The 72,089-nt window shown below is 38.6% G+C and overlaps 2 protein-coding genes and 1 long non-coding RNA gene across 5 annotated transcripts; 1 reads left to right on the forward strand and 2 right to left on the reverse strand.

The window, feature by feature from the left end:
- Positions 1 to 33,783: 33,783 nt before the first annotated feature.
- On the reverse strand, positions 33,784 to 36,266 carry LOC104105731 (premnaspirodiene oxygenase-like). Its single transcript, XM_009614122.4, has 2 exons — positions 35,257 to 36,266; positions 33,784 to 34,594 (listed from the first exon to the last, which is right to left on the reverse strand). The coding sequence occupies exons 1-2, from the start codon at positions 36,127 to 36,129 to the stop codon at positions 33,974 to 33,976; spliced, it is 1,494 nt and encodes a 497-aa protein (XP_009612417.1). The 5' UTR covers positions 36,130 to 36,266; the 3' UTR covers positions 33,784 to 33,973.
- On the forward strand, positions 35,885 to 57,637 carry LOC104105732 (premnaspirodiene oxygenase-like). Of its 3 annotated transcripts, none has more exons than XM_033658562.2 (3): positions 35,885 to 36,005; positions 55,133 to 55,946; positions 56,814 to 57,637. In XM_033658562.2, exons 1-3 carry the CDS (start codon positions 35,989 to 35,991, stop codon positions 57,432 to 57,434), a joined length of 1,452 nt encoding a protein of 483 aa, XP_033514453.1. In that variant the 5' UTR covers positions 35,885 to 35,988; the 3' UTR covers positions 57,435 to 57,637. The 3 variants fall into 3 exon arrangements, with proteins under 3 accessions (XP_033514453.1, XP_070048596.1, XP_009612418.1); XM_070192495.1 differs by having other exon boundaries at positions 35,927 to 36,005; positions 55,177 to 55,946; XM_009614123.4 differs by lacking the exon at positions 35,885 to 36,005 and having other exon boundaries at positions 55,022 to 55,946.
- A 12,094-nt stretch (positions 57,638 to 69,731) lies between these two features.
- LOC138903926 (uncharacterized) lies at positions 69,732 to 71,819 on the reverse strand. The gene is made up of 3 exons (XR_011413212.1): positions 70,722 to 71,819; positions 70,315 to 70,340; positions 69,732 to 69,951 (listed from the first exon to the last, which is right to left on the reverse strand). It is a non-coding gene; the product is annotated as an uncharacterized lncRNA (long non-coding RNA).
- Between the last annotated feature and the right edge of the window lie 270 nt (positions 71,820 to 72,089).

The following is a 72,089-nucleotide window of genomic DNA, read 5'->3' on the forward strand; positions in this document are numbered from 1 at the left end:
TCCTAGAGGCCAGTCTAGCAGACCTGGCCCGAGCCAGTTACAGCAGCCACGCCCTCCCAAAGCTTGCTTTGAGTGTGGCGGCACTCGCCATATAGTGAGGGATTTCCCAAGATTTAGGAGGGGTGCACCTCCACAGACTTCTTACGTACAGCGTGCTCCACCGGGTCCTCAGGCTATGATTACAGCACCAGCTGCCACCCCACCTGCTCAGCCAACCCGAGTTGGAGGTCGGGGAGGTAGAGGTCGCCCTAGAGGGGGAGGCTAGGCCATATATTATGCCCTTCCTGCTCGTACAGAGGCAGTCGCTTCTGATTTTGTCATTACAGGTATTGTTCCAGTCTGTCATAGAGATGCGTCGATATTATTTGACCCAGGCTCTACATATTCTTATGTGTCCTCTTATTTTGCCCCGTATTTGGGCGTATCTCGGTATTCTTTGAGTTCCCTTGTTTGTGTGTCTACTCCTGTGGGAGATTCTCTTGTTGTGGACTACGTGTATAGGTCATGTTTGATTGCTCTTAGATGGTTTTGAGACCAGAGCCTATTTATTATTGCTCAACATGGTGGACTTTGATATTATTTTGGGCATGGACTGGTTGTCGCCCCATTATGCTATTCTTGATTGTCACGCTAAGACCGTGACGCTGGCTATGCTAGGATTTCCGTGATTAGAGTGGAGAGGTACCTTAGAGTATACTCCCAGCAAAGTTATTTCATTTCTTAAAGCTCAACGAATGATTGAGAAAGGGTGTGACGCGTATCTAGCTTATGTGAGAGATGTCAGTATTGATACCCCTATAGTTGATCTAGTTCCAATAGTGAGGGACTTTCTAGATGTGTTTCCAGCTGATCTTTCGGGCATGCCACCCGATAGAGATATTGATTTTGGTATTGATTTGTTGCTGGGCACTCAACCCATCTCTATTCCTCCATATCGTATGGCTCCTCCTGAGTTAAAAGAGTTGAAGGAGCAGTTACATGAGTTGCTTGATAAGGGCTTCATTCGGCCCAATGTATCACCTTGGGGTACTCCTGTCTTATTTGATAAGAAGAAGGATGGTTCTATGCGGATGTGTATAGATTACCGCCAGTTGAACAAAGTCACAGTGAATAACAGGTATCCATTGCCTCGTATTAATGATTGTTTGATCAATTACAAGGTGCCAGAGTGTTTTCCAAGATTCACTTACGTTCATGCTATCATCAGTTGAAGATTCGGGAGCTAGATATCCCGGAGACTGCTTTCAGGACTCAGTATGGTCATTACGAATTCATTGTGATGTCATTTGGGCTGACCAACGCCCCAACAACATTTATGCATTTTATATATAGTGTATTTCGGCCCTATCTTGACTCATTCATCATTGAATTTATTGACGACATTCTGGTCTACTCCCAGACTCGGGAAGATCATGAGCAGCACCTGAGGACTGCACTTCAGACCTTCAAAGAAAAGAAGTTATATGCAAAATTTTCAAAGTGTGAGTTTTGGCTAGACTTAGTGGCATTCTTGGGTCATATAGTATTAAGTGATGGGATCCAGGTGGATCTAAAGAAGATTGAAGCAGTGTAGAGTTGGCCCAGACCATCTTCAGCTACAGAGATTCGGAGTTTTCTTGGTTTGGCGTGGTATTACCATCGGTTGATAGAGGATTTCTCTTCTATTACTGCACCTATGACCAGGCTAAGCCAGAAGGATGCTCCTTTCAGGTGGACAGAGGAATGTGAGGAGAGCTTTCAGAAGCTCAAGATAGCTTGGACTATCGCCCCAATATTGGTATTGCCTATAGGTTCGTGGTCTTTTACTGTATATTATGATGCATCGCGGATTGGTCTCGGCGCGGTGTTGATGCAGGATGATAGGGTGATTGCCTACGCGTCCAGACAACTAAAGGTGCATAAAAAGAACTATCATGTCCATGACCTGGAGTTAGCATCTATTTTTCATGCCTTGAATATTTGGCGGCAATATTTGTACGGTGTTCTTTGTGAGATTTACATCGATCACCAGAGTTTGCAGCATTTGTTCAAGCAGAAGGATCTTAATTTGCGTCAGAGGAGGTGGTTAGAGCTACTTAAGGATTATGATATCACTATTGTTTACCACTCTGGGAAGGTCAATGTGGTGGTCGATGCTTTGAGTCGTGGGGCAGAGAGTTTGGGGAGTTTATCATATCTACCAGCAACAGAGAGGTCCATGGCGTTGAATGTTCAGGCCTTAGCCAGCCAATTTATGAGATTAGATATTTCTGAGCCGAGTCGAGTATTGGCTGGTGTGGTCTCTCGGTCTTCTCTTAATGATCATATCAGGGAGGGTAAGTATGATGACCCCCATCTGCTTGTCCTTAAGGGCACGGTTCAGCACGGTGATGCTAAGGAGGTCACTATTGGGGATGATGGCATATTGAAGATGCAGGGTAGGGTATGTGTGCCTAATGTAGATGGTTTGCGTGAGTTGATTCTTCAAGAAGCTCACGCTACTCTTTTCATCCGGGCACTGCGAAGATGTATCAGGACTTGAGGCAGCATTACTGGTGGAGGAGGATGAAGAAAGACATAGTGGAGTATGTGGCTCGGTGCCTAAATTGCCAGCAGATGAAGTATGAGCATCAGCGGTCGGGTGGGTTGCTTTAGAAGTTAGAGATTCCGGAGTGGAAATGGGAGCGAATCACTATAGATTTCGTTATTGGACTCCCACGGACTCAGCGGAGGTTTGATGCAGTTTGGGTGATTGTGGACAGGCTGACCAAGTCGGTTCATTTCATTCCTGTGATGACTACCTATTCTTCCGAGAAACTAGCTCGAATCTACATCCGTGAGATCATCAGGCTTCATGGCGTAATAGCATCTATCATGTCTGACCAGGGTACACAGTTTACATCACAGTTCTGGAGAGTTGTACAGCATGAGTTGGGTACTCGGGTTGAGTTGAGCACAATATTTCACCCTCAGACGAATGGGCAGTCCGAGCGCACTATTCAGATATTTGAGGATATGCTCCGTGTGTGTGTGATAGATTTTGGGGGTACTTGGGACCAGTTCTTGCCACTTGCGGAATTTGCTTACAACAATAGTTATCAGTCCAGCATTCACATGGCACCGTATGAGGCTCTGTATGGTAGGCGGTGTCGGTCTCCAGTGGGATGGTTTGAGCCGGGCGAGGCTAGATTATTCGGTATAAACTTGGTTCAGGATGCCTTGGAGAAGGTTAAGGTGATTCAGGATCGATAACCCACAGCCCAATCCAGACAGAAGAGTTATGCTTATCGGAAGGTTCGCGATGTTGCATTCATGGTTGGAGAGTGGGTCTTGCTCTGGGTTTCTCCCATAAAGGGCGTTATGAGGTTCGGAAAGAAGGGCAAGTTGAGCCCAAGGTTCATTGGTCCTTTTAAGGTGTTGCAGCGTGTTGGGGAGGTTGCTTATGAGCTTGCCTTACCTCCTAGCTTAGCAGGAGTTCATCTGGTATTTCATATTTTGATGCTCCGGAAGTATCACGGCGATCCGTCTCATGTGTTGGATTTCAGCTTAGTCCAATTGGACAAGGATCTATATTATATTAAGGAGCCAGTGGGTATTTTAGATAGGCAGGTCAGAAAGCTAAGGTCAAATAACATTTCTTCCGTGAAGGTTCAGTGTGGGGAACAGCCGTTCGAGGAGACGACTTGGAAGACCGAGCAGGATATGCACAACCGTTATCCTCATCGTTTCACCACTCCATGTATGTCTCTATACTCTTTCGAGGACAAACTATTGTTGTAAGATGGGGAGGATGTAATGACCCGACCGGTCGTTTTGAGAGTAATATCCCCTATTTACTGCTTCTCCCGTATATATTCCTGCTATTGTGACTTTCCGGGAGGTTTCATTTTAGTTTTTGGAGTGTTTTAGGACACTTAGTCCCTAAATGGAGGTTTAAGCCTTAGGATTTGGACCGTAGTCGGAACTATGTGAAGACGACTCCGGAACGGAGTTTCGTCGGTTCCGATAGCTCAGTTGGGTGATTTTGGACTTAGGAGCATGTCCGGATTGTGTTTTGGAGGTATGTAGCTCATTTAGGCTTGAAATGAGAAAATACGAATTTTTAGAGATTTGGACCGGTAGTGGAAATTTTGATATCGGGGTCGGATTCCGATTTCGGAATTTGGAGTAGGTTTAAAATGTTGAATATGACTTGTGTGCAAACTTTGGGGTCAATCGGATGTGGTTTGGTTGGTTTCGGCATCGGTTGTCGAATTTGGAAGTTTCAAGTTCTTTAAATTTGAATCGGAGGATGATTTATGATTTTAGCATTGTTTGATGTAGTTTGAGGGCTCGACTAAGTTCGTATTGGGTTATAGGACTTGTTGGTATGTTCGGTTGAGGTCCCGAGGGCCTCAGTGTGATTTCAGGTGGATAGCGACTTGATTGGAGTTAGTAATTGCAGGTGAAGTGCTGCTGCTAGTGGTGTAACCGCACCTGCAGAGTGGGAACCACAGGTGCGAGCCCATATAAGCGAAGAAGGAGCCGCAGATGCATCCAAGTAGGAGCTAGGCAGGAACTACAGGTGCGAATATTTTCCCTCACCTGCGAGAGTCGCAGATGCGGGCAGTTGGGCGCAGGTGCTAGGGGGAACCGCAGGTGCGATGCATTTCCGCACCTGCGATAGTCGCAGATGCAGTCGCATAGCCGCAGGAGCGGAGCCTAGGATTCTAAGTGAAATCCTCACCTGCGATGTTATTTCCACAGGTGCGGCATCACAGATGCGACAGAGAGTCCGCAGGTGCGAGATTTTTGGACAGAACACCTAAATGCAAGGGTTCGCGATTTTTGCTCATTTTTAACATTTTGCGCTCAGGTTTGGCAATTTCTTTAGTGCGTATTTAAGGTGGAATTTGGGAGTTTGAGACTAGGGATTTGGAAAGTTTGATTTGTGGATTTGAAGGATCATTTGGTGTCAAATTTTAGTAAATTTGATATGGTTAGACTCGTGAGTGAATGAGTGTTCATATTTTGTGACTTTTACCCGATTCGATGTGTGGTCACAGGTCAACGTTTTAGGGTGAATTTTGGAATTTTTGTTAAAATACTGATTTCATTAATTAGATGAGTCTATTATGGTTGTATTCATGATATGCAATTGCTTTTGGCTAGATTTGGGCCATTCAGAGCCGGATATTTTTTTGTGACCGATTGATTGAGCTTGGTTCGAGATAAGTGGTTTGACAAACCTTGTGTTGGGGAACTCCCCGTAGGATTTGTACTATTTTGATATATGAGGTGTACATGAGGTGACGAGTACGTACACGGGTTAATTGTGTAAAAACTCAATTTTCTACTAAGTAATAACCTCATTTCCTTCTTATTTGAGTTCCATCAGCTTGTGTAGTATCTGACTAGACTAGAATAGCATGCCTACTTGCCTTAACTATTTACTTGAACTACGTGCAGCATGTTTAGTGAATTTACCTATCTTTCCTTAACTGGTACTTAGGTTGGACTGTAGAATTTCGTGCCGTAACTATTTAATTCTATTGTTTGGCTGCATATTTACTTTGGGACTACTAAACGGTATTCCGGGAGATCCCCCTGTACTGCATATTTACTTTGGAACTACAGAACGGTATTCCGGGAGATTCCCCTGTACTGCATATTTACGTTTGGGATTACGAGACGGTATCTCGGGAGATCCCCTGTTGTGTTTTTGTGTACTGAGCTGTTACCTTCTATGATTTCATTCTTGTTAAATTTCAGTCTTTATTTTACTGCGGTATTACACTCTATCTTGTTTTATTATATTTATACCAGTAGGCCCTGACCTGACCTCGTCACTACTCGACCGAGGTTAGGCTTCGCATTTACTAGGTACCGATTGTGGTGTACTCATGCTACTCTTCTGCACATGTTTTTCATGTGCAGATCCAGGTGCTCCTTATCCATCGGACTATCAGTGAGCCGGTACAGCTTTGGAAATTTCAAGGTAAATCTGTCGCGTCCGTTGACCTCGGAGTCCCCTTCTACTCTTCCCCGTGTCCATTATCTTTTGTATTTATTTTGTTAGACTGTGATGTATAGAGACACTAGATTTTCCTCTTGAAGTTTGTGATTCACGATGTTTTGGGTTTTGGGAATGTTGTGTAGTATATTGAGAGTTGGTTATTGTACATGCCAAGTGGCATGCTACTCAATTATAGTGTTATTGCTACAGTTAGTTGTTAAGTTTATGTTTTCATATCATTTATTCAGCAAATGTTAGGATTACCTAGTCATAGAGACTAGGTGCCATCACGACGTCATACAGAGGGGAAATTGGGTCATGACAAAGCTCCTAAGCAGTGGTATGAGAAATTTGAACAAGTCTTACTGAGAGACGATTTTTCTTCAGTTGAGGTAGATAAATGTGTTTATACTAAAGTGGTAGACAATGATTATGTGATAATATGTCTATATGTTGATGACATGCTTATATTTGGTACAAAATTAAATATTGTGCAAAGTACAAAATTACTTTTGTCTGCTAATTTTGATATGAAAGATCTGGGTGAAGTAAATATGATATTGGGAGTTAAATTTATGAAGAGTGAAGATGGCTTAATGTTGTCACAAGAACATTATGTTGAGTGACTTCTTAAGAAGTTTGAATATTTTGATGTCACAATAGTAAGCACTCATTTTGATGCTAACTCTCAATTGAAAAAGAATAATGGTGACCCAGTTGCTCAGTCTAAATATGCTCAGATTATTGGGAGTATGATGCATTTAATGAATTTTACAAGGCCCGATATAGCCTATGCTGTGTGTAGACTGAGTATATATAATTTTTATCCCAACAACGATCAGTGGTCTGCATTAGCTAGACTAATGAAATATTTGAGAGAAGCCGTGAATTATGGTGTCCTATTGTAACGACCCGACCTGTCGTTTTGAGTGTATTAGCCCCGATACCCTATTGAATGTTTTCCCCCTTATCGATTTCTGCTTAAGTGACTTGCCGAGATGTCTTGTTTTTGGTTTCGGAGTATTTTGGGACACTTAGTCCCTAAAACGGAAGTTTAAGTCTTAGGATTTTGACTGTAGTCGGAAGTGTGTGAAGACGACTCCAGAATGGAGTTCCGTCGGTTCTATTAGCTCTGTTGGGTGATTTTAGACTTAGGATCGTGTCCGGACTGTGAATTTGAGGTCTATAGCTAATTTAGGCTTGAAATGGTGAAAGTTGAATTTTTGGGAAGTTTGACCGGGGGTTGACTCTTTGATATCGAGGTCGGATTCTGATTCCGGAAGTTGGAGTAGGTCTGTAATGTTGAATATGACTTATGTGCAAAATGTGAGGTCAATCGGATGTGGTTTGGTAGGTTTCGGCGTCGTTTGGGGAATTTAAAAGTTTAGAAATTCTTTAGGTTTGAATCTGGGGGTAATTGGTGTTTTGATGTTGTTTTGAGTGATTCGAAGGTTCTACTAAGTTCACATGGGGTTATAATACTTGTTGGTATGTTTGGTTGAGGTCCCGGGGGCCTCGGGGGTGTTTCGGATGCTTAACGTATTGAGTTTTGGACTTATGAAATTTGCTGAAGACTTTTAATATCTGGTAGTTTCGCACCTACGGTGGGGAGGCCGCAGGTGGGTACTCGTACGTGCGGAGGAAGGAGCGCAAAAGCGAGAGTTGAGGTGAGGCCAGGGGTCGCAGGTGCGAGGGTGTTTCCGAATCTGCGAGCCCACGGATGCGCCTGAAGCTCCGCAAATGCGAAAAGTAAATTGGAGGGGAGGATCGCAGAAGCGAACTTTGGTCCACAGGTGCGCACACGCAGGTGCGACCACTTGCACGCATATGCAGACACATCACTTTTAGTCATTCCCGCACCTGCGATGGAACTTTTGTAGGTGCGGCATCGCAAATGCGACAGAAAGACCGCAAGTGCGGGAGAACTGGGCAGAAAAATGGGATTTCAAAGGTTCGATACCCATTTCGATTTTGGGACTTTGAGATCTTGGTGTGAGGAGATATTTCGAGGTTTCTTCAAGAAGATTGTTGGTATAAGTGATTCTAACTCATATTGGACTATATTTCATGAATCTATTACTATTTTCATCATCTAATTAGGGATTTGAGTTGTAAATTTGGGAAACAATGGTGGAAACTTCATAAGCTAAAATTTCGAGTTTTGGAAGGTGATTTGAGGTTGGATTCGAGTAATTCTTGTATGGTTGGACTCGTGAGTGGATGGGTGTTCATATTTTGTGACTTTTGTCAAATTTTGAGCCTATTTCAGATTCTTGGGCCCGGGGCCGATTTGAGCCTATTTCAGATTTTGACTTATAATTCCATGTTTTTGCTTTTGGGATCGATTATTTTTGCTTATATTAATTATATCGTATTGCTTGTGGCTAGATTCAAAGTGTTTGGAGATAAATTCGAGGGGCAAGGGCATTGCGGTGTAGGAGTTTGCATAGTTTGAGGTAAGTAACAGACTTAAATCTGGTTTTGAGGGTATGAAACCCCGAGAATTGGTATGATGTGAGTGTTTGGAGGTGACACACATGCTAGGTGACGGGCGTGTGAGCGTGCACCGTGAGGGAATGTGACTTGGTCTGTCTCGTGAGACTGTAAAGTCGAATAGCCATTGTTAATACTTGTTTTTCCCTGTCTTTGAGCAATTGACTGCCTTTCATGCTAGAAACTATGCTTAGGCCATATGATATCACTGTTGGGACCTACAGTGGTTGAATGCTTGTTGAATTGACTGCTAATTGTTGTCTTTTACTCAGTCACAGTCTTACTTGTGTGTTATATCTCCGTTCCTATCATTTCTTGTTGATACTTGTTGTATTCTCTGTTGGGCTGATTATTATGGTATTATGTGAGCCATAGGGGATGGAGAGGTTAGTGACTGAGATAGGGAATGAGTACCGAGTTGTGAACCATGTGAGGGTATATGGATCGGGTTGCACGCCACAACGAGCCTTATGGCTACTTAAATGGTTGGGTCGGGCTGCACGCCGCAGCGATATAGCGCTTGGACTGGAAAGAGCCCCTCTGGGGTCTGCACACCCCCAGTGAGTGCAGATATATATTGAGAGTGTGTATTGAGGGCTGAGAACCGAGAGTATGAGATGTTGAGATGAGCTGAGTGACTGCTGCCTTGAGAGGTTGTACTTGCTATAATTATTGTTGCACTTATGTTGTTATCTGTTGTTGTTGTGAAATTTCTGGAAGATTCATATTTGTTTTTTACTTAAACTCAAACTGATTTGACTTATACCACCGAATTTGAAAGCATGTTCACTCTTTACTGAAACTTTTGAAATGATATGTATTTTATAGCTCGTCACTGCTTCTCAGTTCCTTAATTAAATATGTTATTTGTTGGGTTAGTTGTACTCATGCTATACCCTGCACTTCATGTGTAGATCCAGGTGTGTACGGTTCTGACGGTCGCTGAGTTCATGCGCAAGTTGATTATCAGAGACTTACGAGGTAGCTGCCGGCGTCCGCAGTCCTTGTTTATCCTTTCCTATTATCGTTTTCTCTTGTATTGGCATTTGGCACATACTGTAGTAGATTTTGTTTTTAGATTGGTTGTTAGATGCTCATAACTTAGTGACACCCCGATGTCGGACTATCATTCTGCACTTGTATTTGTTTTGGGATTCTACCCCGTTATTATATAAACCTTAACTTAATTTAATTGCTTTAGCTCGCTTCTGTTATATATTGAAAGCATATTGAGAATGTCGGCTTGCCTAGTTCCATGATAGGCACCATCACGACGGGTTAGGTTTTTGGGTCGTGACAAGTTGGTATTAGAGCCTAAGTTACATAAGTCTCACGAGTCATGAGCAGGCTTAGTAGAGTCTTGCGGATCGATACGGAGACGTCTGTGCTTATCTTCGAGAGGTTGTCGAACCCTTAGGAAATGTTACATTCTTGAATTCTTGTCATGCGAATCTCTTGATTCTGGTGACTAAACATCTGTTATTTCATTCTCTCACAGATGGTGAGGACTCGTACTACTGGACAGGACGGACAGCCACCAGTACCACCAACCAGGGTTGCGAGAGGCTGAGGTGGCGGTAGAGGCCAAGGTAGGGGCAGAGGTGCAGCTGCATAACTGTTAGGGAAGTACCTACAGACCCAGTGCAGGAGAATGCTCTAGTTGTTGACGAGCCTATTGGACCAGCTCAGGCACCACCCGTTCCCATTGAGATTCCAGGTCTTCAGGAGGCCTTAGCTCAGATTCTGACCGCGTGTACCAGTCTTGCTCAGGCGGTCTCTATTCTGGCCGCAACAGCTACTTCTCAGGCCGGGGGAGGTGCTCAGACTCCCGCCGCCTGCACACCAGAGCAAGTGGTACAGGGAATCCAGACACCGGGGGCACAACCAACCTAGCTGGTTGTCGCTGCTCAAGATTATGTTGTTACTGCTATGCATGAGGATGAGCAGCGTAGATTTGAGAGGTTTGGGAGGCTCTAGCCTCCATCTTTCAGTGGTGTAGAGGAAGAGGATGCACAAGGTTTCTTGGACAGGTGTCAGAGGATACTCCGTACAACAGGTATTCTAGAGACCAGTGGGGTCTCGTTCACTACCTTTCAGCTCTCTGGGGCTGCATTCAGTTAGTGGGAGGCTTACGAGTGGTGTTGGTCGGTCGGTGCAGCACCCCTTACCTAGCAGTAATTCTCCATTCTCTTTCTAGAGAAGTTCGTGCCTCAATCCCGCAGAGAAGACCTGCACAAACAGTTTGAGCAGCTTCGATAGGGCGATATGTCTGTGACGCAGTATGAGATGAGATTTTCAGCGTTGGCCCGTCATGCTATCTAGTTGGTTCCCACAGACATGGAGAGGATCTGGAGGTTCATAGATGGCCTCACTTTTCAACTGTGATTGCTTATGACTAAAAAGAGTGTTTGGTGCTACTTTTGATAAGGTTGTCGATATCTCCCATCAGATTGAGATGGTTCGTAGCCATGAGCGGGTTGAGAGGGAGGCCAAGATGCCTCATTGATAGGGTGGATTTAGCGGTGTTCCTTCTGGAGGCAGTTCCACCATGGTAGGGGTCGTCCTTTCAGACATGCTCAGACGGCTCGCCTAGTCCACCGTGGTGTATCATCTGGCCATGGTTCACACAGTTATCATCAAGGCCAGTCATCTCTCAGTGCCCTCCCAGCATAGAGTTTGTCTCATGCTCTATCGAGTCAGGGTTCGTCTATGCCATGTCCTTCTACCAGTGATCCCGGTGCTCGGGGCTCCCTTTCGTCCCCAGCACCAGCACCGGGAGTTTCTATGAGTGTGGAGAGTTTGGCTACATCAGGAGATATTGTCCCCGCCTTACGGGATGTCTAGCCTAGTAGAGGAGCCAGTCTACGACATCAACACCTATTTTTTCACCACCCGCTCAGCCAGCTCGGGGTGGATCCTAGTCAGCTAGGGGCAGTTTGAGAGGGGGAGGCCGATCAGGGGGCAGCTAGGCCCATTTCTATGCTCTTCCTGCCATACCAGATGCCATTGCTTCGGATGTTGTGATTATAGGTATTGTCTCAATTTTCCATAGAGATGCCTTTGTAATATTTGACCCTGGTTTCACTTATTCATATGTGTCCTCGTATTTCGCTCAATATCTGGTTATGCCTCGTGAGTCTCTAGTTTTATCTATTTATGTATCCACTCCAGTAGGTGATACTATCATGATGGACCGTGTATATCGCTCGTGTGTGGTGACTATTGGGAGTCTGGATACCAGAGTACATCTCTTTTTGATTAGTATGGTTGATTTTGACGTGATCTTGGGTATGGATTGGTTGTCTCCATGTCATGTTGTTCTAGACTGTCATATTAAGACCGTGACATTTTTGATGTCGGGGTTGTCGGGGGTTGAGTGGAGTGGTTCTATAGACTATGTTCCTAGTAGGGTGATTTCATACTTGAAAGCTCAGCAGATGGTTGAGAAAGATTGTCTATCTTATCTGGCCTTTGTGAGGGATGTTGGTGTAGAGTCCCCTGCTGTTGATTCTATTCCGGTGGTGCGAAATTTCCCGAATGTGTTTCCTGCAGACCTGTCGGGCATGCAGCCCGACATGGATATTAATTTCGGTATTGATTTGGTACTGGGCACTCAACCTATTTCTATTCCACCGTACCATATGGCACCGGCTAAGTTGAAGGAGTTGAAGGAGAAGCTTCAGGAACTCCTTGTTAAGGGGTTTATTCGGCCTAGCGTGTCACCTTGGGGTGCACCAGTTCTAGTTGTGAAGAAGAAGGATGGTACTATGAGAATGTGCATTGATTATAGACAGTTGAACAAGGTCACAATCAAGAACAAGTATCCTTTTCCGCGTATTGATGATTTTCTTGACCAGCTTCAGGGATCGATGGTGTTCTTCAAGATTGATTTGAGGTCAGGGTATCACCAGCTGAAGATTCAGGACTCAGATATTCTTAAGATAGCTTTCAGGACCAGATATTGCCATTATGAGTTCGTTGTGATGTCTTTTGGGCTGACCAACACCCCAGTAGCGTTCATGCATATGATGAATAATGTGTTTCAGCCTTATCTTGACTCGTTCGTTATTATATTCATTGATGACATCCTTGTGTACTCTCGTAGCCAGGAGGAGCATGCCCAACATATGAGGATTGTGTTACAGCGGTTGAAGGAGGAGAACCTTTATGCAAAGTTCTCCAAGTGTGAGTTTTAGCTCAGTTCAGTGGCGTTCATGGGACGTGTGGTGTCCAGTGAGGGTATTTAGGTAGACTTGAAGAAGATAGAGGCAGTGCAGAGTTGGCCCAGACCGTCCTCAGCCACGGAGATTCGGAGCTTTCTTGGTTTGTCGGGCTAAAACCGTCATTTTTAAGGGTTTCTCATCTATTGAATCACCCTTGACTAAATTGACCCAAAAGGGTACTCCTTTCAGGTGGTCGGAGGAGTGTGAGGAGAGCTTTCAGAAGTTCAAGAATTCTTTGACCACGGCTCCAGTTCTAGTTCTGCCATCAGCTTCCGGTTCTTATACAATGTATTATGATGCCTCGCGGATCGATATTGGTTGTGTTCTGATGCAGGAGGGTAGAGTGATTGCTTATGCTTCGCGCCAGTTGAAGACCCATGAGAAGAACTATCATGTCCATGATCTTTAGTTAGAAGCTATTATTCACGCCTTGAAGATTTGTACGTGGTCCATTGTGAGATTTTCACTGATCATCGGAGTTTGCAGCATCTGTTCAAACAAAAGGATCTTAACTTGCGTCAGCGGAGGTTGTTGGAGCTTCTTAATGGCTATGATATCACCATTTTGTACCATCCCGGGAAGGCCAATGTGATGGCCGATGCCTTGAGTCACCGGGCGGAGAGTTTGGGGAGCTTAGCATATCTTCCAGTAGCAAAGAGGCCATTTGCATTGGATGTGCAGGCCTTAGCCATCCAATTTGTTATATTGGATATTTCTGAGCCGAGTCGAATATTGGCTTGTGTGGTCTCTCGGTCTTCTCTTTATGATCGTATCAGGGAGTGTCATTATGATGACCCTCATCCTCTTATCCTTAAGGACACGGTCCAGCACGGTGGTGCTAGGGAGGTCACTATTGGGGATGATGGTGCATTGAGGATGCAGGGCAGGCTATGTGTGCCCAATGTTGATGGTTTGCATTAGTAGATTCTCCAAGAGGCTCACAGTTTGCGATATTCTATTCATCTGGGTGCCGCGAAGATGTATCAAGACTTGAGATAGCATTACTGGTGGAGGAGAATGAAGAAGGACATAGTGGTATATGTACCTCGATGCCTAAATTGCCAGCAGGTGAAGTATGAGTATCATCGACCAGGTGGGTTGCTTCAAAAGTTAGAGATTCCGGAGTGGAAATGGGAGAGAATCACTATGGATTTTGTTGTTGGGCTCCCACGGATTTAGCGAATGATTGATGCAGTTTGGGTGATTATGGATCGGCTGACCAAGTCAGCTCATTTCATTCCTGTGATGACTACCTATTCTTCCGAGCAGCTGGCTCAAGTGTATATCCGCGAGATCGTCAGGCTTCATGGCGTCTTGGTATCTATCATTTTGGACCGGGGTACGCAATTTACATCACGGTTCTGGAGGGCCGTACAACATGATTTGGGTACTCGAGTGGAGTTGAACACTGCATTTCACTCTCAGACGGAGGGGCAGTCCGAGCGCACTATTAAGATATTAGAGGATATGCTATGTGAGTGTGTGATGGAGTTTGGGGGTTTGTGGGATCAGTTCATGCCACTAGCGGAGTTTGCTTACAACAACAGTTACCAGGCGATCTTCCAAATGGCACTGTATGAGGTTCTGTATAGTAGGCGATATAGGTCTCCAGTGGGTTGGTTCGAGCTGGGCGATGCTAGATTATTGGGTACAGACTTGGTTCAGGATGCTCTGGAGAAAGTTAGGGTGATTCGGGATAGACTAAGCACAAACCAATCCAGATAAAAGAGTTATGCGGATCGGAAGGTTCGCGATGTTGCATTCAGGGTTGGAGAGCAGGTCTTGCTCCGGGTGTCACCCATGAAGGGTGTTATGTGATTCGAAAAGAAGGGCAATTTGAGCCCGAGGTTTATCGGTCCATTAGAGGTATTGCGACATGTTGGGGGGTTGCTTATGAGCTTGCCTTGCCTCCCAATCTAGCAGGAGTTCATCCAGTATTCCATGTTTCTATGCTCCAGAAGTATCAAGGCTATCCGTCTCACGTGTTGGATTTCAGCTTAGTCCAGTTGGACAAGGATTTATCTTATGTTGAAGAGTCGGTGGCGATCTTAGATAGGCAGGTTCGAAAGTTGAGGTTGAAGAATATTGCTTCTGTGAAGGTTCAGTGGAGGGGTCAGCCGGTCGAGGAGACGACTTGGGAGACTGAGCAGGATATGCATAGCCGTTATCCTCATCTTTTCACCGCTTCAGTTATGTCTCTATGCTCGTTCGAAAGTTTGACCGGGGGTGAACTTTTTGATATCGGGGTCGGATTCCAATTCTGGAAGTTGGAGTAGGTTTGTAATGTTGAGTATGACTTGTGTACAAAATTTGAGGTCAAACGGACGTGATTTGGTAGGTTTCAGCATCGTTTGAGGAATTTAAAAGTTTAGAAATCCTTTAGGCTTGAATCCGGGGGTAAATAGTGTTTCGATGTTATTTTTGAGTGATTTGAAGGTTCGACTAAGCTCGCATGGTTTTATATGACTTGTTGGTATATTTGGTTAAGGTCCTGGGGGCCTCGGGGGTGTTTCGGATTCTTAACGGTTTGAGTTTTGGACTTATGAAATTTGCTAAAGACTTCTGATATCTGGTAGTTTCGCACCTGCGGTGGGGAGGCCGCAAGTGCGTACTCGCACGTGGGGAGGAAGGAGCGTAGAAGAGGAAGTTGAGGAGATGGCCAGGGGTCGCAGGTGCGAGGCTGTTTCCACATCTGCGAGACATGCCTGAAGCTCCGCAGATGCGAAAAGTAAATTAGAGGGGAGGATCGCAGAAGCGGACTTTGGTCCGTAGGTGCGCACACGCAGGTTCAACCACTTTCACGCAGATGCGGACCCATCCCTTTTAGTCATTCCCGCACCTACGATGGAATTTCTGCATGTGCGGCGTTGCCGATGCGACAGAAGGACCGCAGGTGCGGAAGAACTGGGCAGAAAAATGGGATTTCGAGGGTTTGATTCCCATTTCGATTTTGGAATTTTGAGAGCTCGGTGTGAGGCAATATTTGAGGTTTCTTCAAGACGATTGTTGGGGTAAGTGATTCTAACTCGGATTGGACTATATTTCATGAATTTATTTCTATTTTCATCATCTAATTAGGGATTTGAGTTGTAAATTTGGGGGAAAATGGTATAAACTTCATAAGCTAAAATTTCGAGTTTTGAAAGTTGATTTGAGGCTGGATTCGAGTAATTGTTGTATGGTTGGACTCGCGAGTGGATGGGTGTTCATATTTTGTGACTTTTGTCGGATTTTGAGACGTGGGCCCGGGGGCCAGTTTGATCCTATTTTGGATTTTGGCTTATAATTCCGTGTTTTTCTTGTGGGATCTATTCTTTTAGCTTATATTAATTATATCGTACTGCTTGTGGCTAGAATCGGAGCGTTTGAAGATTAATTCGAGGGGCAAGTAAATTGCGGAATAGGAGTTTGCGCGGTTTTTGGTAAGTAACAATCTTAAATTTGGTTTTGAAGGTATGAAACCCCGAGTATTGGTATGATGTGAGTGTTTGGAGGTGACGCACATGCTAGGTGACGGGCGTGAGAGTGTGCACCATGAGAGATTATGACTTGGTCCATCTCGTGAGACTTTAAAGTCGAATAGCCATTGTTATTACTTGTTATTCTTTGTCTTTGAGCAATTAACTGCCTTTCATGCTAAAAATCATTCTTAGGCCATATAATATCACTGTTGGGACCCGCAGCGGTCGAATACTTGTTGAATTGACTACTAATTGATGTCTTGTACTCAGTTACAGTCTTACTTGTGTGTTATATCTATGTTTCCTCTAATTACTTGTTGATACTTTTTGTATTCTCTATTGGGCTAATTATTATGGTATTCTTTAAGCTCGAGGGGTGGGAGAGGATAGTGATTGCGATAGGGCCTGAGTGCCGATTTGTGAACCATGTGAGGGTATATGGATCGGGTTACATGTCGCAACGAGCCTTATGGCTATTTATGGACTGTGGATCGGATTGCACGCCGCAACGAGCCTTATGGCTACTTATATGATTGGGTCGGGCTGCACGCCACAACGATATAACTCTTGGGCTGGAAGGAGCCCATCTGGAGTCTGCACACCCCCAGTGAGCGCAGGTATATATTGAGAGTGTGTATTGAGGGTTGAGAGCCGAGAGTATGAGCTATTGAGATGAGCTGAGTGACTGCTGCCTTGAGAAGTTGTACTTGCAATAATTATTGTTGCACTTATGTTGTTATCTGTAATTATTGTGAAATTTTTGGAAGATTCATATCTGTTTTACTTTAGCTCAAACTGATTTGACTTATACCACCGAACTTGAAAGGATGTTCACTCTTTACTGAAACTTTTGAAATGATCTGTATTTTATAGCTCGTCACTGCTTCTCAGTTCCTTATTTAATTCTGTTACTTGCTGAGTTGGTTGTACTCATGCTACACCCTGCACTTCATGTGCAGATCCAGGTGTGTACGATTGTGACGGTCGCTGAGTTCGTGTGCGAGCTGATTATTGAAGACTTACGAGGTAGTTGTCGGCATTGGCAATCCTTGTTTCTCCTTTCCTATTATCTTTTTATCTTGTATTGGAATTTGGTACAGACGGTAGTAGACTCTATTTCTAGATTGGTTGTTAGATGTGCATGACTTAGTGACACCTCAATGTCGGGCTATCATTCTGCACTTGTATTATTTTTGGATTTTTACCCCGTTATTATGTAAATCTTCAGTTAATTTAATTGCTTTAGCTCTTTTCTATTATATATTGAAAGCATATTGAGAATGTCGGCTTGCCACCTAGTCTATCAGGTGTTTATCCAGTGTTCTATGTATCCATGCTTCGAAAGTATGTCGGGGATCCGTCGCATATTCTGGATTTCAGTACAGTACAACTGGACGGTAATTTGACTTATGATGTGCAGTCGGTGGCTATTTTAGACCGGCAGGTTCGAAAGTTGAGATCAAAGAACATAGCTTCAGTGAAAGTGAAGTGGAGAGGCCAACCGGTCGGAGAAGCTACTTAGGAGACTGAGCAAGAAATACAGAGAAAATATCCACACATATTTGTGACTCCATGTATTATTCTAAACCCGTTCGAGGACAAACATTTGTTTAAGAGGGGGAGAATGTAACGACCCGGCCGGTCGTTTTGAGTATTACAACCCCGTTTCCCCATTTACTGCTCAATTTATGCTTTTATTTGTAATGTGACTTGCCGGGGGAAATTGGTTCGGGTGCGATGAGATTTTTGAATGATTTGGAATACCTAGTTCCAAGATTTCGAAATTTAAATTGAAAGGGTTAACCAGATGTTAACTTATGTGTAGTGACCCAAGAGAAATGTTTTTTCTAAGGAAATTAAAGTTTTGTGGTGCTCGGACTTTTTGGGTTGAACAATGCACCGATGTGTAAAGGAAAATTCTTGCCGGGAAAAGGGTCATTTATGCGACCTCTATACGATCGCAGAATCACTCTGCGGACCGCATAATGATCGCAAAGTGGATCAGGAGAGGGGAAAGTGTGGACAAAAATGTACGGCGCATTATGCGGCCGCAGATCAGTTATGCGGTGCATTATGCGACCACGGAACAGGACTGCGAACCGCATAATGACCGCATACTGAGGCAGCCTTGCCCAGTTCCGGAGGCCACATTTCGCGGCCATTTTGCGGGCCGCAGAAGCGTTATGCGGTCGCATATGCGGCCACATAGTGTGTTTCGGGGCTTAATATTTCTGGTTTATTAAACCCGACCACATTCTTATAAAACACTCTTAGGGGTCATTTTGAAGGGTTTCATCTGATATTTTAGAGAAAAATGAGAGCATTTTTTAGAGAGAAAGTGAAGACTTAGTCATTTATCCATCAATTCTTGTTCAAGGTTTGAAGATTTCACAAGGATCATGCTAGTGCTTCAAAGAGGTAATAATTTCTTTCCACAATTCTTCAATTTCAGGTTTGGAGTAAAGATGGGTGATTAATAGTATGATTCTTGGGTGTAAGGGTATTATGTATACATACCAATAAGGTTGTGAACGATTGTTAAGTTCAAATGGGTAAAGAATGGGTTGAAATTGTAGAAATCTTCAAAGATTTTAATTGAAGATTTGAGGGTCGAGTTGATGTCGGAATTTGGTGAAATTTGTATGGTTGGACTCGTGATTGGATGAGCATTCATATTTTATAACTTTTGTCGGGTTCTGAGACGTGGGCCGCACTAGTAATTTTTGAGTTAATTTCGTATTTTATTGGTAAAATTAGTATCTCCTTATGGAATTAATTATAATAATTGGTATTGACTGAATCAAATTAATTGTGGCTAGATACGACGCTTTCGGAGACCAATTCTCGTGGCAAGGGAATAGGGGAATAAAGAATTACACAGTTTGAGGTTAGTAACAGTTTTAAATCTGGTCCTGAGGGTATGAAACCCCGGGTTTTGTGTCATGTGTCTATTTTGGAGGTGACGCACATGCTAGGTGATGGGCGTGTGGGCGTGCACCGAGGGGATTGTGACTTGGTCTGTCCCGTGAAATTGTAAATTTAAATAACTTGTTGTTAGCTATATGCTCTCTATGTGTTGTGGAAATTTGACTGTAAGGCATATTAGAAACCATGTTTAGGCTATATGTTGGTATTGTTAGGACCCACAGAGGTCATGTATATGTTGAATTATCTGCTAAATTGTTGTTTGGTACTCAGTCATAGTTTATTTGTTTATTTTATCCCAGTCTCTATTGTTCATTATTGATGCATCATATCATTGTTGTTTGGGCTGATTTCATGATTATTGAGAGCCCGAGAGACTAGAGAGATTTATGACTAAGTGAGGTCGGGGGCCTGATTGTGAGATATTGATATTATAGCATGTGAGTTGTCCGTGCAGCACATGAGTTGGATGTGCCGATCCAGATATTGATACTATAGCATGTGAGTTGTCTGTGCAGCACGTGAGTTGGCTGTGCGGATCCAGATATTGATACTATGGCACGTGCGTTATCCGTGCAGCACGTGAGTTGGTCGTGATATTATAGCAATTTGACTTAAACTGCCGGATTTGAAAGCATGTCTATTCTTTGCTGGAACTACTGAAAATGAATTATAATTGTATAGCTCTTCACTACTTTCAGTTCTTATTTATTATTGTTACTTACTAAGTTGGTTGTACTCATACTATACCCTGCACTTCGTGTGCAGATCCAGGTGATCCCGGATACAGCGGGTGTTGATTCTTTCACACAGTCAATTTTCCAGATATTTAGGGGTAGCTGCCATATTTTGCAGACCTTGTCTCTCCTTCCCTATCTTTTTGTTTATTATATTTGGTCTCAGATTATTATAGACCAAATTCTCTAGACTTGTAATATATAGATACTCATGTACTCGGTGACACCGGGTTTTGGGAGCAAAATTATATTCAGCATTGGTGGGATTCCTCCCCTTAAATTAATTATTATGTTTCCAAAATTTAAAAGATATGGGAGATTATTGAGATTGTCGGCTTGCCTAGTATTGAGATAGGCGCCATTACGACATGTTAGGATTTTGGTTCGTGAAAATTACTAAAGCTTTGGTTGGAAAGAATACGGACCAAAACATGTAAAAAGGAAAGGAAAGAAAGGGGATGTTTATGATCTTTTCAAGTATAATGTGAGCCTATATATAGGTTTTAAAGAGGGCTAGCAATAAGACAAATGTATTGGACACTTATACACTTGTCCACACGTATGCCACTTGTTATTTAGCATGACAATTGCTTAAGTTTCATTGAAGATATTGCCACATTTTCCTTTCAGCTACTCCATTTGACTCGGGTGAATAAGGCGGAGTTACTTCATGAATTATTCCATTCTTTTCACAAAAATCATTTAAAGAGATGATGAACTCTATGTTAGTTAGTTCTAATGCTCCTGATAATTTATGGGGTGAAGCTATTTTAGTTGCATGTCACTTACAAAATAGAATACCACATAGAAAAACTGGCAAAACTCTGTATGAATTGAGGAGGGGTTATAAACCTAACTTGAAATATTTAAAAGTGTGGGGGTGTCTTGCTAAAATTCTTTTGCCTGAACCTAAAAAGAGAAAAATAGGTTCTAAAACTGTTGATTGCATGCTTATTGGATATGCTGAACATAGTGTTGCATATAGATTTCTTGTATTAAAAAGTGATGTGCTTGATTGCAATACTATAATTGAGACAAAGAATACTGAGTTCTTTGAATATATTTATCAAAGGCCTATGAAAGAATATTTTTCTTATAGAAATAATTTTCAAACTTTTCTTGTCGATAATGAACCATCAAATTATTTTGAAGCTATATCTTCTTCAGAAGCTAATTATTGGAAAGAAGCAATAAAAGTTGAAATCGATTCTATTTTGAAAAATAATTCATGGATTTTGACTGATTTACCTCTTGGTGCAAAACCTATTGGTTGTAAATAGATTTTCAAAAAGAAATTTAATCATGATGGATCTTTAGATAAATATAAAGTCTGGTTAGTAGCAAAATGATTTTCTCAAAAATAAATTATAGATTATTTTGATACATTTGCACCAGTGACTAGAATTTCTTCTATTCAAGTTTTAATTGCCTTAGCTTCAATCCGTAAGCTTTTTATCCACCTAATGGATGTCAAAACAGCTTTTTCTATGGTGATTTAGAATAAGAAATTTATATGGTTCAATCTAAAGGCTGTGTCATTCCTGGACAAGAAAATAAAGTTTGTAAATTAATTAAATCTCTTTATAGCCTTAAACAAGCTCCTGAGCAGTGGTATGAGAAATTTGAACAAGTCTTACTGAGAGACTATTTTTCTTCAGTTGAGGTGAATAAATGTATTTATACTAAAGTGGTAGACAATGATTATGTGATAATATGTCTGTATGTTGATGACATGATTATATTTGGTACAAGTTTACATATTGTACAAAGTACTACATTATTTTTGTCTGCTAATTTTGATATAAAAGATCTAAGTGAAGTAAATACAATATTGGGAGTTCACTTTATAAGGAGTGGAGATGGAATAATATTGTCACAAGAATATTATGTTGAGAGACTTCTTAAGAAATTTGAATATTTTAATGTCACGTCTGTGAACACTCCTTTTGATGCTAACTCTCAGTTGAAAAAGAATAATGGTGACCCAGTTGCTCAGTTTAAATATGCGTAGATTATTGGGAGTCTGATGCATTTAATAAATTTTACAAGGCCTGATATAGCCTATAATGTGTGTAGACTGAGTAGATATACTCATAATCCCAACAGAGGTCATTGGTCTGCATTAGATAGACTAATGAAATATTTGAGAGGAACCATGAATTATGGTATCCTATATAGTGGATTTTCTTCTATTTTAGAAGGGTACAGTGATGCAAATTGGATCTCTGATTCAGATGAGACAAAATCCACTAGTGGTTATGTATTCACCCTTGGTGGTGGTGCAATATCGTGAAAATCAGCTAAACAGACGATCATTGCTAGATCGACTATGGAATCAGAGTTTGTAGCTCTGGAGTTAGCTGGTTCTGAGGCTGAGTGGCTAAGAAACTTCTTAGCTAATATTCCTTTAATAAAGGACGTATTGCCTCATGTGTCTATACATTGTGATTGCCAAGCGGCAATAGCTATAGCAAAGAATAAATCTTATAATTGTTAAAGTAGACATATGAAATTGAGACATGATGTCATAAACCAGCTGCTGAGAAATGGAATAATTTTCATTTATTATGTGAAGTCAGAAGTTAATTTGGCCGATCCTCTAACTAAACCTATGGGAAGAAAATTGATTCTTCAAACCTCAAAGGATATGGGGTTAAGGCCGCCATGTTGTCAATAAAGATGGTAACCCAACCTATGTGATTGGAGATCCCATGAAGCAGGTTCATATGGGTAATAACAAGTCGATATTGGCACTGATGCACTAAAAGAGAGTGCTTGACTGCTACTAATTGAGAGGCTGAGTTATAACTCTTGATGAAATTCATAGTCCTTATGAATGGTATTTTTAAAAGTAGTATACACCTGATGAATTCACCTATATGAGAGTGGAGTGGGCCGCTCCTATGATATTTTGGCCTAGTCTCTAGAGCTCTCATGAATAACCAGACACGCGCATGGCCTATTGGGCGCAAAACCGTGTTGAACAGCAAAATTACCGGGGGTCGAAATGTTATTGATAAAATCTCTAACTTACAATAAGAATTATTGGTTCATATAAATATTATATTTCACCGGTAATTCTGTGAGATAAATTTTATTGATCTAAGTTTGGTTTATAGTCCACAAGACACCAAACTTATTACATTTGGACCATACTAATCCAGCAAATCTTACTCTCCTATTCATTACTCTTACACTCCTAAAATATCTTGATTGGTAAATTAATGTATTTCAAAAGATATTTTGGAATAGTATATGGCTTCTTGCATGAAGTCATACGTCCATGTGGCAATATCTTCAATGAAACTTAACCAATTGTCATGCTAAATATCAAGTGACATACGTGTGGACAAATGTATAAGTGTCCAATACACTTGTGTTATTGCTAGCCCTCTTTAAAGCCAATATATAGGCTCACATTATACTTGAAAAGATCAGAAATTGTCCCTTTCTTTCCTTTCCTTCTTACACGTTTTGGTCAGTATGCTTTCCAACCAAAACTTTAGTAACAACAAGTAACAACGAATTCAGCTTTCCTTTTTTGTAATTCCTTCTCACCGTAATTCCTCCACTAGCCTTATTTCCCCGTTCAAAGAGCAATATCCATGCCGCAATTCTACCTTCAAGCATCACTATCAAAGCACCACCATAGAAACAAATACACAAACACCTTGCCTACACAAAAACCATCGTTCCACCTTACAACCACACTGCCTATCAATCATTGTTATTTGTTGTTGTACAATCTCTTGTTGCACGGTGGTTCTTACATTAATAAAACATTAGAAAAGTTTCTTGCTCTACAGATTACAGAAGGTCCATTTCTGCTCTGATTATTCTTTCCAATCATGCTTTAGTTAATTCCAGTGATTATCTTATTGTTATGATTTGCTTATTTGGCTGAATCACCTGGTTGAATTTGATCCCTAACTTTGAGATGCTGATATATGAATAAGGATAGTCATTCATATGGCAATTTGGTTTGTTAAATAAAATGGCCTATAGATTGGTAAACAAGACTGAAAATTTGATTTGGGTATAAGGTGTGGAAGAAATGGGAAAATGGCCACTTTTTAGACCTTTAGTTAACATTTAATTAGTGTTTCAAAACTATTTAACTTTAGCCGCATTTTGATGTGAAAATAAAATTTGAACAAAAATACCCCTATTTAAAGTACTGAAAAACTTTAGAAAATCTTACTGAAGTTTGAACATTTATGTTCAAAGTCGAGAAATTTTTTCTTGGAGTTTGAAATATGTAAAAATGCGAGATTGAACTATGACTGTTCAAACTCCATGATTCCTGGAGTTTGTGTTGGGAAAATTAACTTCCACAGAAATAATATTCACGGTATACAACTATAATAAATGTGGATTACTAAAATACACTAACCAACGACAATAATAAGAGAAAAAAAAACACCAGAGTTTTACGTGGAAAATCCTTCTAAATAAGGGAAAAATCACGGCCCGAGAGGAGCAACTGATTTCACTATAGCAAGGATTTTACAATTTATAGTACCGAGTAAAATACTCCAAGACTACTAAACACTCAAAAGAAATAACCTTTTTTTAATTTTTCCACCTCACTACAATACTGCTCAAACTCTCTATATTTTTTCTCACAGAGTATTTTACTTCTTACTCTGTAAATCACTCACTTTCTATTTATTCGGTGTGTCTTACAATGAGAGCAAAACACTTATTTATAGTGTTTATGATTGCTTCATTAATATCATGAGCTTGGCAAGAGTCAAATATTCATTGTGAAACCAAGGAAATATTTTCCATAACATCTTCCTTACTATTCCTTTAGCTGGCTTGACATTTCAAAGTCAAAGGAAGATGTACTTCTTTCACATGGGATGGACCCATCAAATCTCCCCCTCCAGTCTCATGCACCTGAAAGACGTATCTCCAGTTTCTCATATAGAGCTCATTCCGACAAGTTCTTTGCATCGCTCAAACTTGTCTCTTGTTATCCTCTTGGTCAATATATCAACGAGATTTTCACTCGTGTGAATATTTTTGACATGTAAATATTTGTTCTTCACCTACTCACGAATCCAATGATATCTCACATCAATATTTGTTTTTATTGCATGGTACATGGAGTTCTTGCTCAAGTCTATTCTACTTTGACTATCACAATAGACGACATACTCCTTTTGATGCAATTCCAACTCTTGAAGAAACCGCTTGAGCCATACCATCTCCTTGCCAGCTTCTGTAATGGAAATGTACTCTAATTCAGTTGTTGAAAGTGCAACAAACTTCTTCAATTTAGACTTTCATGATATAGCTCCCCTTGAAAAAGTAAATAGATGTCCAATATTGAATTTTCTATTATCAGTATCACTGGGCATATCAGCATCGGTATAGCCCTTTAAGATTGGAGCTGATCTCCCAAAACACAAGCATTCATCTGAGGTTCTTTTTAAATACCTAAGTATCCACTTCACAACTTCCTAATGTTCTTTTCCGGAAGTATCAATAAACTTGCTAATAATACCGACAGCATCAGCAATATCAGGTCTGGGACATGCAATCAGGCTCCCGACGGCATAGGAATATGAAACTTTAACCATACTTTCTTTATCTTCCTTTATTATAGGACACATTGTCTTGTTCAACTTCATATGACCAGCAAGAGTCGTGCTAAGTGGTTTAGCACTCATCATGTTGAAGCGTTCAATTATACGTTCAATATACTTATGTTGTTACAACAACTTATTATTTGTCATATTTAAGACAATCTCCATTCCTAGAATTTGTCATGCTGGACCCAAATCTTTCATGTCAAATGACTTGGACAAATCTTCCTTCAACTTGGCAATCAATTTCTTGTCTTGTCTTACAATCAGCATGTCATCCACATATAACAACAAGATGAAAAAGTTATTGTTAGAGAATTTCTTATAGTATACACATGGATTTTAAAATGTCTTTGTGTACGTTTGACTTCTCATGAATATGTCAAACTTCTTGTACCACTGCCTACGCGCTTCTTTCAACCCATAAAGACTCTTTTTCAACTTGCATACCATGTGTTTCTTTGCCTTTATTTCAAAACTTTCAAGCTGCTCCATATAGATCTCTTCTTCCAAATCTCGATGCAGAAATACAGTTTTCACGTCCAACTGCTCCACTTTAAGATCTAGGCTAGTTGCCAAGCTCAATACTGCTCGAATAGAAGTCATTTTGACAACGGGTGAGAAAATTTCATCAAAATCAATACCTTTCTTCTATTCGAAACCTTTTACCACCTATTGAGCTTTGTGTCTGACCAGCTTGCCGTTTCTAACTTTCTTAAGCTTAAAGACCCACTTGAAATTGAGTTGTCTTTTGCCTTTTGGAAGTTCAACCAGTTCATACGTATCATTATTCTATAGAGAATTCATCTCTTCTTGCATGGATTCCATACACTGGATTTGTTCCGGATGAGATAGCACCTCCTTGAAATTCTTTGGCTCCCCCTCATCAGTGACAAGGATATACTCCGAAGAAGAATACCATGTAGACTCTACCTTGTCTCTTTCAGATCTTCTCAAAGGTTGTTGTCCTTCTTCTTATTGTTGTTGCTCTCCTTCTTTCTCTTGTGGACTAGGGTGCTCCCCCTGCTTAGCAACCTCTTTATCTACGCCTTTCGTGTGCCATTCTTCACCTGTGGAAGGATTGTGTACATGTTGTTGGTACCCAATTTTTTTCTCATATTTTTAAAATATATATATACTTTCAAAATAGTATATTTGCATTATCATTTAGTTTATAAACCTATACAAGCTTTTTTCATAATTTTTCATAATTTCTTAAAGGCCTTAAATCGATTTATTTTCGCATTTTTATACCCAGTAATTATCCTTCAAATTATTTTTATGATGATTTAATCATATAAATTTATCATTTACACCAACATGATGTTTTAAATATTTTCAGTGCATTTTTCAATTACATTTACATTTCTAGGGCTAATTGCATATTTTTACAATAATAACCCATATTCATGTATAATTATATTATTTATGCGAAAATGACTCTTTATATTTTTATAATTTTAATTAATTATTTTTAATCATTTTAGTGTACAAATAATATTTTGTTATTTATTAATTACTTTTAAAAATAATATTTTTATTAAATATTGGGTATTTAAAAACTAGCCTAAAATTCTACCTATTTTCGGACTAATTACTGGCCCAAACTCTAATACCCTAGCCCAAATAACCCCCAGCCCAATCAATTAACCCAGCCCCACAACCCAATTGCGGCCCATCTAAGCCAACCCGACCCAAGACCCCTTTTAATCGTGGCCGTTGATCTCTCAGATCAGCGGCCTACATTACTCCCTCCCTTTAATTTACCCTAAGCACCCCCTGACCCTAATCATTCTCACCAGCTACCGCCCCTAAATCCTCTCTTCTATCCTCTCCCGTCAAACCCTAGCAGTCGTCTCTCTTATTATAACCAAAATCCAACTTCAACATGGAATCACTATATGATTCCCTTTTCATTTATGCTCTGCTCATCGTTTCTTACCCCATTCTGGTATTACATAAGTACTTGCTCTATTTTGGCAAGTGTAAATCTCTGAATCAAGGGAGATTAGCTTCAACAGTTTGAATCTGGACAATATTTAGTCCATATACAGTACGATCATGGCTATATGGGTTTGATTAACTAGGATTCCCGTCCAATCTTTGATTTCTGTCAACTAGGATTTTTCAGATTTTCGTAAATCGGACCAAAATTGGTTCGATTCTATGTTATTATTTTTGTGTCTATATTCATCCTATGTTATTATTTTTGTGTATATTCTGGTAATATTTATTTTCCTAAAAACTAGGGTTTGCTTGACTTCTCCTAAATTGATTCTGAATCAGTTCCGCATGCTATTCTTTCCTTTTTCTTTAAGATTGATTGATTGTTTTTCCTTATTTGGGAGTTTAATTTTACTACTATAAAAACCCATCCCCATTCCCCTTTCTAGAAAGAACTTTAATCGATATTCTCTCACTAAAAACTCAAATTTTTTACTCTATACTTGTTTACTATTCTATTCTATTTGGCTCTTGGCCGGCTGAAAGCCAAGGCCACTGGACTTCTACTTTTCTGACCTCTCTTAGGTGTGAGCGCTGCCTGGGTTCTCGAAACCCTTGGAACTTGACACATTCAAGACTCTGGGTCCTTACTGCAATCCTTTTCTTGTTTATTAAACAATCACTGGTTAGTTTCTAAATCCTTGCAATGTTTACTCTATTATGTTAAGCATGTTCTCTGAAACTGCATGATTTAATGTATTTCTTTGACTCTTTTCTGCCTAATTCTGCTTATGATTGTTAGCCTAATAATGTCCCTAAACCTAGCTTAGTTAGTTTGGAAAGTATAAAGCATGCTTAGTTTAGTATTGTTGATAATTCAAATGTTCTGTTTTAACTATATGGTCTAATCCATGTTTCTCTGCCTAATTCTAAACTTCTAATGGCCAATTGATGTTATTAACCTGCCCCTATTTTGGTTAAGACCTTACTCCAAATGTTGTATGCTCCTATGACTATTATTGCCACTATATGTGTTCTTGCCATGACCAATATGTACCCCCTAATGACTTGTGATCTTTTAAAACTAATCTTCTTTGATTAATACCCTCTATGATACTTGATCCTATTTGTGTTATACTGTCTAAACCTGAGTTAGTATAATCTGATCCATTAAGTCATAAACTGATTGCATTACTTGGTTTTACTAGCCTAATGCCATTGCATGTTAACTTTGCAATCCTAAAATCTTTGTCTCTTAGCACATGTCACCCTGCCCAGCATGTTAATTTTCTTTTGGAGTTCATTATGTGGTTATCCTATAGTGTTTGTAAATGTTTTTCCAAACTTATTATCTTTATCACTTGTTTCTAATTCTGGGGATGGCTGAAAGCCAAAGCCCTTCCCCCTAAGTCTCCTCTATCAACCTCCCTAGTGTGAGCATTTCCCTGGGTTCTTGAAGCCCTTGGGAACTCTCACACACTAGGGTCCATGTTCTTTGCCACTTTTCCTAATTTCTCAACTTTGCCCCCTTTTTATCTACTGGATAAACCAATTGGTTTGTGTAAATGGTTGTTCACCTGGAACTTTTGATCAAGTTTTGGCTACTGGATATAGGCTATTTTGTGTAAACGAAAGTTGTTTTTTGGGCTATTGTGAAACTGTATGGATATGGTATTGAAGGCCTAGCCAGGCTGGGTATGCATTAGGCCTGCCTTAGGCCCACTATAGCTATTTTGTAATTCTGTAATTTATTTCACTCATTGGGCTTGTAATAATTTTGTAATAAGAATTGGAGTGTTAGTAAAATTGGAAAAATGGGTTTATTCTCACTTTGCATGAACGGGTAGAAATCCTGCCTATAGGGGTTAATTTTCTCAAACATGTTTTGCTCCTATGTGATGTTAGATAACCTGCCTATAGGACCTAAGTGTTTCATTCGCTTAATATATTCTGCTTCTATATGTTTTGCTAGATACCATGCCTATAGGGAATAAGGTGATCAATGTTTCAGTCTATGACCATAGGGTCATATTAGCTTTATGCTCTACAAATCTGCACTTTTAGAAATTATGCATATAGGGTTTTAATTGATTAATGTGTTGCTGTTATAATTGCTCGCTTAGGAAACATGTCTATAGGAGCTAAAACTAGTTTACATCGTTAATCGTAGAAATCATGCATATAGGGTAATCCCACTCGCTTTTAAGTTTGAAACTGAACTTTCAACATTATTCTGTTGTCACTACTAGATAACATGTCTATAGATTTAATCGCTTGTAACTTGTAATGAGTGTGCAACTGTGTAGTCACTTAGAAATTATATCTAAAATGGTACCTCTCATCTGAAACTGCCTACGCGTTTGAATTCCCAGGTCACATAGAAATTATGTCTATAGGGCTTAATGACTTTAACTCGTCTCAATGTTGAAACTGTCAAACGCCTAATTTTTTGTGTGCATTTGTTGTCTAAAGTGTGGAGGCTAACTTTAGCCCTTATTTGCTTTTACATGAAGTCCAACTTGTTTTGTATGTCGCCTAGTTTTTCTCATTTTGAGCAACCTAAGTTAGGTCTAGAACCACCCAAAATAGAGGTCCAAACGCCTCCTGGACCATAGGCATGGAACGGGTAGTGCACGCATAAGGCACGGCTTAGAATCAATTAGTGCGCCTCAGGTAACAACTTAAAGATAGTAATCGGGTAGCAGGAGATGATAGTATATACCCGCTAAATAATACGAGTAACACCCCACCTTAAGGAAGTTACGAAGTATTATTTATGTTGCACGAGGTGATCCTTTAGGCTAAAAAACTTAGGACCCCCCCCCCCCCCCCCATATTGTCTTTAAACCAATTATCTGTGTTTACTCAAGGACTTTCTAATAATGATTTTTTTAAAACTTCTTGTTTTTCTCTATAACTATTTGACTAATTCATATAATTCAAGTTTGGTCGGGATCCACAGTTGTGGACCTCGAAGAGTTCCTAACACCTTCTCTTCGAGGTAATTTGAGACATTACCTGATCTTTGGTGATGCAAACTGGTTAAACCAGAGTTACTTGCAAATAGGTACCCTAACGCACCTCAAACCCGTTAGGTGGCGACTCTCTCTTTTAAAACCCTTTTTCGACAATGGTGCGATTCATCCTTTCATCTACATAATTGTGTTGTGGGGTTCCAGGAATTGTCTTCTCATATCTGATTCCATTGCTTCAGAAGTACTCTTCAAACTCCTTTGAAGTATACTCTCCTCCATTGTCTGTCCTGAGACGGTTTAATTTTTGACATGTCTCCCTTTCCAACAAAACATGAAATTTCTTAAATACTTGAAATACCTGGTCTTTGGTTCTCAAGAAATAAACCCACAATTTTCGTGAAGCATCATCAATAAATGTGAGAAAATAATTGTTACCTCCCATTGATTCTACATCCATTGGACCACCAACATTAGAATATACTAAATCAAGTATATTTGATTTTCTTCCATGAGTTACTTGAAACGATACCATGTATTGTTTTTCACATAAACAATAATCACAAGAATCCACAGTTGTAACTTTTGCAAATGATATGAGTTACTTTTTGGATAAGATCTGCAGTCCCTTCTCACTCATATGGCCCAATCTCCGGTGTCATAAATCTGTAGGCGTATCATCTACAACCGCATGTAATCCATCTTCACATATCTCAGCGGTTGTCTTGTACAATGTGTAGGGAGCAAATCCTTTAGCAATCACCAATGATCTCTTGGTGAGCCTCCACTTCCTATTGGCGAAGGACTCTCGTACCCGTCTCGATGTAGAACGATCCCTGAAATCAAATTCATTCGCAGATCTGGTATGCGTCGTACATCTTTTAAAACTAATGTGCATCCGACTTTTGTCTTGATACAAATATCGCTAATCCTAACAGTTTTTGAGTGGCTGATATTTCCCATCTTGACCATTCCAAAATATCCTGTTTTGTACCTACAAAATAATTCTCTTATCGGTGTGGCATGGTAGGATGTTGTTGTGCCAACCACCCATTCTGACTCTTGGCTTGGTAAGTGCATGCATTCCTCCTCCTCGTGAACGAAAAGAACCACCGAATCATCGTTGTGAACTGTAGCAGTTGTGTTGTCATCATTCTTCTGGCCACTGCTCTCGCCTCGACCTTTCTTTAGGCAATCTCTTTGGAAGTTACCAGGTTGAACGCAACTGTAGCAATTTCTACCCTTTGACTGTTTCCTGGACTTTTCACGAGCTTTGGATTTATCACTGCTACTCGATGCTCTATAAAAACTTCTTCCTTTGTTTTCTATGATAAGAGCCTGCCCCTGACTTTTGGGATTCTTCCTCAGCTTATCATTGAGTAGGATGGCTGATGTCATCTCCTTTAAATCGATGGTATCTCTACCATGCAGGATGGTTGTTTCCAAATTATCATAGGAGGATGGTAACAAGTTTAGAAACATGATAGTCTTATTTACTTCAGTTATTGTTTCTCCAAGATTTGCCAGTTGCATGATTAATCCATTGAACATATTTAAATAGGAAAAGAAATTTGTACCTTCACTCATATGGATGACATAAAACTGCTTTCTCAAAAACACCTTGTTTATTAAGGATATGGACATGTATAGACTTTCTAGACTTTTCTAAATACCACATGCACTATTTTCATCCCCAACATTATTCAGTACTTCATTGGACAAATGCAGTCTGATAGCACTAGCCGCCTTCTTATCCATGTCTGCCCATTCCTCGGTTTTCATGATTTCCGGCTTTGCCTTTTTTCCATCTAGTGTAATGTCTAACCCTTGTTGGATGAGCATGTCCTTCATCCTTCTTTTCCATGTGGAAAAACCGTCATTACCGTTGAATCTTGTTACTTCATACTTTAATCCTATTTTTTTTTGTCACAGAGTAAAATTGACTGGAAATAATATTTCTGTGAATGGACAGAAACTGTGCTCTGATACCAGTTGTTGGGAATAAACCCCCACAGAAATAATATTCACAGTAATTCACTTATACACTGTCTGTGATGCCTCACTCTTTCTTTCTCTTTATTTGGTGTGTCTTACAATGAGAGCAAGACACTTATTTATAGTATTTATGATTGCTTCATTGATGTCATCAATGATGTCATGAACTTGGCAAGAGCCAAATATTCATTGTGAAACCAAGGAAATATTTGTCGTAAAATCTTCCTTACTATTCCTTTAGTTGGCTTGACATTTCATAGCCAAAGGAAGATGTCTTCCTTTCGCATTGGATGGACCCATCAGTTTGAACTGTGGTAGTTCAAATTCCACGAGAAAATGAAATCCAAGTCCACAAAGATGAGAGCAATTATCTGTTACTTGTGAGGGTTGACTAGCAATGCGGGCAAGGTTGGTGCCAAGGTCTAGACGATTGGTGCCAAGCAGGGGCGGAACTAAGCACGTCGGTTACGGTTTCAGCCGAACTCAATAGCTTTGGTCCAAACCATATGTTTGTCATTAAAAATTCATTGAATTATGTTTAAATCATTAATTTAGAACCCACCAGCTTGAAATGATTAAAATCCTGAACCCATAAATTTCAAATCCCGGCTCTGCCTCAGGTGACAATGCATGAGCCATGCACATGACATGAATGCCAAGGTCAGAGGCGGATGCACTCTTCTGGTACCGGGTTGATCTGAACCACCCAGTACTTTCTACACAAAGTATAAATCTGCGTAAAATTTCACTAGAAATGCAAGAAATAATAGATGTGAATCCATAAATTTAAAAATATAATGAGTTCAATGCCGAAAACGTTAAGATTGAACACATAAAACTTATATCCTGGATCCGCCTCTGGCCAAGGCATGCGCGCTCCGCATGACTGTTGGCGCTAAAACTGATTGTTTTGTTCCAAAACCACTCTAATAATTCTTCTCAAATATATTAACACCTGAGGAAATCCTTGTTTATGGTTGGGTCCTGAGAATAGCTGTTGTGTTAACAGAAAGTAGTGAAGTTCCTAAATATTTGTTCACAGTCCAAGCAGAAATTGGTTTCTCTCCAAACCTTGTCGATGGTGATAACTACATTATTCAACCATATGAAAAGAAGATTGTGATGGAAATATTATTAACAGAGTCAGAGTAGGAAAAGATCTCTTATGAAGTCCTACGTGCTCAAAGTCATGTGGAGTGGATTTTTCCTAAATTAACTTCCAAGTCGTGCCATAAGAGTTCCCTTAGCTCTGATATTGGTTGTACTCTACCTAAAGGCTAAAACACTGTTTTGTGCATCGATTGATATAACTCTCAAACCATCCTTTAAGGTATATACATGTTTATATTACTGTTTAGAACTTGTTTGAAGTATGGGGTATAACAAATTTCTTAAGAAGTTCAGGTATGGTACCCAATATACAGGGGATGTCCCCACGGTCCTCACTTCAATATAATCCAAAATGTAAAAACAACAGATTGCTCATTCATAGCTGCTTGTGTCGAAAACTATCAAGGTACATCCCTATATGATAAAAGACACAAATATTATGAATAGGTAAGCCCTAAACACGTGAAGAAAAAAGTATAATGGTGGTGTTCACAAAGTAATACAAAAGCAAGTTTCTTATTTTAAAATGGTTTAATGCCATGATATCACTCTTGACAAGGTTGATAAGGAGTAGCGATCAAGTGCAGGTTGCTCTCTCTAGCACAAGTTGCTCCAGCCGATTCAGTCAAGTCTAGTTCATTTGGATTGATTCCATTTGGGAGTTTCCAATCAAAGTGATACAACAATTGAGCCAGTGGATAATAAACATTAGCTAAACCAAATGATATCCCGGGGCAATTCCTTCTTCCACTACCAAAAGGAAGATATTCAAAATTATTCCCAACAAAGTCCATAGAGTTGTGCTCAAATCTCTCAGGTTTAAAGCTTTCTGCGTCATCCCAATATTTTGGATCTCTACCAATAGCCCAAACATTAACCATGACTTTTGCTTTCAAAGGAATAGTGTACCCGTTTATGTCTGTTTCTTCCCTACATTCTCTTGGGAGCAAAAGAGGAAATGGAGGATGTAGTCTGAAAGCTTCTTTAATGACCAACTTTAGGTAATTCAACTCCTCGACATCATTTTCATCAAAAGTTTCTTTCCCTCTAAAGGCTTTTCTTACTTCTGCTTGAGCTTTGGCCAATACACTTGGATTCTTCATCATTTCCACCATAGCCCAATCAATTGTTACCGATGAAGTTTCTGTTCCCGCAGCAAACATATCCTTCATTTATGAGCAAGTAACAGTATTAAATTATCTCTTTCATGTTGTTTATTTTGTACAAACTCTTTGACCAACTTCTATTAAAATGTCCAAATAACTTATACTAGATTTTTTCTACTACCTTTTCTTCTTTTTACCTTGGAAGGAACTTTTAAGTTTTGAAGAACAAATTTTTTTTGTATCATGATATTATTTCATTATCGTAGAACTGCTACCTTGTGGTGGTTGATATACTCTTTTCATTGTACTTTTCAAATCTGTAGATTTCATCGTGAATGTAAGATTAGTATTCCTATTTGAAACTAGCTTAATCGACTATCTTAGTACAAAAAAATAATCGTAGGAATTAATTATGCAATTTCAGAACACAAGTGTATATTAAATAGTAACACACCCTCCATTCACTTAATATGAGAGTTGTTGACGGGGATGGAATGTCATAAAGAAAGCGAAAATTATGAGAACTCAGTGATTTTAAACATGCTATGACTTAAAAATATGTCATAAACCGTAAATTGAGAAGTTTAAATTAAATTATTTCTAGAACTAATGTCTTTTTTTCTTAAATGAACCAAATTGGAAAGGACGTCATATGAAATGGAACACACTGGTTGATAGTAACAATAAAATAATAAGGATAAAATTGTGTATATAGTACTTACAAAAATAATGGCTTTAATATTGTCATTGGTGATTGGAAATTGAAGGCCTCCCTCTTTCATAAGTCTTAGTAGTACGTCAATTAAACCTTTGCCTCCTACTTCACCAGTTGCAATTTTCTTGCGCTCATTGATAATATTTTCAAGAATGGCATCTATCTTATGGTGGACATCCATAACTCTAGCCTTCTTTCCACTTAGCACATGAAGAAATTTCTTTGATGGAAATATATCAGCCACATCAAACCCTTCCATTAAGGCTGTATTTCTCTTGACTAATAATATAAATTCGTCTTGCTCCTTAAATACTTTCCCAAATGCTGATCTACATGTCATAGAGCTTGTGAATTGATAAATCCTCTTTGTTACATTAACTTGTTGATCAATAGATGATCGAAAAAATTCAATCATACGATGAACTTCATCTCGTCTAATCGAGCTAAATGACCGGACATTTTTGGCAGTAAGCAATTCAATCATACAAATCTTACGCATTTGTCTCCAGTAATCGCCATATGGGCAAAAGGCGATATCAGAACAGTTGTAAAAGACAATCTCGGAGGCCAAAAATTTAGGCCTAGATGCAAAAGCGAGGTCATGAGTTTTTAGTACTTCTTTTGCCATCTCAGGAGAAGTAACTACAACTACAGACATTTCCCCTAGTTGAAGGTGCACAAGAGGTCCATATTTTTTGGCTAAATTTGTTAGGACATGATGTGGATGTCCACCTAGCATATGAAACATGCTTCCAAGTAAAGGTAATTTCCATGGACCTGGAGGCAATATTTTGATTTTGCTGTTGGAGTTCTTCCATTTCCTTAACAAAAAGAGGAAAGACACAAAAAGGAATAGGGAAAAGAAGTTGAAGAACTGCATTTTGGCTTGATAGGTTCTGAAAAGTAAGTTGCATATATCATCTCTTTTATAGGCCTTTTGCTTTGGCAAGAAAATGGGATTTTTCTAGTCAAATTAATTTGACAGATGAACTTTTCCAGCTGACGAGAAATGTTAATTTTTTAATCGACTAATTATTGGGGATGAAGTTTTTAGTAAGCAATGGGAGCATGACAAAGAACATTGTCAACTATGGCTGCTAGAATTTTTTATTTTAGAAAAGAAATCTTCTAGAAAAATTCGTAAAATTAGAGAAACTTCTTCTTGGACAAAATGATCAAAAGGAATACCAGAAAACGCATTTAAAAGAATTTGGCGATAGGAATCTATTTTAAAAGAAGTAAACATACTATATAATTGTATAGCTGCCCCACTGAATTGACAGTAGATGGTCCAACCTACAAGGGGTTATGTACCAATAGTTGACTTTTTAAAATATATTTAAAAAAACCTAATTATAGTCCATTACAAATGAATTTTTAGTTTTACATTCTTTTCCACAAGAGATTTTATATGACTATTATGGAGAAGTAATTTTACAAAGAGCATGTTGTTACAAAGATGGATGTTGTTATTATAGGTAAAAAAACTTATAAAGAGGTAAAATACAACCTAAAAGATCGGTTACGAAAAAAATTTAAATTTTATATTAAAGTGAGAGGTCTGACTATATATAAAATATTTTCTCTATCTAGTCCCCGAACATGTACCAGGATTTGTTTTTAAAATTGGATTGTTACAGTAAAATATGCCTCGAGGACACTATCATGTTGCGAAAACGGAGTATCTTGTGGAGAAGCAATTGTGTGTTTACTTTTTAAAGAGTGGCTTAATTTCAATTAATTTTTGAGACGGTGAGTGATTTTTATCTGTAAAAGTCGCTATTTGACAAGATCATCCTAGACTTTCATGGTTCCTTGTTAATTTTTGCATGCCTTTCTTTTTCCTTTCAAAATTGACCACCTGGCTTACCCATTTAAATGTCCAACAAAATATATGTGCTGTCCTACCCAACCCTTCCATTGCCATCCATATAGGAGAACCAACCTATGAAATGGACGTTGAGGTTGAGAACAAATTTTTACTTAGCCTTAACATTTTTCGCCCATTTCATAGGTTGGTCCTTCACTGGGGATGGTATTCGGATCCGGGTTTTTTACGCGACGGGGCACAATATTCTGCTAACCCAGTGCCCTCTAAAAACTTTTAGTGTTCAGGGTGCCAAGTACTTTATACATATACAAAAATTTTGCTGAAACTTTCGGGATCAGGTGACCCCTCACTATAACACATAGGTGTGACGCTGATGGTATTGGGGTTTGGTATGATGGGTGCATGTCAAGAGTATAATTTGGTTATATTTCATGTGGTCATTTGTCATTGTGTGAGTAATTAATTTCAGCGGCATTAGTACTAGAAAACTCACTTTGGTGTTTTGCGATGTATGGACAAGTTATGAAGTTAGACATTAGAAGAAAAAGTTGAAGAACTCCAAAAATATAAAAAAGATAGCAAAAGGAGAGCTTTTGATTATTTGATCTAATGTTTTGAATTCAAATGGCGACAAGGAAAGAAATTGATCATGCTTATGGAACAGAAATTGTAGATCTTTTAGTCTAGTTTCGATGGTTCAAACGCTTTGTCCTTTGGAGTCTCCAACACAGTTATTGTTGGAAATTAAAACCAAAATTAATTAGAAATCATAAATTGTCTATGATTTGGTACTTGCTAGTTTATTTAATTCATATCTAGTTAGGATTTGCAGTCAAAATCATGCAGGAATACATTTTTTATGTTCTAGTCAAATTTTGTTTGTAGTATTATAAATGGGGCTACATATTTTCTATAGATGTAGAGAGATTCAGGAGTTTATGATTGAATGAAAAAGCCTCATAACTCGTTCTCTCTCTAGTTTGATAAATTCCTTCTATATAGCTCATGTTTAATTTTTTTTACTTGTGCCTAAATTATTTTTTGAAGTATTTTAATCCTGCCTGTGCGAGAGCCGGTGTGAGATCTTAAAATAATTATGGATATTCTATATTTACATGATTGTCATGTTTTCAACTTTGACGGCAAAAATAATTTTGAGGATTGACATTAACAAATAAAATATTTTTTCAATGTTGTTGGATTATATGACTCATTATTGACAAAGGGTTCGTGGAAACCAAGAAGGTACAACATTGAAGGTGACACAACTACAACATTTGGAGAAAAATAGACAATTGAATTATAATTGTAACAACCTGATTTGTTATTTTGGGCATTTACGCTCCTTTCAATTATTTAAAGTCTTGAATAGATTCATATGATGTATCATGACGTGTGTAAATCGTCAATTTTAGTTTTCAGGTATTTCAGAATTTGTTCGGAGGGATAAAGTTCATGTTTGAAATTTTAAGTTGGAAGAGTTTATCCAAGTTTGACTTTTTAGTATTCGACCTTAGAATGGAGTTTTGATGATTTCGTTAGGTCCGAATGGTGAGTTTGGACTTGGGCGTATGCCCGAAATTTTATTTAGATATTTCTAGAAGGTTTCAACACCAATCGACGAAAGTTGAAAGTTTGAAGGTTTGAATGTTCGTATGTTTGACCGGAAGTTGACTTTTATGATATCGAGTCCAGATTGTGATTCCAGAAATTTCAGTAGCCTCGTTATATCATTTATGACTTGTACGCAAAATTTATTTTCATTCCGGATTGATTCGATATGTTTCGGCACGAGATTTGGAAGTTGAAAATTTAAAGTTCATTAAGTTTGAATTGTAGTACGATTCGTCATTTCTATGTTATTATGTGTGATTTAAGACCTCGAGTAGGTCTGTGTGATGTTATGAAACTTGTTGGTATATTCAGATGGGGCCCCGAGAATATCGGGTAAGTTTCGTACGAGGTTCGGATAAGTTTTTGGCTAAGTTGAATTTTGGGCGGGCTGTTGGTTCTGGTGTTCCGTACCTGCGACTGGTATTGCGCAGGTGCGATGGTTGCAGAAGCGAGCTCATGAGTGCAGAAGAGAAGAGCACTACTGGGCAGGAGTCTGCAAATGTGGAGATTTTGACACTTCATCGCAGGAGCGGAATTGGACTGTTGGTGAGGGATCGCAGATGCAAAAATGTTTGCGCAGAAGCGCGATTGCAGAAGAGGAAAAACGATCGCAGAAGCGATGGCAGCTGAGTTTGGGCCTGTTCGCAGAAGCGGAGGCTGGGCTTCATGTGCGAGTCCACAGAAACGGAAACTGGTTCGCAAGTGCGAACAAACGCTAGGCAGAACCTATAATTTTGAAGCATTGGTTCTTTTTCACATTTTCGGATTTTGGAGCTCGGTTTGGGCGACTTTGGAGAGGAATGTTTCCACATGACTTGGGGTAAATATTCTTAACTCACTTGTGATTATATTTCATGAATTAATCTTCATTTTCGGCATTGAATTATTGATTTTTTAAGAAAAATCGGAGGAATTGTCTATAGTTTCATAAAATAAATTTTTGAGATTTGAATATCGATTCGGAGTCGAATTTGAGTGAAACTAGTATAATTGGACTCATAATTGAATGAGTTATTGAATTTTGTAAGTTTCATCGGATTTCGAGATGTGAGCCCCACTGCCGATTTTTCGAGCGGAATTGGAAATTTTTATAAATTGTTAAATTGTAAGCATTGGAGTATATTTTGATTAATTTGTACGTTGTTTGACTAGTTTCGAATCGTTTGGCTTGGAATTGAGGATATAGGAAGGCGTTAGGAGGTTTATACGCGCGAAATAGAATTTTCTGAGTATTGTTTAGCTTGCTCGGCATTAGATTTGGCTTGTTTGAGGTAAGTGACACTTCTAAAATTGGTGTTGAGGGTATGAACCCCTGAATATACGTGATATGTATTTGATATTTAGGTGACGCACATGCTAGGTGACGGGCGTGTGGGCGTACATTATGTGAATTGTGACTCGGTTATTTCTGTGGTACTGTGTAATTACCTGATCTTATTTGTATCTATGAAATCTCTACATTCTAGAGTAATTGAGTTGTGATCCATGTTAGAAACCATGTCTAGGCTATATGCTTATCCTGTTAGGACCCACTGAGGTCATTTCTACTGTTGAGTTATTTGCTTACATTGCAATTACATACTCAGTCATACGCATTCATTTGCATAGCATATCTCAGCCTCTGTTACCATTTATTGATACATCACATCATCATTTTGGGCTGATTTTCATGACATTGTGAGCCCGAGAGACTGGAGATATTGATGACTGACTGAGGCCGAGGGCCTGATGGTGAGGATATTGATTGGTTCAGCTGCACGATGTTGCAAGTATTATTGATTTATGATGGGATCGGGTTGCACGCCGCAATATATTTTATTTATTTATGCCATGATTGGCTTGTTATAGTGCTTGGGCTGAAGGAGTCCCTCCAGAGTCTGTACACCCCCAGTGAGCGCAGGTACCTACTGAGTGCAAGTGCCCAGTGCGAGTACGAGTGCCAAGAGCGAGTGCCGGGTGATTGGGAGGACTGAGTGAATTGATACTCTGAGAGCATGCATATGGTTTTATCACTGAGTTGTGTTGCATTCGACACGCACACTTGACATACATGCATAGAGATGTATTTTCCTCATGCCATTTGAAAATAAAACATTTACCTGTTGAAAGTTTTGGAAAAAATCACAGTTTTACAAACGTACTCATATTTTGATGATTTCGGTAAAAGATTTGGGTTTCCAGTGATATACTTGAAAAGCATGTCTATTTTCTAAAACTGTGAACGCACTAAGCAATATATCTCTGTGTTACTTCTTTTATCACTTTATTATGTTGTTATGAATGGTTGTTGGCAGTGGCGGACCCAGGATTTCAAGCAAGCGGGTTCAAAAAAAAATAATGTTAATACCAACAAGTAAGATTTGTCCGATGCCGTTTTTTACATTAAATTCATAATGCTATCACAAAATGAACAACTTAAAAAAGTTGCAGTCAACATCCCTTTTTTCTATAAAAGAAAGTTGAACAAAAAAATTAAAATATTTAACAAAGACTACTTACTTTAAGTAAATATATTAACAATTTATCTATTCAATTTAAAAAAAACATTTCAAAGAATTTCACCTTTGTTACTTTAACTAAAAATATATTTACCCAGTTTAGAAACCTTCTAGACTCTAGAAATTGAAAAAAATCTAAAATCTGTAACGAAAAAAGTCGCTAATTTACAAACGAAAGACAACGAAAAAATAAAGAGTTATGACTTAAGCTAAATTAGTACAAATTTATAAGAGAAGAGAGCTTATAAAGTAAATTAATAATTTTAATGTAACATAAAATAAACAATTCAAGTTGAACTAACAAATTATAAACAATTTAAAAATTGCACTTGCATATTTTAGCAAAAATAATGTAAAATTTCATTTTGTAGAAAAGTTTGATCCTTATAAAGTAAAGTAAACTGTAAAATATTTCCTACTAGATTTTAGTAAAGAGATGAAATGTAAAATAAAAATAAAGTACAAAAATAGAGATAAAAACTAAAGCACATAGAGGAAAAGGAAGAATCAACTAACAAGGGTAACTATTTATTAGTCCGCCTACAAAAACTAGGAAAAAAAAGCTACCCAAGTGCTGCAGTCAAGTTTCGAACTCACGACCTACACTAGAGTTTGAACTCGCTTGACCATCTTTCCAAAGGATTATCTTCTATCAAGTGGGTTCAACAAAGGGTTATATATATATGTTTTACAGAATTTAACCTATATAAAATACCAAAATTTTTTAACGAAGCGGGTTCATATGAACCCTCTTGGCTCTAGGTGGGTCCGCCCATGGTTGTTGGCTATTGGTGTTGGACTCCGGCCTTTGTTCTAACTCGTCACTACTTTCAACCTAAGGTTAGGTTTGTTACTTATTGAGTACATGAGGTCGGTTGTACTCATACTACACTTCTTCACCTTGCGTGCAGATGTTGGATGCTGATGTTGTTGTGCACGGCGGGAGCTGAATTTGAAGATGTACGTGCATTTCGGTCATAACTGCATCTTGATCTTGGTAGCTTTAGAATTTTAATATGTTCATGTATATTTAAAACATATGATGTACCTTATTTCATACCAACTTTGTAAATTCTAAATATTAGATGCTCATGATTTATACTACCGGTACTTAGAAAATTCTTGTATAAAAGCGGTGTGTTATCATTTCTTTTCTTAATAAATCTCATTAAATTGGATAGTTGTTAATTGGCTTACCTGATGGGTTGGGTTAGGTGTCATCATGACTAGTTAGATTTTGGGTCGCGACAAGTTTAGTTGTTAATTGGCTTACCTGACGGGTTGGGTTAGGTGCTATAACGATCAATTGGATTTTGGGTTGTGACAATAATGCATGGTACTATCTCAGTAACAATGTTGAATTACGTGGATCTAACAAATTTTTGCATGCAAAGTCAGCAAATAGGCCTAGACAATCTTGGTGAATTCACAACGAGATTCCGCAAATATAAAGAAGGTCAAATTGCAAAAGCTAGGGTGACAGTACAAGATGGCCCAAATGAAACCAACAGAGTCTGTTAAGGAATTCATTATAAGAATTTTTGATATAGTCAACGCATGAGGTCCATTGAAGAAATACTAGAAGAGGTAAAAGTTGTTAAAAAATATTGCGGTTTTTGAGTACAAATTTCACACCAAGAAGACTATTTTTGAGGTTACCAAATATGTTGATGATTTAGAAGGTGAGTTGGTGATATACCTAACTCAAAGATAGTTGAAACACTGGAGGAGGCGGTTCAAGCAAAAGATGATCAACCTAAAAAAACTGAAGAGACAACAAATTTGGCATTAAAAAAATCAAGAAGACCAAAGTTTAGAGATAGAGGAGAAATGAAGTGAAGGTACAAGTAATTCTTGTTGTGGTAAATATTCCACTGAATGTGAAGGAAAGTCAATTGATATCAAAATTTTCTAGGATATGGTACTTGTTAATTTATTTAATTCATATCTAGTTTGGATTTGCAGTCAAAATCAAGTAGGAATAGGTTTTCTAGTTTCAAGTCAAATTTGGTTTGTAATATTATAAATAAAGGTGCTTCTACATATTTTCTAAGGTTAGAGATGTAGTGAGATGTAGAGAGATTCAAGAGGTTACGAGTGTGAATAAAAAATCATCCTACCCCATTCTCTTTCTCATTTGATAAATTCCTTCTGTATAGCCTTTGTTGATTTTTTCACTTGTGCCTAAATTATTCTTTGGGATATTTCAATCCTTCATTTATAGTTTTTTTACTGCACACTATCAATTCTGTGCGGCCACATATGCAAAGTTTGCGACCATGCATTCTCAGTTTTAGAATTTTAGAGCTCGTTTGGACATAAGAAATTTTTTTCTTTTTTTCAAAAAAATTTCACTTTTTTCCGAAATCAGCGTTTGTTCATAAAAATTCAAATTTTCACTTGAAGATGCATTTTGGAATTTTTCGAAATTTTGAAAAACTCAAAAAAACTGTTTTTCAAAATTTTTACTCATATTACTCACAAAACTTCAAAAACAACCCAAAATTATATTCATGTCCAAACACAACTCTAATTTTCAAATACCATTTTCACTTGAAAAACTTTTTCATTGTTTTTTTTGGAATTTTACAATTCTTATGTCCAAACGCCCACTTAATCTCTAGGTTATTTTTGAGATTTCCAACTAATGGACAAGCTTAGCGACTACAATAAGTCCTGCATTAGCAAAAAGTCTACAACAGCTGAAAGTTTTCAAAATGTGCCGAATCAACTCCTAACCTCTCGAATCACAAATCAAACTTGCCGACAAGTCTCAAAATATCATATGAATCTATAAAAAATCTCAAAATAGGAAATGGGGCATTAAAATTCAAAACGAGGAGTCATGGGTGGTTGTACTATATCATAATCTCAAGCCAAATGGGAATTTCCTTCTTTAAACCTCTGTTTTAAAAGGCGTTTTTGGGGCGAGCCCCGGGGCGATGGTGTGGGGCGAAAGTCTCAAGAGGCGTACGCCCCGCAATTTGGGGAGTACGCCCGGGCGTACACCCGGGCGTTCGAAGCGCGTTTTTTTAGTAAGGAGTAAGCCCCAGAGATTTTTTTAAATTAAAACAAAATTTGTTGAATTAGTATTTCATATAATACGCAAATTCTCAAAAGTAAGTTTGGTAATTACTCAAAAGATTTAAAAAGGAACTCAAAAGTATTAAATTTAAAAGTAAAGACCTTTTTTATTGATTTAAGCCCTAATTCATGGTTTTTTCAAATTTTTATTTTGTCCGCTAGTCTGCTAATATCTCCCAAAAGCAACGAATATTTAATTTTTTTTACAAATACAAAGAGAACTACATTTTTCTTCATAAGAGCAAATTCAAAGTTCAAATTGCAGGTTAATCATCATTTTTGTTCCTCCATATAGAAAACTTTATTCTTTTAGACTCAAATTACTTGTGCTTGTAAGTAACGTATAATAGATTATTTTGATTAGTTTTTTGTGGGGATGGAGCACACATATATATAGTTTTTTTCAATATTTATGCAATTTTACCTGTTTATAAATATTAATTGTCATTATATTATTTTATAAAATATTAAAAATTAAATACTTATGGGGCTTACGCTCCGCTGAGACATATGTAAAACGCCCCGCCTTTTAAAACACTGCTTTAAACACTATCTGAATCCAACAATGAAGGTGTGGTTTCAAATACCTTTTTTGCCCTTTATTTTTCAAAGACCTAGCACGAAAAACCGAGCAAGAAAATTAACACTTTATTCTAATAGACAATAAAAAATTGAACATAAAATACCCCTTTATTTTAAATAGGTTTGGACGAGGTGCCACCCCCCAGACAAGGGGCGTATGAATCTTTAAATATATTAATTTATATATTAGTACAAATAAACTTATAATCATAAAATTTAAGGTTAAATAAAGTATTGAAATAAATACTAAGAGTTCAAACGAAACTATGAATAATACGAAAGCTTATAAATTAAAGTACCATAATATATATCCTCGCTATAACATTCAATTCTAGTAATCAAAATATTATTATAAAATGATCATCTTAGCAAGAAACTGTCATCTATATTTCCTGACAAGTAAGTGAACACAAAGATAGTTTTTTAATACAATAATTTAATTTTTTTTTCTCTCTCAAAAGACTACTGGTTTCATTGTTGACATTTTTTGATAGGCAACCAAGTTACAAATTAAATAAAATTAGAAAACACCAAAACCCGTATGTGAAACATATTTCTTCATTTATTGAGCTAGATAAGATCAACATTCTTCATTTTCATAGCTTACTTTTTAAATTTTTTATTTTATAGTGCAAATACATTATTTAATAATATTTTTATTATTTTTAAAAATTATTTAGTCACTAGACTAGTCTATAATCTATAATATACTAAAAGTACGAAAATTCTTAGCGAAATATCGTTCACCTTTTTTACCCTTTAAAATAGAGTTTATATTAGACAACATAATTTTTTAATTACTTTTCTAATATTTAGGGCTTTTAGATTAACTAAATTTTTTTTCTATTAAATCTATTTCCTTGTTTGAATTATATAAGAATTCCTAATATTTAGGAATATGACATCAACTAAAAAAATTTATATTAATTATTTATTTATTCAAACTATGTACAAACTTCTATTCTTCTAAATTTTAAAAATTCAAAACACCCTTTGGCTTAAATATTTTCATACCAAATGTAGAAAATTCACTCTTTCTTCTTGAATGTCGTTTCCATTTAAAATGCGTGGACTAAAATAAATTAAAAGATAAATTTATATTAAACAATTTATTTAATAACCAATAAAAGAAAGGTAAACATTACTTTGCAATTTAAAGGAACACATTTTACTCCATAATAGTATAAAGGTTTTACGTTTATTTTTTTAATATAATACTCAAGTAACATGATATCTTATTTATTGAATAAAAACAGCCAATATATAATTTTTAATTTGTTAATGATTATACAAAGTCAATCTAACTATTATCACAGTTTGAATACTTATATAATGAAATTCGTTTTCTACTGTTTTCTTATCTGTTAATTTAAAAGGAAAAATACATAAGTACCCTATGACCTATAGCCGGATTTCTAACTATACACTTTATCTTTACGGGGATCCTATTACCCCCTGAACTATTTTTAAATGGAATTAGTATCACCCTGAAATGCCACTACCACATCTTTGTTTGATGGTGAAATACACGCGCCTCACACAGGTATTTCCCACTAAATTTTTTTTCTTGTTTTTTTTTCCGGAAAAATGCATAAGTACCCCCCTTCCTCCCTCCCCCCTCCCCCCCCCCCCGAACTATGATCATATTTCCAACTAAACACATTTCCTTTATGGGGGTCCGATTACCCCCTTGAACTATTTTAGAGTGGAATAAATTCACCCTTAAAATACGACAACCAGGCTATTGTTGGGTTGTGAACTACACTCGTTTGACACATGTATATTTCATTAAAAATAATTTTTTTCTTATTCTTTCCCTTATTTTTTTTCTTTTTTTCTTTCTTTTCTTTTTGGGCTGTGAGCTCTTCCAAAGTTTGTTGGCATTCCGAGGAACAGGAAAAGTTATTCTTCTTCTTCAATAGTGAGAAGAACTGATGGCTTTTGACCGAAGACCTCGATATGAACCGGCCCAGGGCGGCTATGCCGCCGGTTAGTCTCCGAACGGCCTTGATGCTTTCCACCACAGTGATGTCTTCTATGGCTTTGATTTTGTCCGGATTGATCCCGATCCCTCGATTGGATACCATGAACCCGAGAAATTTTTCCGATCCGACCCCGAATGTACACTTCTTCGGGTTCAGCTTCATATTGTATTTCTTCAAATATGTCAAAGGTTTCCTGCAAATGTTTTGAATGTTCCTCTGCTCGCAGGGACTTGACTAACATGTCGTCAATATAAACTTCCATTGATTTTCCTATATGTTCTTCGAACATCTGGTTTACTAGGCGTTCATAGGTGGCACCGACGTTATTTAATACGAGTGGCATTACGTTATAACAATAGGTGCCAAATTTAGTGATGCAAGAAGTCTTTTCTGGATCGACCAAGTCCATTTGAATTTGGTTGTACCCAGAATAGGCATCGAGAAAGCTGAGTATCTCGTGCCCGGTCGTCGCGTCAATCATCTGATCGATGTTAGGCAAAGAAAAAGAATCCTTAGGTCATGCCTTGTTTAGATCTTTGTAATCTACACATATTCTTAACTTATTTCCTTTTTAGGCACTATCACTACGTTAGCTAACCAATCCGGGTATTAAACTTCCCGAGTGGACCCTATTTTAAGGAGTTTAGATACCTCGTCCTTGATGAATGCATGCTTGACCTCAGACTGTGGTCTCATATTCTGTTTAACTGGGTGGAACTTCGGGTCCAAACTCAGCTTATGACTGGTCACTTCCGGGGGGATCCCTGTCATGTCAAGGTAGGACCAAATAAAACAATTTATGTTAGCTTTAAGAAAATTAATGAGTTTTTTTCTGAGCTCGGGAGTTAACCCCGTGCCCAGGTATACCTTTCGATCTAGTAGGTGTTCGATCAATACGACTTTCTCCAACTCCTCGACCATCAATTTGGTGGTGTCAGTATCATCAGGAGCTATGAATGACCACGAAACTCCGTAATCGTCCTCGTCGTCTACTCCTTGCCCCTCCGGTTTGGTTGGGGTCGGCATCGGTGATTGCTATCGGGGTCCATCCTTTCCATCTGGAACCTCGACACAACCCCCTTGAGCATCTCATTATCTCTTTGTTTAACCTTGAAAAGTCCAACTTTCTGGTTTCGACCTTTATATCCCCGGCATGAGCCTTCAAAAAGCATCTGCAAGCATAGTAAACGAATCAATAGAATTTGGGGGGAAGTTGTGATACCATATCATTGCTCATTTTTGACAGGGTTTCCCCGAACGTTTTCAGCAACACCGACTTGATTTCGTCATGTTACAAGTCGTTCCCCTTGATGGAACACGTATAGGAGATTACATGCTCGTTTGGATCCGTGGTTCCATTGTACTTTGGAATATCGGGCATATGAAACCTCTTCGGGATTGGCTTTTGTGTCGCGCTCGGAGGGAAAGGCTTTTGGATAAACTACTTGGAATCCGATTCTTTCAAAATTTGGTGGGGGACTCCTGGGATTTGGTCGACCCTGGAATTGTATGCTTCCACCGTCTTGTCATTGGCCTCAATTTTCTTTTTACCTGATTCCACTCGCTTCGTTAATGCCTCAAGCATTTCATTACTTCGGGACTTACTCCGGTCCTGACTTCACCCGACCTCTCGATGGTTTGTTCGTTTCTTCGGGTGTTCTCCCGGGACCGTTCGGGCTCGACCCTGTCAGGGACGTGGCCTTGATTCTGTAGATGCGCTATTGTTACGACTCAAAATCTACTATAGATCGTGATGTCGCCTAACGCCGCCGTCAGGCAAGCCAACGTTAATTTATCAATTTATTTACTCATGTTATTACTTTCGAGATCGTAGTCTCCATTACTTAAATAGTATAAGATGGAATTTACAGGGTAAAAGATAATAACTACGTGAACTACCATAACGAACAACCAGTAGGAACCCCCAAAACCCGGTGTCACAAGTGCATGAGCATTTTTCTAAGGAGTACAATAATAAAACAACATCTGTCCCAAATGTAGTAAGACAAAATAAAATAAACAGTATAATGGAGATGGACTGTGATGTGTATCCTGGAGTGCAACTCACATAAAGTCTCCTCAACAGGTGCGCCTATGCGCCAAGGTGATCATCAAATGAACCTATCAGATCCTACACATTTAGTACAGAAGTGCAACATGAGTACGTAAATCAACGCTTACCTAGTACGTATCTAGTCTAACCCCAGAGAAGTAGTGACGAGGGATCGACATCGACACCTACTAAAGGTTCAAATAAACAATGTAATAAAACATAAGCAGATATGAGGCATACGACAATGATGGGGTAAATCTGTAAGTTACATAATCTTCAAATTTCTCATTTCAAAGCATGAATTTCTAAATCTTGTATTCTACCTTAACAGCTCAGAAAAATGTCAAGTGTCATTATAAAATAAATAAGGAATACCATATAAAATATCGGGCATCCGTGGAGAGATTAGCTCGTGAATATTCGGATTACTAGCGATATAACGCACGATTCTGCCAAGGTCGTTCAACCCGATCTAGAATAATGTGTACACTGTCGAGGGTTGAGCGGCATGAACCATAGATGCACCTATATACTGCCGAGGCATTCGGCCCGCTCTACAAGAAAAGGAAGGAAGTTACTGAATTATGAGACACGTGTTTACAATACCGTACATGAGTACAAAATGGATGTAATCCTTACAGTTTATCAAATAACTCGTCCACAACTCAAAGTGTTAAGGCTTGGCCTATTATACATATATTTATATCTAAATAAATTTCATTTATAACTTTAATTAATTAAGCCAACAACACGAGTTCAAATAATTCAAATATTATGAAATAAGATCCTAAGTCTACCCGGACATAAACATGATTTAGCTACGTACGGACTCTCGTCACCTCGTGCGTACGTAGCACCCACAACTAGTTGCACATAACAATAAATCTCACCTAGGGGATAGTTTCCCCCTTCATAAGTTTAGACAGGAGATTTACCTCACTCTGAAGTTCCGTAATCGGCTCCAACGCCACTCAAACACCTCAACCCGATGCCCGCCTCTTCAAAATTAGTCAAACAACGTGCAAACCAATCAAAATATACCTCAATACGTATAATCTAACAATTTAAAAATTATTCCCAACTCCGCTCAAAAGCCAACAAAGACAACCTTCGAGCCCACGTGCCCGGATTCCAAAATATTTTTAAAGATAAACTTTACCCATAACACCGTGAACTAAAATATATAACGTATTCCAAATTCCATGTCCAATTTTGTGGTAAAAATCTAAAAATACCAAATTCTAGGTTTTTCCTACCAAAATCCCAAGTTTCTACAAATTTCCATGTTTAAATCCATATACAAACCATGAATTTAACTTGTAATAGGTGGGAGTCACTTACCTTATGTTGCTTGATGAAAATCTCTCCTTGAAACTGTCCAAAATTGCCCCAACCAAGTGAAAATGAATGAAAATGGGTCAAATCCCGTTTTTATAAAAACCTCACTACCCAGCGAAATTTTCGCATCTGCGGAACATGAGCCGCTTCTACAACACAGAGTCCGCTTTTGCGGCTCCCCTCAGGTCCCTTAACCTCCGCATCTGCGGCCCCTCCAGCACTTCTGCGCCTTCGCTTCTGCGGCTCCTCATGCGCATGTGCGGTCCCGCTTCTGCGACCTTCTTGGCCGCTTCTGCGACTCCGCACCTGTGGCCAAAATCTCGCAGGTGCAGTTACACCAGATGCCAGCTGCTTCAGCATTTCCCCCAAGCCCAAACTCGATCCGTTTACCATTTAGAATCCACTCGAAGCCCCGGGGGCCTTGACCAAATATACCAACATGTCTCAAAATACAATACGAAATTAGTCAAAACCTTAAACCACGTCAAACAACTTCAAAACGATGAATCACGCCTCGAATCAAACTTATAAATTTTTTAAATTTTTAAATTCTATATCTTGTGCCGAAACGTATCAAATCAATCCGGAATTACTTCAAATTTCACACACGAGTCATAAATGACATACCGAAGCTATTTCAAGACTCGGAATCCCAAACGAACATTGATAACATCAAAGTCCACTTCAAACCAAACTTAAGAAATTCTTAAGCCTTTAAAAATGCCAACCCTCCAAAATAAACGCTGAAATGCTCCCGGATGATTTGATACTCAACGCGAACATACGTCCAAGTCCGGAATCATCATAAGAACCTATTGGAACCTTCAAATCCTGATTCCTATGTCGTTTACTCAAAAGTCAAATCTTAGCCAATTCTTCTAACTTAAAGCTTCCGAAATTAGAATTGTTTTTCCAAATCAACTCCGAACTTTCTGAAGTTTAATTCTGACCACACGTAAAAGTCATAATACCCGAAATGAAGCTACTCAAGGCCTCAAACCGCCGAACGACACACTAGAGCTCAAAACGACCGATCGGGCCGTTACAGCTATCGCCGCCTGTTGAGCCTGCAACATTTCGAAGATTAGCCGCAAGCTTACCCCATCACCTTCGCCCTTAGGCGTTTCTCGAACTGTTGACTGGGGACCTCTGCGAATGTTGTTTTCGGGGTTAGTTGGCAGGTTGACGTGGATAGCAACTTGTGAATAGGCGTCGATCGGATCGGCAACTGGGACCCCATTGGGATTAGCAGGGGGCACCTCATTTCTAGGCACCATATTATTGTTTTCGCTATGATGGCCAGACTCAACCTCAATGTTCAAGTGAGCAGACTAAGAATTCGACATTTTTAAGTTGACCTGAAATTGAGACCTTAAAGAACAAGCGTAAAATAGAGTGTGTTATGATTTTGTATCAAACCATCACTATTATCCTTAGCACCACGGTGAGCGCCAAACTGTTTACCCTTAAAACGGATAACAATTGAATTTATACGCGGTTTTATGGATATGTGGATTAATTCAACACAAATAATAAAGAGTGTTAGATAAACGAGTTAAATATAGAATGAATAACCAAACCAATTATGATGTTACGTCCGGGCTCGGATTTATGTTGAACCGTAATTTTTCCCTCGGTTGGACCCTTGGTTCGAGACCAAATATATATAGAGAACAATAATAAGATAAGAGCTTTTCAATAGTTAGGAAATAGAGAGTTAAGTTTGTATTGCCTTGGTATGCGTGTTACAATGTGTCTTATCTAAGAACAAAACTCCCCCTTTACATAGTAGAAGAGTTTCACCCCTAATACAAGTGTAAAAAGGTAAAAATCCTCCCCTCTCGTTAATTACTAATATGTAACCGTCATCGAGCAAGATGCGCGCCTTGATATCCGGTTGGTTTCAGATATCACGGCCCTCTATCCGTAGCCTACAACCGTTCATGCGCTTTCCGAAGTCTTAGAACCCATTCCGTGTCCGGGGTGCGTCGATTTATCAAGTCCGATAACAAGCATTCTGTTCGGGCCTTAGTACAAGAAGTTCTCAGCTTCAATTTCGATCCCGTGTATTCATATCCTTGCTTTGTTCGACCCACAGGGAAATTGGGGTGTATGTTACCCCGGTTTCATCCGTATACAAAAATAATACTGATATAACATTTATGATGTATAATTAGTTAGAAAGATAAATGAATGTTCTTGATGCTATTGGTAATCTTTCCTAAAGAGAATGAGGTCAGGACGGTTTTTGGCGTCTAAAACATTGTGTGAATTCAACTCCCTCCACCTTAATTTTTTTCCTTATAATTATTCTCGACCTTTTTATTGTTACTCAAATACATGATCCCTTATGCTACATTGTACAGTGTTTAAGAGAAGAGATAAATTGGCAGGCACGTTGATATAAACGCTGCCGTTATTTTTTTTTTTTTATTTTCTTATAATTTTAATTCAAAATTGCCTTATCTTTTTTACTTGTTTACAACAAAATGAATCTAAGCCATAAAATAGTTGGGTGGACACATGGTATAAATCAGTTTATGTATTGAACAATACTGGACCAACTTTCACGGGAGGGGATCTCATCCCAATGGAGTTATAGTAAAGCCTAGAGCTATGTGCATTTCAAAAGTTTTCAGAATTTTATTTTTACAGTATTATAATCGATTTCTTATATTTGGAATTGATTTTTCAAATCTTTTGAACATGAGTTTGACAAATAACACTTTAAATGAAATATAACTTGTTTCATGTTGACGCAAAAGCTCTCAAATAAAGAGATCTAATTTTAGTTTTCAAACATTTCCACTTATAAATTCAGACATACAGACTTTTCTTGATGCACCTCGCTTCAACTCATCTTTTAGAAAATTAAAAATTTTTAGAAGGCACTTTGATTTAGTGTTTGGTCCAAGATTCTTTACCTCCGGAAAAATAAAAATAATAATACAATTCTCTATCTAAATCAAATAAGTCGAAATTACTGAGTCGAAACCAAATAAAAGTGGATAAAATCAAGCCACATCGAATTCAATTATGTATAATATTGACATAGTATTTTAAAAAACTAAATATCGAAAATATCGAATCAAAATATCTAAAAACTTTACCAAACCAATCGAGTTGAATCCTACGAATAAGCGAAATAAATAGCGTAATTGCTCAATATTATGACCTTTTGTTACAAGTTCACTGTTCCAAGGCTACACAGTTGATCTCAACAACTATGAAGGTTTTTGTATTGGTTAAAAAATAGACTCGCCACGTGAACTAATAATATGCTGACATGTGGTATACACGTCAAAATGATAAAGACAAGTGAAGATTAGAAAAGGCAAGGGTAAAACACTCATGGGATCGTCTACAAAGATACTGTACAGCTCAGCTGGAAAAGAAATCAGCATAATCCTTGATTATGCGCGATTAGTGGTTATAACCATAACCGTTACAAATTACCCATGTAACGAGTAATCAATGTAATAAATATTATTAAATGATAAGAATTAACTAGGGTGAAATAGTTACAAATTGTACCCTTATATAAACCTCACTTACCATATCTTGTACCCCCGTCAAGAAATTCACAAAATTATACTACCAATCGCTTATATTTTTATTCTGTGCTATTTGAAGATCTTATTCTCTCCTTTTGGAAGGAAGCTGTGATTATCAATAAGATTTCATTTTCCTTATTCTCTAAATATTTTATTTCTATTATTTGATATTCATTTATATTAGGAAAAGTGAAATAAAATTGGTTATTAGAAACCCGAATTATTCTTTTATTTTCTTTGACCACAAAAATTATTTTTTGGTTAAACAGTTTTGCATTTAGAAAATTGTTTACCCTTAAAAAGGATAACAATTGAATTTATACGCGGTTTTAAGAAAATGAGGATTGATTCAACACAAATAATCAAGAATGTTAGATAAACGAGTTAAATATAGAATGAATAACCAAACAAATTGCGATGTTACGTTCGGGCTCGAATTTATGCGGAAAAGTAATTTTGCCCTCGATTAGACCCCTGGTTCGAGACAAATGTATATGAAGAACAACAATAAAATAAGAACTTTTTGATAGCTAGGAAGTAGAGTGTAAGTTTGTATTGCCTTGGTATGCGTGTTACAATGTGTCTTATGAAAGAAAAAAAATTAACCTTTATATAGTATGAGAGTTTCACCCCTAGTATAAGTCTAAAAAAGGTAAAAATTCTCCTCTCTCATTAATTACTGATCTGTAACCATCATCGAGCGAGATCCGTACCGTGATATCCGGTTGGTTCCGAATATCACTGCACACTATCCGTCGCCTACAACTGTTCATGCGCTTCCCGAAGTCTCAGCGCCCATTTCGGGTCCGAAATGCGTCGTTTTATCAAGTCTGATAGCGAGCATTTTGTTCGGGCCTTGGTACAAGAAGTTCTCAAGGTTACTTATATTTTATTACCAATCTTCTGTACTTGTGACCTCTTGTGGGAAAAAAAAATATAATTTAAAAATTGTTTATAATGAACTATAAAATCGATCTTTTCAAATACGTTTTAAAAACTCAATTATTGGTACATAACTCCTTGTAAGTTGGACCGTCTACTGTCAATTCAGTGGGGGAAGCAATACAATTATTTAGTTTGTTTTCTTCTTTATTAAAATAAATTAAAAGTTCTAGCAGCCACGTTTGACAGCTGAATAAACAAAGTTGCTGAAAAATGCATCTATCATATTAATTAATTTAGGCTAGTCAAATCCCATTTCTTGAAAGAAAAAGCCTATAAATGAGCATACATTTGCAACAACACTTTGGAGAACCTATATATCAAACCAAATAACTCTCTCAAAATGGAGTTCTTCAACTTCATTTCCTTTTTCTTTTTTGTATCTTTCCTATTTTTGTTAAGGAAATGGAAGAACTCCAATAACCAAACCAAAAGATTGCCTCCAGGTCCATGGAAATTACCTTTACTTGGAAGCATGTTTCATATTCTAGGTGGACTCCCACACCATGTCCTAACAAATTTAGCCAAAAAATATGGACCCCTTATGCACCTTCAACTAGGGGAAATGTCTGTAGTTGTAGTTACTTCTCCAGAAATGGCAAAAGAAGTACTCAAAACTCATGATCTCGCGTTTGCATCTAGGCCTAAACTTTTGGCAGCCGAAATTGTCATTTATAATTGTTCTGATATCGCATTTTGCCCATATGGAGATTACTGGAGACAAATGCGTAAAATTTGTATGATTGAATTGCTAAGTGCCAAAAATGTCAAGTCATTCAGCTCGATTAGACGAGATGAAGTTCATGGTATGATTGAATTTTTTCGATCATCTACTGGTAAGCAAGTTAATATAACAAAAAGGATTTATCAATTCGCAAGCTCTATGACATGTAGATCAGCATTTGGGAAAGTATTTAAAGAGCAAGACGAACTTATACTACTAGTCAAAAGAAATACAGCCTTAGTTGAAGGGTTTGATGTGGCTGATATATTCCCTTCACTGAAGTTTCTTCATGTGCTTAGTGGAATGAAGGCTAAAGTTATGGATGTCCACCATAAGTTAGATGTTATTCTTGAAAATATAATCAATGAACGCAAGAAAATTGCAACTGATGAATTAGGAGATGAAGGTTTAATAGATGTACTGTTACGACTTATGAAAGAGGGAGGTCTTCAATTTCCTATCACCAACGACAACATCAAAGCCATTATTTTTGTAAGTACTATATACTACCCTTATTCTTACACTCCACCACGAGAGAAACACTATCATATACTATTTAAGTATACACTTATGTTCTCAAATTGCATAATTATTTTCTACAAATATTTTTGGTACACCGAGAGTCGGTTAAGTTAGGTCTCAAATAGGACTATATTCTTTCATGACGAAATTTATACATTTGAAAAGTGTAATGAAAAGGTAAGTCAACCACCACAACTTAGCAGTTGCAGGATAATCAAATAATAGCATATATAATATCATGATACATGGTGCAGCTTCAACTGACCAAAGACATGACCCTTGATAGGAAGATATGGAGGTCGAGGATTAGGGTAGTAGAGTAGGTAATCTAGAGTTTTCATAATAGTGATATTGGCACACAGTCTCGTTTTCTGTTGGTAATAAGTTTTTATGACCAATCGTTGTTTTCTTTCATTGTTGATCACCTTACTGTCTTGTCGTTTTTATTTCTGATTTTATATGGCTTTTTGGTACTGTCCCTTCTTGTCTATATTTTCATTAATGTGTTGCTTATGCTTTCCTGAGCCGAGGGTCTATTGGAAACAGCCTCTCTGTCCTCACAAAGTAGGGGTAAGGTCTGCTTACACACTACCCTTCTCCGACCCTACTGTGTGGGATACTGGCTATGTTGTTGTAGTATAATATCATGATACAAAAAGAAACAAGAAAACAATTGGCGTTGAAAATATAAAGTGTCCTTTCAATGTAAAACAAAGATGGTTGAACAAGTCTAGTATAAGTTATTTGAATATTTCAGTAGATATTGGTAAAAAAATTACTAAAATAAACAATATGCAAGAGATAATTTAATAATATTGTTACTTGTCATAAATGAAGGACATATTTTCTGCGGGAACAGAAACATCATCAGCAACAGTTGATTGGGCCATGGTGGAAATGATGAAGAATCAAAGTATACTCGCCAAAGCTCAAGCAGAGGTAAGAAAGACCTTCAGAGGGAAAGAAACTTTTGATGAAAATGATGTCGAGGAGTTGAAATACCTAAAGTTGGTCATTAAAGAAACTTTGAGACTTCATCCTCCATTTCCCCTTTTGCTCCCAAGAGAATGTAGGGAAGAAACAGACATAAATGGCTACACTATTCCTTTCAAAACAAAAGTGATGATTAATGTATGGGCTATTGGAAGAGATCCAAAATATTGGAATGATGCAGAAATCTTTAAACCTGAAAGATTTGAGCACAATTCTATGGATTTTGTTGGCAATAATTTTGAATATCTTCCCTTTGGTAGTGGCAGGAGGAATTGCCCTGGGATATCATTTGGTTTAGCTAACGTTTATTTTCCTCTGGCTCAATTGTTGTATCACTTTGATTGGAAACTTCCAACTGGAATCAATTCAAGTGAACTGGACTTTACTGAATCGGCTGGAGCAACTTGTTCAAGAAAGAGCAACCTATACTTGATTGCTACTCCTTATCAACCTTGTCAAGACTGATATCGATGTCATGAGGCACCAAACCTTTCTAAAATAAGAAATCTTGCTTTTGTATTACTTTGTCAACCCTACCGTTGTACATTTCTCTGCTGGTGTTTAGGGCTTACCTATTTCTAATATTTGTGTTTTATATCATATAGGAATGTACCATGACATGATAGTTTTCCACACAAGCTGTCAATTGAGATTTTCTGTTGTTTTTACATTTTGGAATATTGTGAGGTGAGGTCAGTGGGGACACAATATTACTTATATTTCCCTGCATTGTGACGAGGACATAAATTGATAGTGTCGTTATATTATCTTTAGTGTACCATACCTGAACTTACCAAGAATATGCTTTTGTAATACCCCAGACTTCAAACAAATACTAACGATTAATATAAACTTGGCAAAATATATAAATGGCTTCTTAAATTTGACAATAATATTCACTTACGTACCTCAAGTGAGGCTTGTCCTATTGAATATCTGAAGTCAACTTGTGCCTCAAGTTCAAGGATGACAAAGTTTTTCTTTTGACAATTAAAGGGACATTTTATTAATTAGCAAGTGAGAGAATTACACTAGCAAGGCAAGGATGACTAATGTATCCAAATAACCTAGCATTGGATCTTACTCTAGTAAAGAACAAGTATTAGTTGGTGAAGAATAGCCTCCTTAGAATTGTTTTTGTGCTGAAATATACTAAAGTTCCCCTCTATCCAGATGTTGTATATAAAATGCAACAAAAGTCAATGAATCAATATGCATGATAGAGACTCGAACTTTAATTCATAAATAAACTATCCAATGTCTCAAACCTGAACTGAGAAACTCATCTCTTTTTATCAAATTTACGCGCACACTGCTCATCGTAATCGGCTGATACAATGACTCATGAGTGATGGATCTATATTCACATGCAATATCAAATCCTTTATTTCAATCATCGAAATGTGGACAACTCAAGATGTATATCATAATACGCAGAGACAGCTCATATGGAAAATCGCATGGACAACTCACATGCCAAATATCACGTATAAATGTGAATCACATACGGAGATGGACACATATGTACAGTGCATGACTAAAGTAGTTAAACCATGTAATCTGACATACATGTAATCTACAATGTTAAACTAATATGTGAGAAATACCTAGAACATTATACTAAATAATATCCGTTTGGGAAATTATGTATCTGATTAATTATAGTAGTTAACATTATGTTTAACCATAAGTATATCTCTCACGATATATACTTTGGTTTCTATTTTGAGTTCATTTAGATGTTCAAATCATCATTGGTGATTCTAGAGTTTAAATCCACTTTCAAGATGAAAAAGAAAGGGAATTACAAGGTGAAGAATCGAATCGTCACTAACAATGTAAAAATACAGGTAGCCAATCAATTGGACTAATAAGATTTCTAGGAAGAGGAAGAGGAATAAGAAGAAAGAAAAGAAGAGGAGGAAGGAGAAGAAGGGTTGTAATGACCCGGCCGGTCATTTTGTGAATTGTATCTCCGTTCCTCAATTTATTGCTTCTTCTATGTTCATTTGTGGTTATGTGACTGCCGGAGTAGTTGGATTGATTTCAGGAAAGTTTTGGGATGAATTGGGACACTTAGTCCCAAAGTTGGAAGCTTAAGTTAAAAAAGTATACCGGAGTTTGACTTGTATGTAGATGACTCTGGAATAGAGTTTTGATGGTTCCAATAACTTCGTATAGTGATTGGACTTAGACGTATGTCTGTATGTTGATTTGGAGGTCTATAGGATGATTTGGTACTTTTTGGCGAAAGTTGAAAAGTTAAAGGTTTGGAAGGTTGAGAGGTTTGACTGAGAGTTGACTTTGTTGATATCGGGTTTGGATATTTGTTCCGGAAGTTGGAATAGGTCCATTGTGTCATTTGGGACTTACATGCAAAATTTGAGGTCATTCAGAGTTGATTTGGTACGGTTCGACATGAGTTTTAGAAGTTAGAAATTCGTTAGTTCATTAGGCTTGAATTGATGTGCGATTCGTGGGCTTGTTGTTTTGGATGTGATTTGAGGCTACGAGCGAGTTAGTATTGTATTTTAGGACTTGTTGGTATGCTTGGATGGGCCCAAGGGGCCCCGAGTGTATTTCGGATGGTTGACGGATCATGTTTGGACTTAGTAGATTGTTGAATGTTTCTTCGCACCTGCGATGGATTGGCCATGGGTGCGAAGCTGCAGAAGCGTCGGATGTATCGCAGAAGCGTAGGAAGGTTGGCAAGGCAAGGGTCGCAGATGCAGACGTGGAGCCGCAGATGTGGATGCGTAAGTGCGCTAAGTGGTCCGCAGATGCGGACATGGCTAGGAGCTTGTGAGTTCGTAGGTGCGGAGGGAGTCCGAAGAAGCGGACGCGCATATGCATAATATTTTCCGTAGATGCGGAAGGTCGGAGGCTGAAGGGGGAATGTAGAAGCGATATTTTGGCCGCAAATGCATAATCACTAGCAGGTTCCTATATTCAAAGGGTTTGGGTGTTTTCTCATTTTGAGAGTTTTGGAACTCGGCTAAGGGCAATATTTGGAGTGCTTTTCACCATAATTGAGGAGGTAAGTGAAGTTTAATCACTTTTGTTGATAAATATTGATTGTCCATTGATTATTACATCTAGTTTATGTGAATTTGAAGTAAAATTTGAGGATTTTACAGTATGTTATTGGAGAGTGAGATTTGGTGGTTTGGGGGTCAATTTGTGGATGGAATTGGATTAAATTAGTATGGTTGGACTCATATCGAAATGAGTGTTCGAAATTTGGGAGTTTGTCGGGTTCCGAAGTGCGAGCTCGGGGTTGACATTTTAAGTTGACTTTTTTATTTTCATTAAAGATCGAATCTTTATTATCCGGAATTGCTTCCTATGGCTTTTATTTATGTTATTAACTTATTTTGGTAATATTCGATCCGTGCGGAATTGGATTTGTGCGGGAAGATCTTATTAGTGTATTGATTTAGCTTGTTTCAGGTAAATATCTTGCCTAACTTTGTGTTAGAGAAACTACCCCTAGGAATTTGGGTTGATTGTACTATTTACACTATGTGGAAGTCGCCGTGTACATGAGGTAACGAGTATGTACATGGGCTTATATGTGAAAATTGACCAGTTCAGACTCTTTGGTTACTTATAAGCATTTAATTAAAGTTGTTACTTATTGTTTTATCTTTCATTGTCAAATTCATTCTCACATGCTTTAATTAAAGTTGTTATTACATGTTCTACTCCCATTGCCAAGGTTTCCTTATATGCATTTATTAGTAGTTGTTGTTACTTGCCATTCTTTCCGTTGTTGAGTTATTCTCATGCATTTAGTCATTGTTGTTATTTTATATTATCTCTTGCATTGTTAAACTTATGTTTTGCGCATGAATTGGAAGTTGCCATCTCATGAGGATTCCTTAATTTTTTGAGTTATTGAAGTTGTAGTTGTGAAAGCTATTAACACATTGTGGTCGAAGTCATTGATTATTGGGATATCTTTCCTTGTTGAGTTATTTCTCATTCATTTTGTTGTTATTGAAATTCTTGGACATATGTGGTTGAGTTGTGGGCTATGTGTTGTGGTAACATTGGTATTGTTGATTTGGCAATATTGTGGCATATGGGCACGTGTTGTACGAGTGGTGATTGTGTTGTGATATTGGTACACATGCGGTGGTATAAGGGTGGGTATTTAAACACATGTGGTGAGATAAGGTGAGATTTATACGCGTGTTGCTAGTAAAAGAATTACTTAAAGCCACGGTGAGATAAGGGGGATAAAACGCGTGTAGCTATTTCGAAAAATATTTTTAAAATAAATACAAGGCTCACGCGGTGACATAAAGAATGTTGTGATTATGACTTGTGAAATGTGAATATGAGGTGTGGTACCTCGGTGGTGATTCTTGTTGAACATCCTATGTGAAAAGACTTATTGATTTGAACTTTTATTGTCTTTCCTTTATTCGTTTTACTTAAATTTGACTATGTTTGATCACTTGTTGTTCCTACTATCTCTTCATTCTTTATTGTCCTTTGTTGCATAAATCTTTCGTTGCCATCCTTATATCATCATTTTATTTGTTGTCATTTATCTCTTTACTTTCCGTTACTAGATTATATCAATATTCTGTTTAGGTTTCTTTTTCTAGTGGGTGTCTTGACCTAGCCTCGTCACTACTCTACCGAGGTTAGGCTTGGAACGTACTTGGTACCGTTGTGGTGTCTCATGCTATGCGTCTGCACATTTTTGTGCACATCCAGGTACTTCTACTCTTACACGGACGCCAGTGAGTTGACCCAGTTACTTCAGAGACTTCAAGGTATACCTACTTGACGCTTGTAGGTCTCGAAGTCACCTTCTTCTATTGCCTTACTACTGTTTATCTTCATTTCAAACAAAGTTGTATTTAGAGATTACTAGTGCATTTTTCTGTAGAGCTTATGACTCAATTCCGCCGATTTTGGAATCATTTGATTGTCGTACCATTTGGGTTTATTTATGATAGATCATTAGTTTAATTATATATCTTATTCGTTAAAACTATTAAAAATCTCAATGTATGTTAGTCTTACCTAGTCATGACATCCTTAGGTGGGAATTTGGAGTCGTGACAAGTTTGTATCAAAGCTCTAGGTTCATAGGCGTTACGAGTCATAAGCAAGTTTAGTTGAGTCTTACATATCAGTACAAAGACGTTTGTACTTATCTTCGAGAGGTTACAAAACTATTAGGAAATTCCACTTCTTTGATTATTGTCATGCGAATTTGTTGATTTCAAAATCTGAGCCTTTGTCATTCTATTCTCTCATAGATTGTTAGGACACGTACTGCTGGATCAGATGATCAGATACCCGAGCCCCCTGCTAGGGCAGCGAGAGGCCGGGACTGAGGTAGAGGCCGAGTAGGAAGGAAGGGTCTTTACTTGTTTATTTAATTTAATATTAACATTTATTTTATTTAAGTATTGCAGCTAGAGCAGTGACTGAGGAGCCACCAGTAGCTCCGGTTGGGGGACATGCTCTTGAGGCACCTACTATTACCCGTAGACTTCAAGAGATCCTAGCACACTTCCTGAGTATGTTCGACACTTCAGCTCAAGCGAGATTGATTCCGGTTGCTTTAGCTACATCTCAGGCTGGGGGAGGAGCTCAGACTCCTGTGGCCCGTAATCTAGAGCAACGGGTCCATGTTGATCAGGTTCCGAGAGTTTTTCCATCACAACCCATTATTTCGGTTCAACCTGAGGTCAGGTCAGAGGCATCTGAGGAGGAGCAGATGAGACTTGAGAGGCTCAAGAAGTATGATCCTCCTACCTTTAGTGGTGCAGTTACTGAGGATGCGCAGGGATTTGTAGAGAAGTGTCATCGTATTCTGCGTACCATAGGTATAGTAGAGGTGAGCAGAGTTGCTTTTACTATATTTCAGCTCTCAGGAGCAGCATATAAGTGGTGGCAGGCTTACGAGGAGGGTAGTCCAGTTGATGTAGCCCACTCACTTGGGCTTAACTTTCAAATATGTTCTTGAGGGAGTTTGTTCCCCGGACCCTCTAGGATGCATGGCGCATAGATTTTGAGCATTTGCGTTAAGGAACTATGACAATGTGAGAGTATGCCATCAGATTCAGTGAGCCATACCGACATGCACCTACCTTAGTTTCTACAATCAGAGAGAGAGTCCTCAAATTAATCGAGGGGCTCAGATATGGTCTTAGATTTAGCATGGCTCGAGAGTTGGAGATGGATACTTCGTTTCAGCAAGTGGTAGAGATCGCTCGAATGATAGAGCGTATGTGGGGACGAGAGAGAGAGGACAAGGAGGACAAAAGGCCTTGAGATTCTGGAGGATATGGTGTGCCCGCGCTCCAGTTACAACTCATCATGGCAGAGGCTATGTGAGTCCACCAATTCATTCAGTACTCCCACCTACTCACAGTTCTCCTGATATTTCGAGGTCTTAGGTCACTCATTATGCACAACCACTTTCTAATACACCTCCTGCACGGGGTGCCTTCAGCGATCATTCTAGCCGACCAGGCTAGAGTCAGTTCCAGCAGCCACGCCCATAGAGAGCTTGTTTCAAATATGGTGGTACCATACATATGGTGAGGTATTGCACAAACTTAGGAGGGGTGCACCTCCATAGACTACACTGGCTCCATAGATTCCACTAGGTCAACAAGGTTCCCAGACCATGGTTGTTGCTCCAGTTGTCGCTCCACCTACACCATCGGCTAAGAGTGGAGGCCAGGCGGGTTGAGGTCGCCCTAGAGGGGGAGACTAGACTCGTTTATATGCTTTTCTAAGTTAGACGGAGGCGGTCGCATCAGATGTTATTATCACAAGTATTATTTCGGTCTATCATAGGGATGCATCAGTCTTATTTGATCTGGATTTCACTTATTCATATGTGTCATCTTACTTTGCTATGTATTTGGCTATATCTCGTGATTTTTTGAGTGCTCATGTATATGTGTCCATGTTTGTGGGAGATTCTATTATTGTAGACCATATTTATCGGTCATGTTTGGTCATGTTTGGTGGTTATGAGACCAAAGTTGATATATTGATACTCAATATGGTGGACTTTGATGTGATATTGGGCATGGATTGGTTGTCACCCTATCACGCTATTTTGGACTATCATGCCAAGACTGTGACATTGGCTAGGTTAGGTTGTTGCAGTTGGAGTGGATGGGTACATTGCATTATATTCCTAGCAGGGTTGTGTACTTTTTGAAGGCATAACTAATGGCTAAGAAGGGGTGTGAAGCATATCTAGCTTTTTAGGGATATCAGCGCTGATACTCTTACCGTTGAGTCAGTTTCGGTAGTGAGAGATTTCCCACATGTGTTCCCAGCATGTCGCTCGATAGGAATATCGATTTTGGTATTGACCTGGTGCCGGGCACTTAGCCCATTTCTATTCCATCATATCGTATGGCACTAGTGGAGTTTAAGGAATTAAAGGAACAACTTCAAGAGTTACTTGATAATGGTTTCATCGGTCGAGTGTCTCGCCTTGGGGTGCTCTAGGTCTATTGGTGAAGAATAAAGACAGCTCTATGAGGATGTATACTGATTATAGGCAGCTGAACAAAGTTACAGTCATGAACAAGTACCCACTACCGCACATTGATGACTTATTTAACCAACTTCAGTGTACAATAGTGTTCTCAAAGATTGATTTGAGGTCAGGTTACCATCGGTTGAAGATTCAGATACTTTGAAGACTGCTTTCAATATGGTCACTATGAGCTTCTGGTGATGTCATTTGGGCTGACCAACGTCCCAGCAACATTTATGCACTTGATGAATAGTGTGTTTCAGCCATATCTTGATTCTTTCGTCATCGTGTTCATTGACGACATATTGTCTCGCAACCAGGAGGATCATGAGCATCATTTGAGGATCGTGCTCCAGACCTTGAGCGAGAAGAAGTTATATGCAAAATTCTCCTCTAAGTGTGGGGTTTCTCTTGATTCGGTGGTATTTTTGGCTCATATGGTGTCTAGTGAGGGGATTAAATTGGATCCGAAGAATGAGGAGGAGGTTCAGAGTTGGCCCAGACCATCTTCTGCTACAGAGATTCGGAGTTTTCTAGGCTTGGCTGGTTATTATCGCCATTTTATAGAGGGCTTCTCATCCACCGCATCTTCTTTAACCAGATTGACTTAAAAGGGTTCCCCATTCAGGTGGTCTAACGAGTGTAAGGAGAGCTTTCAAAAGTTCAAGACTACAACTCTAGTTCTAGTTTTGCCTTTAGCATCAGGTTCTTATAATGTGATACGTCGCGGATTGGCTTTGGATGTGTATTGATGCATAAGGGTAGGATGATCGATTATGCTTCGGGTCAGTTGAATCCCCATAAGAAGAACTACCATGTTCATGATTTAGAATTGGAAGCCATTGTTCACGCATTGAAGATTTGGAGACACTATCTCTACAACGTGTCTTGTGAGGTGTTCATAGATCATATGAGTGTACAACACTTGTTTAAGCAAAAGGATCTGAACTTGAGTCAACAGAGGTGGTTAGAGCTGTTAAAAGACTATGATATCAGCATTCTCTACCATCCCTAGAAGGCCAATGGGGTGGCCGATGCTTTGAGTAGAAAGGCTAAGTGTGTGGGTAGCCTTGCATATATTCTAATTGGAGAGAGAATGTTTACATTGGATGTTCAGGCTTTGGCCAATCGATTTGTGAGGTTGGATGTTTAAGAGCCTAGCCAGATTCTGGATTGCATGGTTTCTCGATATTATTTGTATGAGAGCATTAGAGTGCATTAGTATGATGACCCCCATTTGTTTTTCCTTAAGAACATAGTGCAGTATGGTGATGCCAAGGAGGTTTCTATTGGAGATGATGGGGTGTTACGGATATAGACTTGGATTTGTGTACCTAATGTGGATGGATTGCGTGAGTTCATTCTTGAGGAGGCCCACAGTTCGTAGTATTCCATTCATCCGGGTGCCGCTAAGATATATCAGGATTTGAGGCAGCACTACTGGTGAAGAAGAAATATATAGTAGAGTATGTGGCTCGGTGTTAGAACTGTCAGCAAGTGAAGTACGAGCATTAGATTCCGGGCGATCTTCTCAGAGACTTGAGATTCCAGAGTGGAAGTGGGAGCGTATCACCATGGATTTTGTTGTTGGACTCCCATGGACCTTGAAAACATTTGACACGGTGTGGGTTATTGTGGATAGACTGACCAAGTCTGCACACCTCATTCCGGTTGTGACTACAACAATATCTACCAATCGAGTACTCAGATGGATTCTAATGAGGCCTTATATGGGAGGTTGTGTCGTTCTCCAGTTGGTTGGTTTGAGACGGGAGAGGGATGCCTTGGAAAAAGTCAAGTTGATTCAGGATCTGCTTCGTACAGCACAGTCTAGGCAAAAGAGTTATGCTGATCGGAGGGCTCACGATGTAGCATTTATGGTGGGGGAGGGTTTTGCTCAGAGTTTCACCCATAAAAGGAGTGATGAGATTTGGGAAGAAGGGAAAGTTGAGACCTAGGTATATTGGTCCATTTGCGATCCTTGAAACAGTCAGTGTGGTGGCCTACACACTTGCATTACCACCCAACTTATTGACAGTTCACCCGGTGTTCCATATTTCCATGCTAGAGAAGTATTATGGTGATTTGTCTCATGTATTGGATTTTAGCTGAGTCCAATTGGACAAGGATTTGACTTATGTTGAAGAGCCGGTGGCTATATTGAACAGGCAGGTCCGGAAGTTGAGGTTAAAGAGCAGTGCATCAATGAAGGTTCAATGGAGAGGTCAACCTATTGAGGAGGCGACTTGGGAGACCGATCATGATATGTGTAGCTATTATCCTCACCTTTTCGGTACTTTGAGTATGTCTCTATACTCATTCGAAGACGAACGTTTGTTTTAAGAGAGGAAGAATGTAACAACCCGGCTATTTGTTTTGTGAATTGTAACCTCGTTCCTCTATTTATTTCCTATTCTATTTTCATTTGTGGTAATTTGACTTGTCTGGATAGTTGGATTAGTTTCGGGAAAGTTTCGGGGTAAATTGAGACACTTAGTCCCATAGTTGGAAGCTTAAATAGAAAGAGTTGACTGGAGTTTGACTTGTGTGTAGACGACTCTAAAATGGAGTTTTTATGGTTATAATAACTTTGTATAGTGATTTTTTACTTAGGCGTATGTCCAGATGTTGATTTGGAGGTTCGTAGGTTGATTTGGTACTTTTTGGCAAAAGTTGGAAAGTTGAAGGTTTGGAAGGTTGAGAGGTTTGGCCAAGAGTTGACTTTGTTGATATTGGGTTGGGATTTTGATTACGGAAGTTGGAATAAGTCTGTAGTGTCATTTGGTACTTGCATGCAAGATTTAAGGTCATTAGGAGTTGATTTGGTATGGTTCGGTATGAGTTTTAGAAGTTGGAAGTTCGTTAGTTCATTAGACTTGAATTGATGTGTGATTCGTGGGTTTGTTGTTGTTGGATGTGATTTGAGGCTTCGTGTAAGTTCATATTATATTTTAATACTTGTTTGTATATTTGAATAGGGTCCCGGGGTCCTCGGGTGTGTTTCAGATGGTTGACAAATCATGTTTGGACTTAGGAGATTGCTGAAGTTTTCTGATACCCGATGCATTCGCATCTGCGATAGATTGGTCGAAGGTGCAAAGCTGCAGAAACGGCGGATCTATCGCAGAAGCGAAGAAAGCCTGGTCAAGGCAGGGGTCGCACATGCGGATGTGTAGCCGCTTATGCGGATGCGCAGTTGCACTAAGTGGTCCGCAGATGTAGACATGGCTGAGAGCTTGAGAGTTTGCAGGTGCTGAGGGAGTCCGCAAAAGCGGACGCGTAGATGCAAAATATTTTCTGCAGATGCGGAAGGTAGGAGACTGAAGGGGGAACGCAGAAGCAACAATGGACTAGATTTAGAAATCTTGTCTCGTACTGGGTGACAGTCATGCCACCCTGCTAGAGGCACTCGAACTACCAGCGATACTCCTCTCTCAGAGTGAAAGGAATGAACTTCTCCATCAATAGCTGCGAAAAATGATCCCAAGTAAGTGGAGGTGAACCGGCTGGTCTGCTCTGCACATAATCATGCCACCACTAGGGGTGTTCATAAAAACCCGAATAACCGAACCAAACCGAAAACCAAACCAAACCGATATTTTTAGGTTTGGTTTGGTTTTGGTTTTAAATTTTAAAAACCGATCAAATTTGGTTTGGTTTTGGTTTTAATAAAAAAACCCGAACCAAACCGACTATAAAAGTAGCTATTTAAATTTATTATTACACCTATATATATGTATATTTTTATATAAATATATATAAAGTTTCTAAAATTTTATGGTATATATTAGTCATTTGTATTTGTAGTCTAGTTCTTTGCTATTATTATAATCTAATTCTTTGCCTTCTAGTTCGATTGGTAGTTTTCTTTTATTAAGTACAAGAATTTATTTCGTGTTAAAAATAATCAATTTTTAATTGAGTACTTAAGTTATTCATCACTATTTGAGTCAATTATCATCAATATATCTTGGTAAATGATAGATTTCTCAAAGAGCAATTGGTTGGATAGCGTTACGTTGAAAATGTACTCGTCGGAATATGCGTTTGGGAGTGTATGCCTCATATTTAAGAAAAAAATCGACAAAAAACCGACAAAAATGGAATAGATAAAAAACCGACTTAATTTGTTTGGTTTGGTTCCAATATTTAAAAAACCGACTTACTTGGTTTGGTTTCTTTTTAGGGAAAAACCGATCCAAACCGAACCATGAACACCCCTAGCCACCACCTCTTGGCAGAACCGGTCATCTGGAATACTGCAAAGTCGACTCCATTGGACTCCACAATACCCATGTTGCGTAACACCTTGTGGAAACAGTCCAAATAGCCATGGGGGTCCTCACAAGGCGTACCACCAAAGTGACTAGGAAATAGATTGGTGAACTTATCCAACCTCATCAATCCCTAAGAAGATACCGGGGGCCTCTCCACGGGCTGTGAAGCAATAACGGGTTGAACTCCCCCAACTGCTAGAATTTCCAGATTCTGATATATAGGATCCATCTTATTCGGAGTGTGAGTAACGGGAGTCTATGCTCCTCCCCCAACCTTAAAAACAGCTGGTACCATAGGAAATACCCCAGCCTCAGCCACACTCTCCAAAAGTCCAACTAAGCGGACTAGAGCGTCCTGAAGTATGGTAGTAGCAATGAATACCTCTGGAACATGAGCGGGTCCAACTGGTTCAGTATGAACTGGGACCTCCTCCTCGTGCTCGGTCTGAGGCTCTGCAATGGGTGTTGTTGCGTGTCCTCTAGGTTGAGCTCTCTCTCTGCCCCTACCCCTGGTAGTAGCAGAAACATAGGGCTTTGGCTCCTGCCCGGCTGTAGATGATGTGTGTTTTCTCGCCATCTGCGAGAGATCAAGAATAGAATGGTCCAAACTTCAGTAATACAATAAGTCGCGTGATAGAGAAAGAAAGAAGGGAAATTTTCCTAAAGCTCTATAGCCTCTAGAAGATAAGTACAGAAGTCTCCATATCAATCCTCCAAACTCTGCTAAGCTTGCCCGTGACTCGTGAGACCTAGGCAACCTAGTGTTTTGATACCAACTTGTCATGACCCGGAATCCCACCCTCAGGATCTTGATTGTGCCTAACATTTCACTTGCTAGTAAAGCCAACGTTAGCTAAATTACTTAACTAGTTTTAACGATTTAAGATCAAAACATTAATAATAACAAATTGTAATCATTTGAAATAGACTGAATAAAATACTAGCTGACAAAGTCTAAACATATCCCAGAATCTGGAGTCACGAATACATGAGCATCTAGAATACTACAGATAAAATCTGAACAAAATACAATTGTTTGAAGCTAAATAAATAATAAATACATAATAGAATGGGGACTTCATGGTTGCGGACGTCGAACAACTATACCTCAAGTCTCCTAAAGTAGTTGAATCCGAGTAGTCTCATTATGCACCGCTAGGACCCACACCAGTATCTGCACAATAAATACAGAAGTATAGTATGAGTACAACAGACCTTAGGTACTTTGTAAGTGCCGAGCCCAACCTCGACGATGTAGTGACGAGGCTATGGCAAGTCACGTACAAATAACCTGTACGAAATAATAATAACATGAATATAAATAAAGCGAATAACTCATATAGATGGACCCAAAGGTCATCTACTAGAGAACCCCAGAATAACAGTGTCTCAAGTCTAATATTACAATACCGAGGATGACTCAACAATCATAAATAATCACAACATATCAAGTTTGTTGCGGTGCGCAACCCGAAGCCACCATATCATCATCTGTTCATATCATAATCCGTCCTTATCCTTCATATTATTTCAATACCTTTCAATTCTGGTGCATCCGGCAACCTGCTCCCCAAATAATTTCAAATCATCAACATAAACAATTCAACAACAATATTTACAAAATATCAACATGAAGAAGGTGAATGCACAAGACAGTGAAGAACCACAGAATAATCGAAGAATATCTAAGAACTCGATTAAATGACAGGTAGTATATATGGCATTGAAGTCAAGTAAAAACATGTAATAATTTAAGCATATAACAAAAGGTATCATGGAATAATCAAAACATAGAAATAAATACCCAAATCTCTCATGCAAAATCCCATGATGGTGTATATACACTCGTCACCTTGCATATACGTTGTTTCCCCACATAATTCACATAACTAGTAATTCAACAAGTCTTAATTTCCTCAAGTCAAGGTTAGACACAAAACTTACCTCACTCCGCGAACAAAGCAGTCAATCAACCATGGCTTTTCCTTTTGAACAAGCCTTCAAACCAACCAAATCTAGCAAATTATCAATCAAAGGATTCAACATAAGCTTTAGAAACTACCCATTAATGGAAAAGGTTCAATTTTGATCATTTTTTAAACAGACAACAAAAGTTAACTCCGGGTCAAAACCCGAGATTCAGACCAAAACCCGATTACCCATTCACCCCCGAACCCAGTTATGTGATTTGTTTCGAAATCTGACCTCAATTTAAGGTCTAAATCTCAATTTTACAAACTCCCTAATTTCTATCCAAATTCCTAATTTCTACCATAGAAATGCTAGATTTGATGTGAAAATCTCATGAAAAGAAATGAGGAATTGAAAGAAAGCGAATTAGAGTTGCTTATCAATGATTTTGGGAAGAAATGTCTTATGAAAAATTGTCTCTCGAGTGTTTAGGGTTCAGAAATGGTGTAAAATGAGCTAAGTCCCGATTTTTCCCCTATTAGCCAGCTGCAGATGTCGCAATTGCGATGTCTCTTTTGGAACTACGAGCATCGCAAATGCGAAACAAAGGTTGCAAAAGTGAACAATGTATCAGAAGCCCAAGTGTCACAATTTCGACAAATTAATCGCAAATGTAAAAACCCAACCTTTGCAAATGCGTCCAGATTATTCGCAATTACGAAGATGTCCTATTTTGCCAGGAGTCGCAAATGGTACCAAAAAGCTCGCAAAAGCGGCCCTTGCTGGTTCGCAATTGCGAACCATTTCCTCGCAAATACGAGGTTACCCAATCGCAGACCCTGCTTGTAAATGCAAACTCATATTCTCAATTGCGAGATCCGCACCAAACAACAGAAGAAACACTGCATCAGCAGTCGTCAAACTTTCCAAACTCATCGGATACACGTATGTAGCTCCCCTGAGCCCCTGGGCTCCAAACCAAACATGCGCACAAGTGTAATAATATCATACGAACTCGCTCGTGCGATCACCTCACCAAAATAACATCTAAAATTACAAATCAAACATCAAAACGAATGAAATTGCAAATAGAATTAAAGAACAAAAATCACATCTAAGCGTCTGAATCGCACCAAATTTTGCAGACAAGTTTCAAATAGCAAAACGTACCTATACCAATTCCCAACACAAAACTCGTAATCCGATAGCCATGAAGTCAACCTACAGACAAACCTAAAAAAATTCCAAACTTTCAAATTACTAACTTTCGGAGAAATGAGTCAAATCAACTTATGGACCTCCGATTTCAATTCAGGGCATACGACCAAGTCCAAAATTACGATACGGACCTACCGGAATCTTCAAAACACCAATCCGTGGTAATTTATACAAAATGTTGAC

The sequence above is a fragment of the Nicotiana tomentosiformis genome, chromosome 1 (assembly GCF_000390325.3).
Source record: "Nicotiana tomentosiformis chromosome 1, ASM39032v3, whole genome shotgun sequence".
Classification (NCBI taxonomy): Eukaryota; Viridiplantae; Streptophyta; class Magnoliopsida; order Solanales; family Solanaceae; genus Nicotiana; species Nicotiana tomentosiformis.

What these genes read in the sequence shown, in the direction of transcription:
- LOC104105731 (XM_009614122.4), bottom strand. Translation starts at nt 36,129, where the DNA reads ATGCAGTTCTTCAACTTCTTTTCCCTATTCCTTTTTGTGTCTTTCCTC. An exon ending in ATATTAAAGCCATTATTTTT is followed by an intron (nt 34,595 to 35,256) that starts GTAAGTACTATA and finishes TCATAAATGAAG; the next exon opens with GATATGTTTGCTGCGGGAAC.
- LOC104105732 (XM_009614123.4), top strand. Translation starts at nt 55,074, where the DNA reads ATGGAGTTCTTCAACTTCATTTCCTTTTTCTTTTTTGTATCTTTCCTA. An exon ending in ACATCAAAGCCATTATTTTT is followed by an intron (nt 55,947 to 56,813) that starts GTAAGTACTATA and finishes TCATAAATGAAG; the next exon opens with GACATATTTTCTGCGGGAAC.